This window comes from Triticum urartu, chromosome 5 (assembly GCF_003073215.2).
Source record: "Triticum urartu cultivar G1812 chromosome 5, Tu2.1, whole genome shotgun sequence".
Taxonomy (NCBI): Eukaryota; Viridiplantae; Streptophyta; class Magnoliopsida; order Poales; family Poaceae; genus Triticum; species Triticum urartu.
In genome coordinates, this window is record NC_053026.1 from 360,921,985 (window position 1) to 360,993,491 (window position 71,507).

The window sequence follows — 71,507 nt, forward strand, 5'->3', positions numbered from 1 at the left end:
ACCGAAAATAAGCACACAACATAGTAAACAACCAACACACGAACATGGTATGATATGTGGGATGCGGTATGTGATGCATATGCATGATTTGGAAAGGAATGATTGAACCTGGCCTTAACTTGGAAATCCAAGAGTGCCACTGGAAAGGTGAGATGATTTCAATTAAAATCGATATAAAGATCACCGGAATCGGATGCACGGTTTGGAAATGGCAAACAAAACAAATATGGCACCGGTCTGCGATAATCAGCAAGTAGCCATCTAAATGCAACAAGTTAAATATGCTGCAGCACTCAAACATGACAACAAAATACATGGCAGGGATCCACTCATGATGCTTGACAAAAGATGAACACTGAGCTACGACTAATTCATCCATTAACAGGTTCAAATAAGCATGGCAAAAGAGCAAATGATAACAGGTTTCAGACTTAGTGAAATTAACACAAGTCTGGAATTTATCATCAGGAAGCACACTTTAGAGCATGAAAACTACATGCTACAGGAACTTAACATGGCAAAGCAAGGCATGTCATGAAGATACTCAAAGCACTTGACAAAAGTCCCTTAGTGACCTTGAGACAAAAGGGATCATAGAATACAATTGCAAGCATGTGAACATGGCAAAAACATAAACAGATTCCAGACTTAGTGAAAACTGGAGCATGCAAATCAGTTAACGAGTAGGCATTTTTACGAGCTCGATGCACTCACTACAGAGCATGGCATGACAAACTAAGCATACACCCATCAAGAATACATGGCATAGAAGCTAGACATGGCATGCACGGATCAACAGCAACATCCTCGGCAAAATCGCTAATCATGTCAGCAATCTGCCAGGATTCACTTTATAGCAAAAGTAGAGCTCGATTGACTCAAGCTAGGGTGCTACAAAAATGCAAACAAAGACATAGATGGATAGAGCATCACAATATTAACAAAACATCCTTACTGATCATCCTCAAAAGAGGCACGGATCACTAGGAAACAACATGAACATATGGCATAACGACAAAATCAGGACAAGGACTCAGTGAAATTCTAAGTCCCTGAAAACAGCATTACCGATTACGCTACTTTGCAAGCTTGTGCTAGTCACCACAAATATCACAAAAATACATGGCATACACCCCTGTAAATATGGCATGGCATTCTACAAAACACATGTAGAGCTCACGATCATAGCATGCACACATTAAACATGGCAAAAATGACAAAATGCCATTTGCTGAAACAGATCTGACAAACTCCTCACATAGCCCTCTTCCAACAATATTTCGGGCATCAAGATGAGCTCCAATGAAAATGATGCAATGAGATGAAATGATGTACTCGTTGAGACGAACATTTTGATATGCTACACGCACAAATCGGAGCTACGGATGCAGAGTTACGGCATGTCAAAAATCGCATAAAAATTAGGGTTAGGGAGGCAAAAGTCAACCGTGCTCTAGATCCAGATCGAGATCTCGCCGGGCACTATAGAAGCGCGCACTCCGAGGCTCGCCGGAGTTCATGGCGACGGCGGCCGGACTTCGTGGTGGCTGGAGGGACTCGCCGGGGAAGGAGAGGCCGGCCGGGGCGTGGTCGAGGAGGAGGAGGCTGGCCGGACGGAGGACGGCGGCGTGCTCCTCCACGGCGGCGACGGCGCGAAGAACCGGTGACCGAGGCGGCGGGGCAGGGCGCCGGTGGAGAGCGGGGTGGCGGCGCCAGCGCGAGGTGGCGGCGGCACGCGGTGGTCGGCGATCGAGCAGGCGGCAGCGGCGAGGCGGCGCCCGCGGCAGGTGCGGCCAAGCGCCTGCGGACGGCGGCGACGACGACCGGGCCCGCGCGGGCCGGATCTGGGCCACGCGGCGGGGGAGGAGAGAGAGGGCGCGGCGTGGGCTGATGTGGCGCGCTCCGGTTGGCTGGGAGCGGTCGCCGGGATGACGTGGCAACACCGGTTTGGCTGGAGTGATGTGGCCGGCGGCGGTGGACGCGTCCGGCGCGGACGGACATGTCCGGCGGCGCGGAGGGAGTTGGATCTAGGGTTTATACTGCGCGAAATTTCGGGGGAGGCCACATATTTATAGGTAGAGGGAGCTAGGAGAGTCCAAATGAGGTGCGGTTTTCGGCCACGCGATCGTGATCGAACGACCGAGATGATGGAGGAGGTCTAGGTGGGTTTTGGGCCAAATTGGAAGGGTGTTGGGCTGCAACACGCACGAGGCATTTTCGGTCCCTTGGTTAACCGTTGGAGTATCAAACGAAGTCCAAATGGCACGAAACTTGACAAGCGGTCTACCGGTGGTAAACCAAGGCCGCATGACAAGTCTCGGTCCAATCCGAAAACGTTTAACACCCACACACGAAAAGAGGTAGAAAGGGACACCGGGTGACATAGGAGCGCCGGATTGCAAAACGGACAACGGGGAAAATGCTCGGATGCATGAGATGAACATGTATGCAAATGAAATGCACATGATGACATGATATGCAAAGCATGAAATGCAAGCAATGACAAGGCAACAACAGCGAATAACTGAAGAACACCTGGCACATCGGTCTCGGGGTGTTACATCACCGCCATAGCGAAACATCGCCAATTTAGGGTATGTTTCGACCCCCTTGTGCATCCAAAATCCGATTCCAAGCACAAGGATTGCCACAATATCTTCCTGTAAAAGGGGAGCCTTTGAAAGCCTCCGTGCGACTGGGGCCAAGATACACTGCTAGGGTGCATGGGTCCTCTAGCTCCACTCTTTTATGTGTCTTCATGATCCGGGAAGATATTCACGCTTGTTTTTTCTTCATGTTTGTTTAGGTTCAAGTAATTTCCTTCATTCACAAATATTATACATGCAATTCTGCCTTTTCTGACAATTTGATAGTAGATTAATCCAAATAAATGTAAGATTTTGCATAATTTAATAATTTAACAATAAGATAATAACACATAAACATCGAAGAGTCAGTTGAAATACACCCTCCTTGGATAAAAAAACAAGGACAACTGCCACAAATGCGAAGAAAAAGGATGAAGGCCTCAACAACGCATGACCAACCGTTCAAAAAACCAAGGGTGATTAAAGGAGTCAAAATAAATCTTGCCCAAGTTGCAACAGAAATGCGGGCATAGAGAAGGGAAAACTAAGTGTAGCTTAGATGGTTAGGTTTCTTATGGTGAAATTATTTTACGCGGGTTCAAATTCTAAACTTGACGCCGGTGAGCATATTTTTCTGTATTTATTGTAGATTTTTTGACGATGTTTGTTTAGTGAAAGAAAATGTTTTCGTCAATACAAGACGTCCATGATGGCTTCGTCAATCTTAAAATGTTGTGTCAACTTAGTACTACCTCCGTCCTGATTTATTGGTCTTCTTTGTAATCTGTGCCAAATTTTGACCAAAGATTTAATAAACAAAATGTTAATGCAATGATATAATTTTTGGTGACATGTATAAACATTTTATTAGTTATATTTATGGTCAAAATTTGACACAGAATACAATGGGAACCAATAAATCAGAACGGAGGTAATATATCGAAAGTGGTCGTATGGGTAGGGTGTATGTGTGTTTATAGGGGCAAGTACATTTGTATAACATACTCCCTCCGATTCTAAATATAGGTCTTTGTAGAGATTTACTATGAATTATATATGAAGCAAAATAAATGAATCTTTATTTAAAATGCATCTATATACATTCGTATATGGTTTATAGGAGAATCTCTACAAAGACTTATATTCAGCAACGGAGGGAGTATATGTGATTGTAGCGTGTTCCAAAGATCGAGTATTCGCGTCACGTGGGAATGACCCGTTTTTTTTAGGTTCACGTGCTAATGATCTGCAAAGGCACGCTTTCACCCACGCTACTCGCAAGGCGCGACCGCAAAACCTTCCGTGCAAAAAAGTTGATAATATTCGTTGCCGTCACCCGCTCCTTGTACCCTGGCGAACAAACTGAAACCCATTTCGTTCAACATTGTACTGCTGCCAAGTTTCTGACCGTGCAACGTGCATGCATGGTTCATGTTTCATATTTTTTCGACCTGTAATTCTCGATTAATTCAGTCACACCCACCTACTTAACATTCATTTCCAGCCATTGACAGCTGGCCGCAGCCGACATGCACACCCACCCAAGGGCTTTGTTTCAAAACATACATAATCCGAGGACTTCTTCCAACGAAAAAGAAAGGCAGAGGCGACGGTGACGCGACACCTCGAGGCCAACGGCTACCTTTCCAGCGCAGCTTCGGCGTGATGGGAGCGGTAACATCTGAGCCGAGGTGAGGTGTCCACGGCCCGGCCCCAGAAAATAATAACGCGAGAAGCCAAGCGCGCGACCGAAAATACCACTCGCCCCTTCGCCACCGGACGCGGTCGGAGATGGCGGCGACGACAGCGCAGCCGCCCTCGCCGCTTCCGCCGGCCGGCGAGGTGATCGAGGTGGAGAACTCGGAGCCGGGCTCGCCGGACGCCGGCAGCCGGAGCAGCGGCAGCGGCCGGAGCTCGTCGGAGTACTCCGGGTGGGTCTACCACCTCGGCGTCAACTCCATCGGCCACGAGTACTGCCACCTCCGCTTCCTCGTCATCCGCGGCAAGTGCGTCGCCATGTACAAGCGCGACCCGCACGACAACCCGGGACTCGTGAGCTCCCCTCGCCCCCTCTCTCCGCGCTCTGCTCTCGCCGCTAGATTTTGGTTCTGATGCGCCTGATGGTCCCTTTGATTCTGGGGGATTTCGGGTTATGGCTCGTCAGAGTTGTGGATGAAGCCGGGACCGCTCAGTTACGTCTTGCTTTACTGCTTGTTTGTTAGGTCTGTCTAGTCACAGTTGTGGGGGTTTTTAGATGAACTGCTGAATTGTGCGAATTATACTCTGTCCTTGCAATTCCTGACTTGATTTTGGCATGAGGTAGAGGTAGAGTTTTTTTTTCCTTTTTCTTTTTTGCGAAATAGGTAGAGGTAGAGGTAGAACTTTGCACGGGCGAGAATTGAAACGTCCATGGGAGTTGAGAAAGCCTATTTTGTTACGAGGGAATGTGGTGTCCATGCATTTGGACGTGTCGTATCTACTGAGAAATGCTTAAATGTGCATTTGGAGGTTAATCTGGTTTGTAAATTCTACACAGTTGTGGTTCAGTTGCTGCTATGCTAATATATGATGCACGTGCGCTTATTTTTCCGCTGAAGATTTTACCACCAAACTTGTCAGAAGTGGGGGAATTCGGAAGAAAATGCTGAGTTGTGTGTGCGTTTTAAATGTGTACCCTCAGGGGATTTTGACATCAATACCTTGGTCAGTGTGTCCTGCATGTGTCTTATCAGCTACAGAATACCGCATTCTCATGTAGGAGTTGTTCCGAGATGTTATAAAAAGGGCAGCCCAGTGCATGTAGCTCTCGCTTGCGCAGGGTCCGGGGACAGGTCCGACCACTTTGGGTCTATTGTACGCAGCCTTTCCCTGCATTTCTGCAAGAGGATGTTTCCAGGACTCGAACCCGTGACCTCATGTTCACAAGGCAACAGCTTTACCGAGATGCATACATGCCGGGAAAATTCTCCTGCGTTGCTCGCTGTTGGGCAGGACAAGTTCCCGCACACCGTCTTGAAATTTCACCTGCCCAGCTCTCACAAACCAGGCCGGTCTTACCCATGGACCCACCTAACAACATGCTTGCCTTGACTTGATGGTCAACACAACATGCGGGAGTGGGTCTGCGGCCCACCTAGGCCACGTCCCACCAAGGGTGTGCGCCTTGATTCCCGCGAACTACTACCACATATGGGTGGACTTATGTTTGGACACTGCCACAATGGTTCTTCATTTGCAGAATTTTATCTCTCAAGTTTTTCTTGGGCATTCTTGTGGAGGATTACTTTACTCATAAACATCTGCTTGTAGGAACCTATCCGAAAGGGTTTTGTCAGTCACACTCTTGTGGTGGAGGAGGTTGGTCGCAAAAAGGTCAACCACGGGGTAATGCCGTAATGGTCTAATTTTGTATTGGTGCTTCAGTTGACAATGAAGTGAATGAACAGACATATATTCTTATTAAAGAAATATCTGATATATATATATATATATATATATATATGTTTTGAAAACCTAGGATGTTTATGTCTTGAGGTTGTACAGTAGATTGGATCAAACGAAGAAAGGAGAGGTATTCATCTTATTACACTCTTGTGTGTTTGCATACAGTTCTCCTGGCAATGAAAGATCTATTGTTACTGTCTTTTACTAGATTGCGTGTGCAACTCCTGGTGAAGCTCAGAAATGGACTGAAGCATTTGAGCAGGCTAAACAACAGGTATTAAGCAAGTACTGTCAAATACTACTTGCTTTTATCCAGATAGAGTAGTTCTGGTGTTTATTGAAGCAATACACCAATTCCCTTGTTCAACTGGACCAAGTTTTACCCTAACAAGCTAAAATAATACTTCTGTTTAAGGCACTTCTGCTGAAGTAAATATACCGATATAATTCATTTTCCTTATTTCCCACTTGCGTTATTAGTATTAAAATTGTGATAACTCACCGGATAATATTCTTGCTCTTTCTCTATGATATGAACTGCCATAATATTGCAAGAGAAATGTAGGTTTCTGATGAATACACAGAAGAATTTAGCATGTAATCAGGTGATTAATACTGTTGTGATCTGATTAACTTAAATTTGCAATGCAAGAGACTTGTTACGGGCCACATAAGTGTGCTACATATAAAGGACGTGACTACACAGTGTGCCCACCTAATCTCTTTGTACCGCGCTCGGTACAGTGTGCCCACCTAATCTCTTTGTACCGCTGCGAACAGAGTTCAGCATGTCTCTTTACCTTATTACCAGTTTTTTTTCTTCAAAAAAGCAACTACGCCAGGTTAGTTGACGCAACTGCCAGATCTTTTGGTACAGTTACCGGGTTTTACGAAAAGCAATTACCAAGTTCTCAAACCTGGGGACTGTACCGAAAGATCTGGCAAATACAAAAGCAGTTTTACAAAATCTGGTTGGTATAAGCCCACGAATCATCACAACCACATGTGCGTTCTGCGAGAAAATGTAAATATGACACTTGAATAGTTTGTGCTCAAAATATAACTTGCTAGCTAGAAACCTGATTGCTGGTGTGAGAGAAGGAGGACCGGAGGAATGAGTCGAGAATTCTTGATTTTTTTTTGTATGGGGAAATTCTGGAATGTTGAAGTGCTAGCAATTGGCAAATACTCCCTCTGTTCCGAAATACATTGCGTATTAATTTAGTCTAAGTCGAACTTTGTGAAGTTTGACAATGTTTATAGATAAGTTATCAGCATTTACAGTACCGAAGCAATATCATTGGGTCTATCATGGCATATATGCTCATATAGTTGGTGTTGATATTTCTTTAATATAAACTTGGTCAGACTTTACAAAGTTTGGCTACAGATAAAAATAATATGAATGTGTTTTGGAAAGGAGTAACATAAGAAGTGCATTTAATACTATTACAATTAGTGCTCACACTTGTTCCTTGGTGTTAGTAGTGTCATTGTTGCTTTACGAGCCCATAACATAATTTAATGTATAAAATTGTTTGTTTGGATCATTGAATTGCTCATGTATATACAGGAGTTTCTTTTTGTGAATGTATATACAGGAGTTATTCTTTGTATAGTTAGAAGTTGTGCCTCCATTTGTTATGTAATGGATAATCAATCCCTGCTGCATTTGATTTGTTCTTGTTACTTTCACTTGAACAGTCTTTTTATTTATATTTCATAACAGGCTGAGTATGACCTGACAAGAGGGGCCAACTGGAACAGATTGCAGAGTGAAAACGAGTATGGAAGTTTTTCAATGAGGATGATAATCAGTTCTTTATTTTCCACTTTTGAAGTTAAACTGCTTTTCTTGAGTCAAAGCATGACATATAACTGTTTACACTTGGAGGTTTAATCTCGATGGGCATCGACCTCGGGTAAGAAGAGGCTTGGGGAAACTTGTACGCATTGGCAAAGGTAACGTGATAAAGCTACAATATCAGTTTTTTCTTGACGGAGAACAGTAGCATTCTACTGCATGTATTTTTTGTACAACTGACAGAGAGAAAGCAAAAAAAAGGTGTCTAAATGAAGCTACCTATCCAAGATTAGAAGTTAGTGTAGGCTTTTCTGTAAGCCCTAATAATATCAACTTGTATGATGATTAGAAGGGTACGCGCACCTTTTTCGTGGTGTTCTTTTTCCCAGGGTTGTGGGCTAAAGGTTAGCTATTTCTTTTGAGCGTCTTTTTTCGCAACAGTGCCTGTTTTTAGGTTGCCGTTCTGGTGTTTGCCAGCGTAGATGGGTCTTTTTTTTTGCATTGGCTCATTAGCGATTTGCAGCCGAACGCAGCGAGGTAGCTCCAACGGAGCGAACCAAGCAAGCAGCAAGGGAATTTACTAGAAAGCAAACCAAATTAGCAACCTCTGTCATGGCAGGAAGTCTAAGCAGTATGGAGGATAACTAGATGGAGGAGTTTTACTGTACCTGTAGATGCCCTTGCCAGTGTGGAATATGGATTGGAAATGCAAGTTTCTCGCTGTACAAATGTGCACTTAGTTGGGAGCCAATTCCTTAGCTGAGTAAACTATAAGAATGGCCAATTCCTTAGCTTAGTTGGGAAATGCGTACTCAAGTCCAATTTCATTCTGCTAAATTTGTAAACTGCTATTATCTTCGGATTTATCCACCAATATGATTTTATTGAGAACAAAATTTGCTGGCTATCTTCTAGATGATTTGATTCATTTTGAGTGTCGTGCTATTTGCCAGTGTGGAATATGGATTGGAAATGCAAGTTTCTCGCTGTACAAATGTGCACTTAGTTGGGAGCCAATTCCTTAGCTGAGTAAACTATAAGAATGGCCAGTTCCTTAGCTTAGTTGGGAAATGCGTACTCAAGTCCAATTCCATTCTGGTAAATTTGTAAACTGCTATTATCTTCGGATTTATCCACCAATATGATTTTATTGAGAACAAAATTTGCTGGCTATCTTCTAGATGATTTGATTCATTTTGAATGTCGTGCTATTTTACATTGAAACACACGTTTATGTTTTATACTCTGCAAAAGTGAGCTTATTCCTATTCGGTTATTTATGGACTAAAAGATCTACATATCGAGTAAATGTCACCAATCATATACTAATAATACAATGAATTTCAGAAACCCCCATGTACTGTGACATTAGTAATAGAGACTCGCATGTTATGTACTCCCTCCGTCCCACAATATAAGAACATTTTTCAAGTTAACATAGCTTGAAAAACGTTCTTATATTATGGGACAGAGGGAGTACTTGTGACCTGCTAACACCCTACCACCCCCGCTAAAAAAAACGTACCACACATTTTACAGCCATACTTGTGAACACTTGCAGGGTTAAAGGGACTGCAATGTCATCAAATCACAAGTACCTGTGGTTATTGAACAAAATACATTACCAACTAATGCCACAGCACATGGGCTTTTCTCCAGTTTACTCTAATACAGTCATAGCCTTAGACACGAAGGGAATCACTTTGCCATCTCTTGGATCATCTTAATCACCTGAACCCTCAGGGAGCTTTCTCGATCTTCCAGCAGCAGCTTCCATTTCTGCAAGTACTTTGACAATTGGTACAACATCAGTGATTGCCTTGAGAAGTTTCCCCTCAATAGCCAATGATTCTGACCCCCCCCCCCCCCCCCCCCCCCCCCCCCCCCCCCCCCCCAACGATAAGTTGCACCTCCTAACCAAAGACCTCTAATAAAATCCTCCAAAGAGACTGGATAACTTCTGGATGTGAAAATTTCCTCCAGACAATTTGAGCTGCCATTGTATCTTAGTGCACATGATACCATGTTGAATGTCTTGCTCTATAATTTGTTTGTGGATTATCCTAATACTGAGTTAATGCAATTGCAAAGTATTATTATTTTTGAACTACATTATATTACCATAAATGTTGCATTATACTAGAAGTTAAGTAAAACGTGGCTGATTTCTTGCTTATCAACAATTCTTTTATTATGTCTTCCGTTACAGGACCAGAAATGCTCCTTCGGCAGTCCTCCGATCTTCAAAGCCATGAAAGGGTTAACACAAACTTTGGAGGTGATACTGGAGATGCACTTGAAGCACATGAATGGAGATTTGTTCGAACATTAAATGGTACTCCCTTCGTTCACAAATATAAGATGTTTTGGATATTTCAATATGGACTACATATGGACTGAAATGAGTGAACAGACACACTAAAACTCTAAAACTTGTCTATATACATCCAACAACAACAACAACAACAACAAAGCCTTTAGTCCCAAACAAGTTGGGGTAGGTTAGAGGTGAAACCCATAAGATCTCGCGACCAACTCATGGCTCTGGCACATGGATAGCAAGCTTCCACGCACCCCTGTCCATAGCTAGTTCTTTGGTGATACTCCAATCCTTCAGGTCTCTCTTAACGGACTCCTCCCATGTCAAATTCGGTCTACCCCGACCTCTCTTGACATTCTCCGCACGCTTTAGCTGTCCGCTATGCACTGGAGCTTCTGGAGGCCTGTGCTGAATATGCCCAAACCATCTCAGACGATGTTGGACAAGCTTCTCTTCAATTGGTGCTACCCCAACTCTATCTCGTATATCATCATTCTGGACTTGATCCTTCCTCGTGTGGCCACACATCCATCTCAACATACGCATCTCCACCACACCTAACTGTTGTACATGTCGCCTTTTAGTCGGCCAACACTCAACGCCATACAACATCGTGGGTCGAACCGCCGTCCTGTAGAACTTGCCTTTTAGCTTTTGTGGCACTCTCTTGTCACAGAGAATGCCAGAAGCTTGGCGCCACTTCATCCATCCGGCTTTCATTCGATGGTTCACATCTTCATCAATACCCCCATCCTCCTGCAGCATTGACCCCAAATATCGAAAGGTGTCCTTCTGAGGCACCACCTGCCCATCAAGGCTAACCTCCTCCTCACACCTAGTAGTACTGAAACCGCACATCATGTACTCGGTTTTAGTTCTACTAAGCCTAAAACCCTTTTGATTCCAAGGTTTGTCTCCATAACTCTTAACTTCCTATTTACCCCCGTCCGACTATCGTCAACTAACACCACATCATCCACAACACCATGGGATATCTCCTTGTATATCCGATTCAGAAAAAAGTTAGAACATCTTATATTTGTGAACGGAGGGAGTATATCCTTATGCTACACCGATTGGCACCCTAAAAAGCAATATGGTGCATCTGCCTGTATTCACTTGTTGGTTTCCTCTCTAAAGTTATGCTTTCAGATGGTTACTCAAGTATATCTACATACATGAAGTCACACATATCATCTTTTGTAACTCTGTGCTTCACTAGACATGCAATGAGTTAGCATTTTTTGTAAGACACTGTTTTATCTTAATTCATCTTCTAATCTTCTGTAAGATGCTGTCAACAGTTTTGTGCTACAAGAGGAACCATGCACAATAAATTGGATTTGAGTCATATAGAGTTTATACAAAGTCGAGAATCCTGATCATACATGTGTGTATTTAACCGCCAGTTAATTGCTATATACCTCTGGTACATCAATTTAACCGCCAGTTAATCTTATTAGTTATCCCCACAAAAGCAAAATCTGATTAGTTTGTCCGACAGTTTGGAGCTATTGGCTATTTATAGCTTAATAAGGTACTGTGCATGTTTGCAGTTACATATTTCTGGTCTTCTGTTCCAATGAATATAGTGATATGGCCAACTAAAAAAAAAGACTAGTTATATGGTCCTGCTACTGTGCCTCTTTTGATTACTCCAGCTTGTCGGACTACAAAATCTTACATTGATCTGGAAGGATCTAACTTGATACTAGCAGTTCTGCAGTTTGCTATTCTGATACGGGAGTTATATGATTTATAATTGAGTCTGTTGTTGTAACCTGTGTTTAACTGTTTCTTATCAGCATACATAGTTGCATCACAGAAAACAATAGTTGATAACTCATCCCCTACATATCAGCATTCCCTGAGTGCACTACTTTTGTGCCCCTGTACCACAGGAACTCACCCCCTTCATTTATTTTATAGTACTGAAAATTACAATCGGTCTTTGTTGTAGATTCTCACCAGATTACAGATTTGAAGTCTTGAACTCTTAGACTCACTAACCGTCACTGTCAAACACTACACATCAACATGGGGTTGATATCACATGCCCATCTTGTTACATACTGCAATACCCGTGCTGAGACCTCTTCGATACTTCACTGAAGCTTGCGTCAGTTGCCACGACTTTGTCACCCACCACCATTGTTGTACTCACCACTAGGGCCATCATGTCTACCATGATCACCTTGACCACCTCTAACATGGCCTCTACCGAGATCAAGTACTCATCTGCCGACATGCCCTTATCCTTGGTCTCCATCATCTCTACCCAAAACAGCAACCTTTTGCAGCTTTTCTTCTCTGTCTGCTTAATGTAGCAACTAGCAGAACAGCAGCAGCACAACGCCACTTCTTTCCTCCTTTTCTTTCCTCCTAGTGATGCCAGCTGATTTGTGATTCCTCCTTCTAGTTATCTCTTCTAGCAGCCGCACAAATCAGACGACCTGAACATCTTCCTCATCTTCTTTCACGCAGCAGCCCAACAACAGCACACAAAGTGCAAGCGCATCACTAACAGAGGCCCATTGCTTGTGACCTACAAGCACGGTGATACAGCTACTCTGTTGCAGCCTGCATATGCACACTCAAGACCACTGCTGGTTGCAGCTAGGGTGGGAAAGACAGGTCGTGATTTCCTGCAAATGTCTGGTGGTGTGAATGAACAGAGGGTGATAACGGAGGCAGTGATGAGGGGTGTGATTTAAGTTATCAAGTGGTAGCATGTAGAAATTAGTGGAATTATTGTGGGTCCCCTAGAAACTACACTCCCTCCGTTAGTAGTGCTAACTGCTATGAATTATGGTCAGGCTGTAGCACTTGATCATTTTCTAATACTAACTGTATTGAGTTGCATGCCCGGTCGATTCAGTCAATAATCTAAGATGATCAAGAAAGGTACTTCAACACTCTTTAACAATATCCCTAGATGCAGATGAAGAAACATGAATTTTTTTCTCATTCTGTTGAGTCATCTCTAGATATCAGAAATCGGATTTATCTCTATTTTTGTTATCATCATGCAGGAATTAGAATTTTTGAAGATATTGCAAACTCAAAGGTGAAGTTCTTTTGCTTTACAAGGTTAAATGTATAAGATATTGCTGTAGCTTATTGGTAAGATGGTTGTGATAAGCTGATGCTCAATGAACTCTCGACTGCTTTGTCATGATCCATTACCTTAATGGTTGTTGAGCTATCAATCTTTCACAAGCAACATGTAATTCAGTACCGAGCGATTAGCAATAAGCAAGCTGCATAACAGATTATAAGTCGCTGATATATGTCCAAATGAGTCAATGTTTAGTCAGACAACCCTATTCCATGACCATATTGCTAGCTAATACTTGTCTAGACTAGTTTCTTTACAGCTTTTGCCAATTCAAATATTTGACAGAAATCTGAAGTACAAAATTAGAACCACATAGCTATGTGCTTTAGTGAGTGAAATGCTTAAAGTGTTGGATTAATTGCTTCAGAGCATCCGCTTCCATCCCTAGCAACCAGCAATTTCTTTCTGAATGCTTGCTGTGGTTTAGGGCCTGTTTTCTCTGAAGCCATTGGTATCCCAATTCATCTATCACATTTAGCTTGTGTTTGGTTTATTGCCAAACTTTTGGCAAGATAACGTTCCTATTTGTATCTTAGTTTCACTTTCTTGCTGAAAATTGGTCAAATCACGATGTTGATTTCTTAAGTCAGTTTTTAATGTTAACCCTTGGAGCAAAGTGTTCAATTTTAGGCATGAAATGAGCATGCATCTCACTTTTCTGAAGCTGTTATCCACCCTTCTATTGCCCTCGTTTTTGAAAGAAATAGGCTCTACCTTTAAAAACTTTTGCTAATTACTGCTTCTTGCAGGGTGGAAAGGGGATACTTCTCAAGTCTATTGGCGTGGTTGGTGCAAATCCCGACACAGTGTTCGAAATGGTTCTCAGTCGGGATAAGCATAAGCGACACGAGTAAGCTAGCAGTTGATTTGGTCTTTACAGTAAATATATTAGATGTTTTCTCTTTGTGGGTGAAACAAATGCATGTTATCTCTGAATACATTGCCAGCTAGCTCTAATAAGATTCTCCCATGCAGGTGGGATATGTTGATTTCTGATTTGGAGTTGGTAGAAACAATTGATGGGTACTGTGATGTGGTTTACGGGACCTATGAGCCAAAATATTTAAACTGGTACTTTCCTCTCATTACAGTTTGGGTTATTCCCTCTATATGATTGTGATGCAATTTTAACAACAATGGCCTGATTATTAAAGAAATACTTTTTGCTGTATTGTTTTTAGTACAAAAGGCAAATAATTGTAGAAGATCTCAAATGATTTTTGAAGCACGATTAGTAGCCATTTTTGGAGATCTTGAGCTTAGTAAATCATGCTTGTTTTAGTTTAGGATACCACTTCTGCTTTAAGTGTGGTGATGTTAGGTTTATTAAGAGTTACTGTTGTCCCCTGGTCAGCAGTTTGTGAAAAATACTACTTCTACTAAGTATGAGGACTGTTCTCAGGTGGAAATCAAAGAAGGACTTTGTCTTTTCCAGACAATGGTTTCGTGGACAAGATGGGGCATATAGTAAGTAACATGATCTTTTACATTTTCAAAGTTAACTTAGTTATGTTACCTTTCTTTGTCCCTCTATGCAGACATTTTGCAAAGTCCTGCTAGTCACAAGCAAAAACCTCCAAGACATGGATATGAGCGTACACATATCAACCGTAAGATTGACCTTTCTTGATTAGTTTTCTTGCAGTTGTAGACCATGAGTCACTGAGTTCGTTTTATCTGTACCATAACTTTTGGCATGTTCAACCTATGTTCAGAGAGTATGATCACTTCATTTCAAGTTGTGTACTAAAAATAAATTTGCATATTGGCCCTTTTGGTATATGTACATTATAAGTTTATAACTAGAAGTAAAACTAATTGATATTTCAACACTAACCCTAAATGGGTTGCATAGTTACTTTTACTATAGATTATATATCTTCTTGAAGGATCATTAATAATTCCCTGCGGTAAAAGTAAACTTGCTAGATCCTAACCTGAAATGGCTCACATGGTGGGGAAATTCGACCTGTGATGAGTCACGATTGCCTTGCGTTGCACCCATGTCTTGTCACCGTAACGTGTGCACATCACACCCGCTGATGGCTGGACCGTGGTCGTCTGCCTCGGGCCTGTGTCACCATAGTGCATGCCGTTAGATGAATGGACCTTGTATTGCTATTGGGCCAAAGGGGCCAGAATATACAGAACTACAATAGTACATCTGCAAATATGATCCTATAGAAATCTGCTAGCTGAAGCTCGGGAAGGCACAAACTTTGTTGAGCTTAATTATACATGTTTGAAGAGAAAATGGCTGTGTTGAGGTCGAGTTTGTGCTTAGTAAAAAATATTCTAGCTGAACCTCAGGAAGGCACGAACTTGTGATCCACAATCTGGTCTTGCACCTCGATCTCATGTAAGCATCATCCATATCAATATGTTTGGTGAGCTCATGCTTTACAGGACCTCCAACAATGCTGATCGCATGGGTGCTGTCTGATGAGAGAGGAGTGGGTGCAGTAGTAGAAACACCAAAATCATCAAGAAACCACCTCAACCAAGTGATGTAAATTTTGTCCTATGTAAGAAGTAAAGAAGAACATAAGAAAATGTATATCGACTGTAATTTTGTTTTACGCGATGTAAAACTACAAATGTAAAAAAACACGTCATAAAATATACATATAAATGTAATTTTTGTTGTTTTATGACTCATATCTTGCTTTTCGTATGCCGATTTTTACGTAGCGGACTAATGTAAACGTAACTATTTGTACACCAAACGTAAGTTCTGAATGTAAGGACGTAGGAAACCCGTGGGTGCAAAATAACTTATGCAACCCCTGGGTGATGAATAGCATTTCTCTATAACACAGCTAGCTATTTATTTGGTATTGTAGGCGTAGATGTTTTTGTCAATAAAGTTAGTCAAAATTTACAATGCTTGACTTCTTTAAAAATCTATATGAACTATATTTTGTTACGGAGGGAGTATTGCTATTGGGCCAAAGGGCCCGAATACACAAGTAAATATGCAAATATAACCGTCTAGAGACGAGAAACCAACAGCTAGCTATTACACCTGACAATTTAACCATATACAAAGGAGAAACAACACAGCTAGCTATTACACTTGACACATGTATGGCGATCGTCAGCGGCAAGGCCATAGTTGCCTGTATCAGAGCCAAGAGGTCTCCAGTTCAAGACCCGGCCAATGTGCTATCCACAAAAGTTGTTTCCAACTTCATTGATAACACGTTTGAGGCCTGGTGGAGCCTACACGTGAGAGGGGGTATTGAAGTATATGTGGATAGCCCAGCCTTCTCCATTAGTTGGACTTTTGGTTCTACTAGTTGGTGCATGGAACTTAATAGCATGAAGGTCAAGATGAAATAAATTGCACCTGCTATAATCAACATGGGTGGAAAGTGCCTTTACCCTAGCTGTTCATAAATGGCTTCAACCACCATTCTCGTAGTTGCAATACTGAAATTTGTCCAATGTCTTCTTTTTTTTACATTTTGTTGGAATTTATTAAGTGCCTTAACCTTCTCCTTCCAGCCACAACATGGGAAATAAAGAGGTTAAACACATCAGAATCTACTCCGAAGTGCATTGTTACTCGCATGGTGGAGATCTCCCCATGTTTCTGGGACAGATGGAGGAGAAGGACCTCCTCAAATTTTGAGAGAAGTATCCCTTTTGCTCTGCTCAGCCAAGTAGCAGGTTGACCATTCTTTCTTTTATTGCAAAAAATATTATCTCAACAAATTGGATAATGCAATGACGATGTTGTTTGCATATATGATTGAACAGGTCTAAGAGAATACTTTGCAGCAAATCCAGCCATCACACCTGATTTGCCTTCAACAGTAGTGAAGTCAAAAGTATCTGAATCCTTGATCATCCAGAGTGAACTTGAATATTCAGAACCTAATGATGAGTTCTATGATGCACTTGTTAGAGGAGAATCCTTTGAAGGTGATAGTGATGATGATGATGATGATGATGATGTTACAACCCCGAAGGTAATATTTATGGTTTTAAACCATAATTATGTAATCCAAACGGTCATATTGTTGTGTTCAGTTATAAATGGAGATCCAATTTTCTTTGCAAATTTCTATGCAGGCTGGAAAGGTGAAGTTGAAGAACGTATCATGGGCCATTGCAGGTTTAGCTATGAAGCGAACTAAAGGTCATAATGATAAAACACTTGAGATATTTCTACCTTTTCAGCACCACTGAGTCTTGTAGTGATGCACACCAATATATATGCATGTGTGCACATAGACAAACACCAGTCTGTATACATTTGTGCCATAGAGATATGTATATATACGCCCGCCAAAAAAGATTTGTATATACACATAGGCAAGTCCGCAAGTGTCAATTAAACAGATATTAAATAGTGTGTTGGGGAAGCACAAAAGCATGGCGTTTTCATAGAGCACATTTGGGGCAATATGTTCAGATAGTTTAAGGAACATTTTTTTGGCAGGGGAGATAGTTTAAGGAACATACTTGGCTATATTTGCGAAATATGGTGCTTATTAATATTTTTTGAAACAACACCCAGAAATTGACAAGGAAACTATGTATCAAATGAAACCATACCATGTATTTCTGATGCATGCTATATTACTCTAGGTTCACGGTTGTGTGTAGGGCACCATATTGTAGGGCACTGCTACGGTGCCTGACAGGCTGCCACAGTAATGTACTCCCTCCGTTCCACACGTATTTGGTAACACGCTAAAAACTCGAGTCACATCTCTCTTTGTATGGCAGTAAGCACATGCAAACATTGGAAGTAACCTGACCTATTTTGTTGACATGGTAACAGCTAGTGAACTGTAACCACTGCCTAACACTACGCTCTTAAAGTTAATCACCCACCTTTGTACTCATTCGGTACATTTCGATTTCCATGTTTCTGTACTCCCTTCGTTCACTTTTGTAAGACGTTTAAGACAGCTGAAATTGAACTGTTTTGGGTACTGCCTTAAATGTCTAAAACGTCTTACAAAAGTGAACGGAGGGAGTAGTACATTTCGTTTTTCCATGTTTCTGTACTGATACCTGTCCGTACAAACACTCATAGTCAGTACTAGCATCCTTTCAAAATGTAAATCTAATATCTTCACTTCATAATTTATTTCAACTTGTTGATTGATGTAAGGAGGCATCCAAATTGTAGTAGCACACATTTACTCCTTCAGCTCTTCAAGTGCTATACTGCAAGTTGCAAATTTCACTCATTTTGCATATGATTAGATATATGGACTAAACTAAAGAAAGATTGAAGTCACCAATTGATATGTCTTAATTCATCCAAACTGATGGTCTGCGTGTGGCATGTTGTTTGATTTATGATCCGGGCATCCTGTTGCTGCATTCTTACCTTTTGCCTGCATGGGATGATGCATCCAAATATGCACTCTGTCGTTGGAGATTGTCTTTCTCTTGCTTCAAGGGCAAAGGGAACAATAGTTGGTGCATACGTAGATGCCACTCAATTTGATTTGTCTCCTCTGCAGGGTAATAAATACGAGGGTGATAAGAATCACTATAGTTGTACATATATGTCTGTCATTCCCAAAAAGAGGGTCAAAATGGGTCAAATCTATACTTGTCCATAGATTTCTTGTAATAATTCTGATTTCGTAGAAGAATTGATAGTTTCTACCTCTACCCTATCAATTATTATTTCAACGATCAACTTTCCCCATGATGATTTCTATACTAATATCACATGATATCAGCCAATTTCATTTTATTAACTAGCTGAGAAAGAATTTGCAAATTAATAAAACCTAGTGGACGAATTTTCCATCTCCAGGGGAAAAGGACATCATCTCCTACTAGAATCCAGAGTTCTGGATTGGTGTATCATTGTTTTGCTGTTCTTCTCAAATTTGTTTTTTACTTCTTATTCAACTCCAAGTTGAAATTCTTGTTCATTTTTTTCCCTACAGCTTCTCTTGAGAGGAGCGAATTGGTTACAAATTCTATTCCCATAGCTATTGACTCGAGCCATTTCCATGGCACCGTTCGACAAGCGAAAAGTGAAGATGACCCAAATTCTTGGAGTTCACCTGGTGGAGAGAAGTTTATGATAAGAGGGAAGACTTACTTGACAGATTACGCCAAGGTCAGAGTATTACAAGTTATTCTACTAATTAATCAAGAGAATTATTAAAACTATCTTATTTACTTCTCCACTAGTCAATGACAAGAATGAGCCGTTATATGGTTTCTACCGTTTCAAAGATCTCAGGATAAGGTTGCTATGGTTAACAAATGTGGCTGCCTGAATGCTATTGTTATGAAGGACCTATAAGTTTATGCAGCTGTCACTAGTTAACTTCCTGTCGAACTGGTTAGATATATATTCACCCAGCATTTGGGTATACCACTTAACAGGTAGACCTTTGTTTTATTAATGCTATTATATGTTGAGGTTGCTGCACCTGCATGCGGCTAGTGCTTCCACATCTCCAATCTAGTTTCTGTACATCTGATATAGTGAGGAGGTATGCTTTGTGTTAAAACACCTATCCCGGCAAGGTCATTTGAGAAAATGGCCCCAATCGGCTAGAGATCTTGCAATTAATGCAGAGTTCATTTTGGGGCCAGAATTACTTCTGACACTGTTTTTGTTTCTCCTTGTTTGGCCTGTCTCTTGATGTTAACTTGATTTAAACAGATTGCTGGAGGTGATCCTCTTCTAAAGCTTATTGCAGTTGATTGGTTCAAGGTTAACGAGCGCTTTGACTCGGTTGCCTTGCACCCAAAAAGCCTTGTTCAGGTAAAATTGTTGAATGAGCATTAATCCCACTTGCAAACCAACACCACTTTTAGTACAGAGAACTTCGTACAAACAGCTTTCTAGCATACATTATAGTGGGAGCTTCCTTGTTGCATTAATGCAGACTCAAGAGGAAGTTGTTTGTAGTGCCTTACTCTGACATGACACAACATACCTATTAATGTATGCTTAATTTTTTTCCGATATTTAAATTACAGTCTGAAGCTGCAAAGAAGATTCCCTTCATACTGGTTGTAAATTTACAGGTAAGTACTGTTGTCAATTTTTATTCGTTGTCTTAAATGGTGGCTGCCTAGGTGCTATGCGCCACCCTGCCGCTGGCCTAGCACCCTTTTAAGAATCTGTTTTCTATTTTAGGTAGTTTGAAGGGTAGAATATTTTTTGTATTTTAGGTAGCTTGAAGGGAAATTGTACAGTATTATAGCCAATAGTTTGAGAACTAAACAAATATGTGGATTCTTTGATGCAACTTTAGATTTTATTGTAAAAGTTCACACGTGATCTTACTGCAATCTGTAACCAGTTATGGTCAGCTAAAGAATTTTTTCTGGAGCATACATACAGATACAGATATAACCAAGTTAAAGTTATATCCATCAATTTAGGAACCTCCGCCTGTGTACAACATTCGCTGTACATGCTGAAACTATATCAGTTACTGCGTAGTAACCGGGAAAGCGGGTCTGTGTCGTGTCCCACCTGGGTTCGATCTACCCCAATAAGTTATCAAACACTACTGGCAAAGGGCTGTTACATTTATCTAGCTGTTGTATGAACCAAATACTTTACATTTTTCAAATGACTAATGTGCAAACAGACCAGTGTGCACACCCTCAATCATCATAAATCCTGCCTCCTACCGATCAATGTTGCGGATGACAAAACCTCCAACTTAGCAGGTCTTTTTGTTTGCAAAACTACCACAGCCTCCCTTTGGTCTGTTAAAACCCAAGACCAGTGATTTCGTACCTCTCGTTGATCTCATTGAACTCCAGGTAACCACCTGCTCATATTTTTCTTGTTGGGTGGTCGGATCACCGTCACTAAAGCTGCCATGAGCACTCTTCCCATCTTCGCAGTCACAAGCTCCCAGAGGGTGTCGAATGTTAATACTCATATATATTAGCCGTGTAATATCCCCATTATATGAGGAGTTTTCTGCATACTATACCGCACATACACGTTTATATAAATATCAGAGCCCTAGGATTTTTTTTCCTCCCCCACATGCGCAACCTGTGCTCTGTACAGATCATATTTCGGTCTTGCATTCCTCGTACCCCGTAAACTTCAACATATCGTAACCCCCCCTGGCCACTCCTGAATGATAGCCTGAACACCAGAGATATGCTCCTGAGATGCCAATTCAGTCTTCCTAGTGGCACTAATTGTCCTCTCTGCAGCATGGATACTCTGGCAACTCGCAATCACCTCTTCTGGCTCTGTTGCTTCAGTGCTTCCTGCTGGAATATCCTTGGAATTAACTTCGATCCCCATCTGTTGTCTATGGAAGAGGTGATATCTAAGGTGAAGCTTAAAGTTAACAAGCCTTTCTCCTTTGAGGTCATGAAGATTGTTGATGGGATTGCTCCTAGCAGGGCTTCATGGCTGTTTAGTTTTAGAAGGGACCTCTTCTTTCTTTAAGAATGAAGGAAGATTTAGCTTCTTCTCTTAGATCTTGGCTTGATCTTCTTGTTTCCCTCCCTCTCTCTTAGTGTGGTTTTCTCTAATATTCCCCTTGTATAGCCCTCCCCTGTCGCCCCCCTCTTCTGTACATTCTTCTTGTATATGGTTAAATAGATTTACAGTTGGGGCCTCCCTGTTCAAAAGGGTAAAATGCTGAAGAAGCACACAATTTCTCTCATTCAATATCTAAATCGTCTCATATATGTTGTCATCTTTGTTGTATGGATGACATCCTGCACAAGTGATTAACTCCATTTGAATAAACATGTAGGTTCCAGCAAAACCAAACTATAACTTGGTTATGTACTACGCAGCAGAGAAGCCAGTGAACAAAGATTCTCTCTTGGGTAGATTCATTGATGGAACTGATGCATTTCGAGATGCCAGATTTAAGCTTATACCAAGTATTGTTGAGGTATACACTTTAGTGTTGTATCTTATCACCTTGCATGTTACTATTTTTCTTGACTAATTGCATATCACTATTTTTGCATGTCACTGTCTTCTCACCTTGCATGTATTTTTCTTGAGTAATCGCATGTGTTTGCACGTGAACTCACGTACAAAATGATCTCAGGGTTATTGGATGGTAAAGCGTGCAGTTGGGACGAGAGCTTGCCTCCTGGGGAAAGCAGTGACATGCAATTATCTTCGGCAGGATAACTTTCTCGAGGTACTTGAGTACTGCAAAACTTTGCGTTTGTTGAACACCCTCGGTATATGTATCTCTACCGTGCACCCCAATAAGCCCGATGGTAAAGATCAAATTCGAAGCCAACTTACAAAAGAATGCACGTATATTCCCCACCAAAAAAATGCACATATATAACAAATTTAGATGAAACAATGGTATTGATTTTTCTGTCGCATATCTGTTTTTTGCCTACTTTCCAGGGTTATACTTTTGCTATGTTGAATCTGAACAAATCTTGGTATAAATGAAATAACTTTGCAGATAGATGTTGACATTGGTTCCTCTTCTGTTGCACGGAGCATTATTGGCCTAGTCCTGGGATATGTGACAAGCATCGTCGTGGATCTTGCTATTCTAGTTGAGGTATGATCATACAAATCAGACTTTGAAACGCCTTTTTTTTGCATTTTTGTTTTCCGCAATTTGCTCACATAGTTGATGGTAGATTCCAGCAAATGAATAATCCACAAATATCTATGGCACTTCGAGCTATCTTATTTATTTAGCACTTCAATGTACCAACAGAATCCAAAACGGTGCAAGCTTGGGAGTTTTTTTTTTAGAAACACATTACAAACGAAGACGCTCACATACACGCACGTACACTCACCCCTATGAGCACCTCCGAGAGACTGAGCCGGCAAATCTTGAGATTGACGAAGTCGCCGTAGGCACCTCGTAGTCGATGGGAACGCTCGTCTCCCACTAAACGCACATCACCGGAATGCCTGAAATAAATTCAGAAAATGCGAGGACCCATGCCAAGTCTAGTACTTGAACCTGGGTGAGCTGGTTCCACTTCCACCACAAGGAACCTAACCTGGATGAGATATTTTATCTTTCTCATTTTCACATTTGGTATTCTGTTCATCTCAGTGATAATTTGGCAACAGAAGTCATTGCTTTTCAAACATTGTTTTTTGCAAAACTGGGCAAACGCTCTTCGCAACCTGTGCAAAACTGATGAACACCTAACCTTGAAGCCAGCTGGTTTTGCAAGACGGCTTGACAGCTTTTACGCAACTCTTCGACTCTTTCTATCAAACCCATCGTTAGTGGTTACTTAATCCTGCAGAAACTGCAATTCAGAATGTTTGTAAGACTATTCTCCATTTTGATCTGGTCCCCTGCTGGTTTATGTCATGCTTGTCTTCGATCCTATCCTTTTGGGGGACAAAGGAAGTGGCCTAGACTTCACTCTGTGCATCAACAAGGCGAGCCATGCTAATATGTTTGTGTTTGCAGGCAAAGGAAGAGAAAGAGCTGCCTGAGTACATTCTTGGCACTGTTCGTCTAAACCGTGTAAATCCTGAGGGTGCTGTAGCAATCTAAGTTAATTCCATCTCCTCGCCCCTTCTATGGCACGGTAGATCTGCGCAATTTTCTACCATAATCTTCAGTTCTGGGAGGTGCACATTTGTAAGAAGGAAAACATGGTCACTATGTAATGATCCCAGGTCGAGAGTTGTGTCACATCACATGTACAGAGTACATACTTGGTGCCTATAGTATACATGAAAGAATACTAGAAATACTATATTGGCATGGAAGATGAATCTACTGCCTAATGACGCATATGACGCGAGCAAATAGACACGGGAAAAGGTCGGTTATAGAGAAAGAGATCCAGGATACTTTTCTTTTTTCGGGGTTACTTTTCTTTAATATTGGAAATAAATAAATTATCCATGGTATTTGGAATACAAAAGTTCGTAGAACTGCGACATTTACTTGATTCAAACATCTTGAAGCATTTACAACTATAGTTTCTCTAGTCATGATATCTCTACGGAACTCCAAAGAAAACTTTGCATCCAAAGAGGGCTAAAAAAAATTAAGGAACTTACAGCAAGTGGTAGAGGCTCCTACTGTTTTATACTAAACTAAAAACAATCTCTATACAAAGCAATTAACCCTCTCCCAATTCCTCATGCAACCTTGGGCTTGTGCAGAGAATTAGGAGCATCCTCATAGGCAGTGAGTTGATCATAGAGCTCAGCAAAGCGCTCAACATAATCCTCCACAGAACTGGTTGGAGCAATCCCGCTATAATCCTCCCCAGGACTGGTTGAAGCGATTCGAAACAATTTTCTGTGAAGAGTTTGATACGGCCATTCAGTCCAACTGAAATTGGGCATTCGTCTTTGCACTGATTCAAGCCACCTAGCAGCAGCACCTTCAAATTGAGCCGTGGCCATGAAAATCCACCTATGCATAGGACTACCCCAGAGACGGAACTGATCTTCGCATCAATTCTGCCACAACATTGAATTGGTGTCGTCAAATTTTGGAAGCTCCATTGGTAGAGAAAACAGGGAATGTTTAGTAGCATCCACAACATGGAAATCTTGAAGGGGGGGGGGGGGGGGGGGGGGGGGGGGGGGGGGGATTTTCTCAGAGAAGAATTAGATTCACACACACCTCTGACTGGGGGAGGAACATAACATTATGGGCCTTCCCCCGGTGTTCATTGTCAAAGCCAAGGGCGTCGGTGACGGCACGACCATGACCAGCATTGCACGATGATGAACTCCCGCCCCCTTGAGGCCTGGATCCACGGTCTCTTGCTTGTATAGGCTCACCTTGATTTGCTCGAGATCGGGCGCAAGCTCTTCACGGATCCCATACACCCGCACCGACATGAGGCCATCAAGCATGCCGTTATTCGCCTCCAGAAGTTTGCTCATGGAATGGAGAAGCGATTTGCCTGCTCCTTGAGTTTCTCGTCCATGTCGCTGACGATCTTGTAGCGGAGGAGCTCGTAGACAACGCGGCTCTCAGGGCTGAGTTCCTCCATGACTGAATAAAGTGCGTGTGGCTGTGAAGCAGGATCTCCAGGACGAAGGCTCTAAATACCAATTGTGAGCTACTCACTAGATTCAACTCACAAGGACTAGGAATTTCATGGAAGCTTGATCTAGAATTCGAGTTTAGCTAGAAGTTCCACCTAACCACACTCACTTCTATCCATTACAACGAACAAGCCACGGTCACAGTCGTCCAAATCCTAGCTAAAGAAGAAAGACAATGGCTATAAGTAGAGTACAACGATCAACGGGCAGTTTGGGATTGCAAGCCATTGGGGAAGCTTCTTGGCCTTGTCGACTAGGTCCTTGGAACTTGGAACTGGAGCTGTAGCGGCTACGCTGTTGTCAACAACGCTACATTAGGTATCATAGCTTGTTCTTCTCCTTCAATGTTACCGTCCAAATAGGTTTTGGTATAGTAGACACTCGAGTCGTCGTGTCAAGGCCCAATAGGACCAGCACACCGGAACAACAAACGTCGTTGATGAAGAGAAGTGTCGATTAGAAGGATTCAACATGGAGACACACAAACATAGATGAACGAAGACCGGATCCAACTTCAGGAAGCCGCCGCCGTCTCATCTTCCTAAACAGGATATAAACAGTAAACAAACTCAAAAAAACACCTAAAAATAAAGCAAGAGCCCTCCCACCAGCAAGTGTCGGGATCCACCACATCTCCATTGCCCTGAGGCCACAGAAGATAAGTCAGAGCAGCGACGACACCGGTAGGAGGCGGGAAAACCCTATATGAGTAGCTTGTGTGGGAGAGGGGCTGAAAACGTGATGTTCCCTCCCCGACATTTCCTTTATGCCGAATATAGCAATGCTATGTCGACAGACACCGGTAATTGAAAAGAAAAAGGAAAGCATAATGGCGGTAGCGAGAGCGGAGAGCAGAGACCGGTCCCTGTTATTTTCGCGAATCGGTTCGTGTTAATTCCAGATGCCATAGGAATAGGATGCATGGACAGCAGCATCCCTCCCAGACGAGGCAGCCGCCGCAGTGCGCCACTGTGCGTGCCGACCTGGTAGGGCACGTGTCCACCGTCGGTCCACATTCATGTACGCCTGAGCTGAGCCCCCAGCTTCAAATCATCATTCAGATAATACACATACGGCGGCCCCACATACGGCTACCATAGAATAAACCAGGCCTATAAATTCGAACCGGCCGGGCGGACATGGTAGTAACGACGAACCAGCAAGACAGCTAGATCACGAGAAAGAAACCTGTAGCGCCGAGCTAGGCGAAGGTCGGTCGAGAGAGATGCAGGGCGGGGTGAGCGCGGCGGGCGCGGCCAAGGAGGCGGGGGCGAACCTGGGCGCGTCGGCGTGGGCGGGCAAGGAGAAGGGCATGGCCGTGGTGCAGGAGACGGTGGAGAAGGCCAAGGCGCACGACGACCCGGCGGCGCAGGCGGAGGCGGAGGCCAGGAAGGAGGAGCGGCTCCTCGAGGTGGAGGCCGCCAAGCAGGACGCCTACCGCCGCAACGCCGCCGTCGCCAAGGACGGCCGCGCCGCCGCCGTCGTCAAGGATGAGAAGGAGGCGGCCGCCGACGACTCGGAGGAGGCCGTCCCCGCCTGACGACTCTTTCGGAAAACCTTCTTCTCCAGTACTTTCATTTGTTCGATGTATTGTATTGTTTGGAGTGCTGCGTGCATTTGGAATTATTCTTGTGGGAAGAGCTGTTATTATTGGAGATGATGAGATGGGATTGCTTTTTAACGTGCAATGCGATATGATCCTTTGGTCGATTCGATTCCGGTGGGCATGTACTAGCAACTCGCTTACTCCTTCACCTGAGCTGCCTACTTCTACTTTGTAGAGTAGTCCTTGAGCTATTTTCTCCAAAATCTAAGATACTAAGGAGAATAAATCGGTAGCGTTCCCAAATTGATTCGTTATAATTGGGTACAGGCCGTTTTAATGTACATATGCCACGATGGTCCAACGATCTGATCGGCATGCAATGCAACCGGTCCCATTGGGTCCAGGAACTCGTGGCAGTGGCAGTGGACACATCACAGCTGTCGCTCTAAAAAAACCTCACGAGCCAGCGACTGCAAGTCGGCGGCTGAAGCATATTCCCGGTCCATTCTGCTAAAATACATAAATGACAAAAAATTATTATTCCCTAAAGAAACGAACTCCTGACAGAATTTCTTCTATCTTTACTAGGTTATAAAGAATATCAAACAGTAGAACTTTTTCTTACAGGCCAGAAGGAACCTCACATATTTTATTTTTTACTTTTCACATATTTCATGAGCATTTGTACTACAGACTGTATTCAGATCGACAGCTAAATTGGTTTGGTCCGCACACTCGCTCCTCAGACAGACTTCTTGTTTGCTTCACATTTTCATCCAAATAACTACTTTCTCCGTTCACAAATATAAGATGTTCTAAAAAAAATTGTGAATCAGATTTATATATACATGTTTTAACGGATTTGTTCACTTATCAGTCCATACATAGTCCATATTGAAATATCAAAAACATCTTATATTTGTGAACATAGGGAGTAGATATATCAATTAAAAGAGATTGTCATCCGGAAAAAAAAGTTGCTTCAACGTAGCACAACCATGCTAGCGGTCAACTCAACCCATTACCAGGCTATGATCGTTCCAATATATCCTAGTGTATACTCTCACATAACCATTGTAGATAATGACATGAATAAAACATGATTCCAGAGTAATGAGGAGGTTAGCGACGTTTCGAAAACAAGAGGTCAAAATGTCCAAGTCTAATCAATCACCATTGCACTATCACTTGTGCAATAACAAGAAGCACAATAGCTCCGCAGAGCAGCAGCTTTACAACACGTTAAGCAGTCCTACCCCAAAAGAAAAAGAAGAGAACAAAAACTGATCGTCTCTCAAAACCAGATGGTTTCAACCTATGGCTAAGTTTTAAATAAACATTAGCAATAAGATTTTACAACAGGACGGGCTTCTAATCGAATTTGTGTATACATGTTCCGGCGATCCATTTATGTGGCAGCGCCTCCGACCATGTGGTCGCCATCAACACCCATGGCATCCGCATAGTTTGCTTGATGCGGGTGCCCACCATATGGCCCCATCCTTCGGCCACGGTTCCGCTCATCTGTTCCCATGAAAACATGACAGGGCATTGCAATTACTACACAGCTACAAGGCATGTTCAACTCATAAAAAATCATGTTTGCGGTGTAGAACGCTGCAATCTTGTAACCGCTAGGCATAAAGGATAGACAGATAGGCTAGCCTCATATCTCCCAAGTAAGAGAGGAACACTATCTACAATTTGGCACATTCTATAAACTGTCCACTGCATTACAAGGATCCTACCTCTCTAAAGTGGAAACTGAGTATAATTATAGTGGATAGTGAATACACTGCAAAATGGTATACAGCCATGACATCTCAAACTGCTCCCCTGATCAGGGTAGTCATCCTAAATTGGAAATTGTCTGGGTGGTTTTCTGCAACATCAGAAAGATCCTCCCATTTTGTCAACAAGCAATGATTTAGTATTTACCACTTTCGCCATCAGATGCCTCAGCAAGCCTTGCTATCGCATCAATCAACGACTGTTCTTGCTCCTGCAAGCATTGCTGGTTAGTCAAAACCAAAGGCCTCCTGATCGAATGGATATCAGTATATATTCCAGCATACCTTCAGCGCTTTCTTTGCCTTGTCTACCTCCAAAGGATCAGGATGACTAACACTGAAGACCCTCTCCACCTATGGGAGATGCATAAGGTTAGTACATCTTCATCATCAGAGAGGCTAGCAAACTTTCTTCAAACTAACCTCTTTTATCAGGCTTTCAGTGTGAAGTATATCAATGTCATCAGAACTTCTCTTCCCAACGCCATTTTGCGAACGTGGAAAGTCTTTCTTCGACACATTCTTTTGGAATCCTCTCCCCCTACCTGTACCTGGTGTGGGCATAACACGGCTAGTTGACTTCTTACCCCCGCTACCTGGAGCACCACGACCTCCTTGATATAATCCTGGGTCCTCGCCTTGCCAGATTATGTCTTCTGGTTTTATCTGTAGTCAGGGCCCAAGGAATTGTCAGCAAAGTCCATCAAACAGAAAAGTTCAGAGGACAGTAGTCATCAAGCGGTTTGGTGCACACACATTGGGACATGTGCACGATACAATAATAACGGGCAAATGCTACCAGAGGACATTAACCAAACGGATGGCATTTGTTTCACATTCGAATCTAACCATCTTTATATCTGTACCATATGATCTTCATGACTGAATCAAGGTACCAGGTTATGTTCTCTAGAAATTTGACGCGGTTCTCAAGGATAAGTGTTGATATCACAAACTGTTATCAAAATGTTCGCCCGACATTTGGCAAGAAAATGGAGTGAAACACTGACTGGAATGTACTCCTGGTCAGGACACTAGTGGCAATGGGAAAACCGATATCAAATGACCATAATTCTGTAAAATAAAGTTGTCCCTCTTTGCTACACGGTAGGGTCAATAGTCCAGTTACTTATCCCAACAGATCAGTTGCATTACCTTAGTTCACTAATACAGGCCCATTTGACACAAGCATGATGTGTAGGTCTGCATCACATGGCCAAGTTGGCGATTTAAAAAAAAAGGCAGCCCGGTGCATGTAGCTCCCGCTTGCGCAGGGTCCAGGGAAGGGCCCGGCCACTTTGGGTCTATTAAGTTGGCGATGTAACAACAGCTAAAATTGTCTTAGTTCACATCAAGAGTCAAAAGATCATGATGTTCCCTCCCATGTTCCCCGGTAATTTTGTTTTCGGAGCTAACCCTGCCTAACCACGCAATCTTATTCCTCATCATGCTTGTACCTTAACTACTTTTTTGTAAGTCCAATATCAAAGAAAGGAAAACACCAAGCATGAAAATGTGAATAATTATCAGAATGTCCACATAAAAAAGATCGTGTACCTCTTTAAAATCAACCCACTCCCAGGTCTCATTAGCTGTATTTATGTCATAAACTAGCGCATAAACGTCCTGCAATGGAATCCCTCAGAAAATCTGGGGCTTGGATTAACAAAACTATAATCCTAATGAGCTAAAAGCACACCTTTTCCGCATTGTAATCAGTTATAGTGGCTTCATAGAAATTATTATCTTCAGGCCACCGAGACATGACTTTACGGCCAATTAAAGGATTAAGATGATGCTGTCCTTGAGAAGGTTCAGGAGCAGCAGGGCGACCAGGAAAGTTTCTGTTCATATGTGGTCCCCTTCCGCTGGGACCTGCTGAAGGTGGCATAGATTTGACTGCAGAGCCCCCTGGTATCTTCTGGCCCTTGGAAGCACATGAAATTCCATCAAAGAAGAGAAAAAAATTGCTTCATAACAGAACAAGCCATCAGATATGTGCTTACTGGTTTTGTCTTTTTGCCTTTAGTGCCTGGCAGAAATCCCTTTTTAGCTGCTGAAGATGAAGGTTGTGTTGGTGTAGCCATCTGCTGTGGATGCATAACAGGAGGAGACGGTACAGGTAGGGGAGGAACGGATTGAGATGTCTTTTGCCTTTTACGGCCAGAGGTGGTAGGGCTAGGCGCCGGGTCATGATGTATAGGCTGAGGATTATTGGGTAAGCTTGCCTGAAGGCCTCCTGTTGATCTCCATTCCCTTAATTTGAATCAAGGCAGAAATTTAGAGTGCTGGGAACAGAAAACATATCAACATTGCAGTGAATAGCACAAATATTTATCTATATTCGACCTTATGCTGCGGATAATATCATCACCATTGACCCTGTTTAGCACCTCCCTGTGTTCTTTGTCGGATACCCTTAGCTCCTTCCTAAGTTCGGTAATCAGACCCTCCTTCTCCTAAAAAAGGCAAAGTTGATCTAAGGTCAGCTTTGAGAAATAACATATAAATTTTCAGCACAAACACCTGAATTAACAGGGACAGGTCTAGCAGTACCAACCCATGTGAGGGCATCAGACTGAGCTTTAAAAGCACGCAGAACTGCACAATACGCTTCTTGCTCAAGCTGTTGAATTTGTGTTTCCATATCGGTCTGGGCTCTAGGGTACGAGCTGGCAGGAGCAATGGCCCTTCCATTACCACTGACAGGAACAATAGCTCTGCCATTACCACTGGCACGCCCGCTGCCTCGTATACTCCTATTATTCGGATTATTCGGATATGGTGGTGGAAGGTCATCATCAGTTCCTGTAACCCACACAAAAGTTTAGGAACCAGCACTTAGTGCAAGTTGTAGAGCTGTTCATATACAAGCTTCGCAACAGGGAAAAAATCACAATTGCTGACATAGTAGCAGAGAGTATTTCACATTGTTCTTATGAATATGACAAATAAAAATGGCCTGTAATGTTCAAATAAATAACATAAATAGAATTGATAAGCATGCTGTTCACTAAGTCCAATGAACCTTGGTGATGTGCCACAAAGGAGTTATATAGATGAATGATGGTTGCATTTCTTTACATTCATGATTTATTTGATAACATGTTCCTTGAATAATATCAATAATGTTGCTGGTTATTGTAAGCTGATCCCTAGTTGATAAACATGCAAGGAGAGGTATATGTGGACTAGGTATTGGGTGACGACCATGATTCACAGGTTATAGATATGGAGATATTAAACCAGTAATCCAGACACATGTTAAAGAACATACGGTTGGATTAAACCACCATGACACATCAATATAACATTGTCTTATTCATGTCATCGGTTGGTCTAATATACAATGTGCATCCTATAACCTAGACTTGAGATTGTCGCAGACTCAAGCAGTGGAATCTAGAATGGCTTACTTAGGGGTTACCAAACACTATTCCATAACTGTGCAATCTCGAAGTGACTTCTGGTTACTCGATAAGCATGTTCTAGGCCAGTCAACCAAGATGGAATCTGCGTCTCTGTACAACAAGAAGGACATCTCTGTGCCCTCGAGTTACCAGATCCGGTTAAAGAGTTGCTCTGTACGGGGATTCTGAGACACGTGATTGAGGAAAAAGTGGCCAAGCTATCCAAACAAGGATGGCACATATTCGTCTTGGATTCGACAAATATCGCAAGGGGAAATGCATATAACTGCACTCTGTGAGTGTTCACCAGATATGATCTTTATGTATACTTGGAAGTTGGCACGTCCTACTAGGGGCCACTACCAACTATTGGTCGAACAGGAGCTCTCCGGCCATGTCCAAAATACATGAACCTAAAAAATGTTGCACACTTGGCAAGAGCATGATCGAACGAAGATGCAAATTATATACAGGGGTCTTCTCCATGTGCTATTTCGCCCATACTTACAAGGATTTCGTGGAATTTCAATAAAACTGAGGGAAATTTTGGCATTCAAATCACCCGAGCCATCCATCCACCGGGCATGGAGTATATATAGATCAAACAAGGCAGCGTGCAGGAGAAAGAGGGGCCCCCACATGCACAGGGGTTTCACATGGGCAGGCCGACTAGGGGTCTTCTCGGTGTGCTGTTTTGCCCATATTTCTGAGGATGTCGTGGTATTTCAAGAAAACTGAAAGAATTTTCAGCATTCACCCGAGCCATCCATCCACCCTCGCATTGAAAGCCATTGCCAAGCGACACATGGTGTTATTACCCCCAAGTGTGGATACCTTGGAGGGGTTGCTGGCTTGCTATTGCGATGCTAGGGCAATCCTCTATTTCCTAGATGAACCACTAGGAGGTAGTACGACTGCGGCCACGGTGACATGCTATATTGACACTGCTGATATCACTATGTGCTTCTTGTGTAATCCTGTGATCTATAACTTGGGAGTGGTTCCGTATAACTTTTCTGAAATTATGGTAAAGCACACTACTATAAGCTATGGAATGTGCTTCAAGGAGAGATATGTGTCTCTTGTGTGTTCCTTGTACTTCATTTTGTTCGTCATAATCTCTATGAACTATTACTGTAGTTGTGGTGCAAAGCGTAACTGGTTGTGTCTCGATGTCTAGGGCTCCCAATCAGGGCCTAAACACATTCGAACTACAGGGAACGGTCGTAAATGGTACAAAGTTCACGCCCATATATACCCACAACGACTTGAGCCAGAGTCGCCATAAAACCCTGCCCGCGTGCAAAGCTCCAAAATTTCTCCACGCAAGCCCCAAGGTAACCCTAATGCTAGCCTGCCATCACGCAATCTCAGACCTAGCTCGAACCCCCGAACCCGCAAGAATTTGCACCCATAAACCTACCAGGCACCCAAAAACGCGACCTTTGGCTACCCCCACAGACAAAAACCCCTATCCCTCCCCGAGCAATCCACGTCCAGTGGGAAGCAGCTCAAGCAAGCAAGAACCCTAGAATTCGAAACCCTAGCTAGCACGGGGAAGCGGAGCCGAGCAGCCCCGCCCAAGCCCCAACTCACCGCTGCTGTCCGAGGGCCCGTAGTTCATGGCTCGGCGCGCCGCCGCGCGACCACCCCGGGGGAGACGCGCGCGAGCTCCGGGCGATTTTTGTCAGGACCTGCAACCACGCGAGGAAAGGGAGTCAGCCCTCGCCACTGCGACGCCGAACGCGGGGCCTCCGGGCGGCGAGCGGCCCAGGCGGCCGCGGATCCGAGGGCGGCTCACCTCCGGCGCGCGTGGAGGCGGCGGAATCCGGCGAGATTTGGGGGGGAGGCGAGGTGGTGGTCCGACCGAGTGGGGAAGAGGAGGTAGTACTGCCAAGTATGGGGATTCTTTCTCGCCGAGAGAAAAAAAAAACAGGGGGTCGAAGAGAGAGAGGAAAATAAACGAGGGGGGGGGAACGAGAAATTGGCGGACGTGTCGCGGATCTTGTACGCGTGGATAATCAACGGCTTACGGGAGTCGTCGCTCACTCACTCGTCTCCCTCGGGACAGCGGCAACTTCCGGTCCGATCACAATACTCCCTCCGTCTATTTATACAAGGTATCTTTCCCTCGAAAAAGAAAATACAAAGAGACTATCCCATCCTTTATAAAAAAATAAAGTCAGCTAATAAATAACTTGATTATTTGTGTGAAAAATCTTTTGTGTTCCGAATTACTCCCTCCAGTCCAAATTAATTGTCGCTCGTTTAGTACAACTTTATACAAAATAAGCGACAATTTAATGCCTAATATGGATCGGAAGGGGTAGCTAAACATGTTGTACTCTCTCCGATCCATATTAATTGTCGTTCATTTAATTTTTTTTTTCTGTGGCTAGATGCAATGTTTACATTAGTATAAGTATCCTTGCATGAGGCAAAAATTTCTCAATTCTTCTTCAGCTTTGTATAGATGTAACTTTCCTTTTGAATACTGGTCTTGTATATAGAAATGAAAAGAGTATATCAATCTGGAGATAGAGGATTGCAAGAACATGACTAATAGTTTAGTTGTTGATGACCAATAAGTATAGGGCATTATGACAATCTTTGAGGGTAGAATTTCATTCAAATTTATTGACTCAACACAAGATGAGTAAAAGAATATTTATAAATCTTATCAGTTGAGTTGTCAATTCAACCACACAGCTTGAAAGTTATTTCTCTACAGCAAAGTGTTTAGTAGCAGAGTAGTATGATAATTTGATAGTAGCGGTAACAGTAGCAATAGCAGTTTTGTAATAATTATAACAGTAGCAGCAACAATACTAACTTAACAAAGACAATACGAGCAAAGTATAGGCATTGGATCAATTGATATTTGTATGGTGATATTCATCATATAACAGTCACAACCTAGAGCGACAAACAATAGCTCATATTCATCAATTCAATGTAGGGATGTATTCCATATATAGTCATATGTGCTTATAATAAGAACGTGTATAACATCTTTTGTCCTATCCTCCCGTGGCAGTGGAGTCCATAAGGAAATTTAATTGTAATTAAGGCCGATAAATCGCGTGTGGACATGTAGCCACGCGAGGTCCATATCAACACCACTCGTTCCTATGTGATTCGTGCAACATAAATACAGCGAGCGCGTATAACGTTTTACAACGACCGTAGACAAGCTCGTATAGTTCGGGTATTACCTCTATCCCGTCCAGCATATGGCCCGCAAGGCAGGCTCACGCATTGAAGCTAGACCTGTGCACCCACCCAACGGCTGGCTGCTGTTGGGTTTCGTAGTAATTTCAAAAAAATTCCTATGCACACGCAAGATCATGGTGATGCATAGCAACAAGAGGGGGAGAGTGTGACCTACGTACCCTTGTAGATCGACAACGGAAGCGTTAACTTGGTTGATGTAGTCGTACGTCTCCACGGCCCGGCCGATCAAGCACCGAAACTACGGCACCTCCGAGTTCTAGCACACGTTCAGCTCGATGACGATCCCCGGACCCCGATCCAGCAAAGTGTCGGGGAAGAGTTCCGTCAGCACGACGGCGTGGTGACGATCTTGATGTTCTACCGTCGCAGGGCTTCGCGTAAGCACCGCTACAATATTATCGAGGACTATGGTGGAAGGGGGCACCGCACACAGCTAAGAATATGATCACGTGGATCAACTTGTGTCTAGGGGTGCCCCTTGCCTCCGTATATAAAGGCTCAAAGGGGGGGGCCGGCCGGCCAAGAGGAGGCGCGCCAGGAGGAGTCCTACTCCCTTCGGGAGTAGGACTCCCCCCTTTCCTAGTTGGAATAGGATTCGCGGACGGGGGAAAAGAGGAGCGAGAGGAGGAAGGGGGGCCGGCCCCCTCTCCTTGTCCTATTCGGACCAAGGGGGGGAGGGGCGCGCGGCCCATCTATGGCCACCTCTCCTCTCTTCCACTAAGGCCCATATACCTCCCGGGGGGTTCCGGTAACCTCCCGGTACTCCGGTAAAATCCCGATTTCACCCGGAACACTTCCGATATCCAAACATAGGCTTCCAATATATCAATATTTATGTCTCGACCATTTCGAGACTCCTCGTCATGTCCGTGATCACATCCGGAACTCCGAACAAACTTCGGTACATCAAAATGTATAAACTCATAATATAACTGTCATCGTAACCTTAAGCGTGCGGACCCTACGGGTTCGAGAACAATGTAGACATGACCGAGACACGTCTCCGGTCAATAACCAATAGCGGAACCTGGATGCTCATATTGGCTCCTACATATTCTACGAAGATCTTTTATCGGTCACACCGCATAACAACATACGTTGTTCCCTTTGTCACCGGTATGTTACTTGCCCGAGATTCGATCGTCGGTATCCCATACCTAGTTCAATATCGTTACCGGCAAGTCTCTTTACTCGTTCCGTAATACATCATCCCGCAACTAACTCACTAGTTGCAATGCTTGCAAGGCTTCAGTGATGTGCATTACCGAGAGGGCCCAGAGATACCTCTCCGACAATCGGAGTGACAAATCCTAATCTCGAAATACGCCAACCCAACATGTACCTTTGGAGACACCTGTAGAGCACCTTTATAATCACCCAGTTATGTTGTGACGTTTGGTATCACACAAAGTGTTCCTCCGGCAAACGGGAGTTGCATAATCTCATAGTCATAGGAACATGTATAAGTCATGAAGAAAGCAATAGCAACATACTAAACGATCGGGTGCTAAGCTAATGGAATGGGTCATGTCAATCAGATCATTCAACTAATGATGTGATCCCGTTAATCAAATGACAACTCTTTGTCCATGGTTAGGAAACATAACCATCTTTGATTAACGAGCTAGTCAAGTAGAGGCATACTAGTGACACTCTGTTTGTCTATGTATTCACACATGTATTATGTTTCCGGTTAGTACAATTCTAGCATGAATAATAAACTTTTATCATGATATAAGGAAATAAATAATAACTTTATTATTGCCTCTAGGGCATATTTTCTTCAGTCTCCCACTTGCACTAGAGTCAATAATCTAGATTATACTGTAATGATTCTAACACCCATGGAGCCTTGGTGCTGATCATGTTTTGCTCGTGGAAGAGGCTTAGTCAACGGGTCTACTACATTCAGATCCGTATGTATCTTGGAAATCTCTATGTCTCCCACCTGGACTAGATCCCGGATGGAATTGAAGCGTATTTGGATGTGCTTGGTTCTTTTGTGAAATCTGGATTCCTTCGCCAAGGCAATTGCACCAGTATTGTCACAAAAGATTTTCATTGGACCCGATGCACTAGGTATGACACCTAGATCGGATATGAACTCCTTCATCCAGACTCCTTCGTTTGCTGCTTCCGAAGTAGCTATGTACTCCGCTTCACATGTAGATCCCGCCACGACGCTTTATTTAGAACTGCAGCAACTGACAGCTCCACCGTTTAATGTAAACACGTATCCGGTTTGCGATTTAGAATCGTCCGGATCAGTGTCAAAGCTTGCATCAACGTAACCGTTTACGATGAGCTCTTTGTCACCTCCATATACGAAAAACATATCCTTAGTCCTTTTAAGGTACTTCAGGATGTTCTTGACCGCTGTCCAGTGATCCACTCCTGGATTACTTTGGTACCTCCCTGCTAGACTTATAGCAAGGCACACATCAGGTCTGGTACACAACATTGCATACATGATAGAGCCTATGGCTGAAGCATAGGGAACATCTTTCATTTTCTCTCTATCTTCTGCAGTGGTCGGGCATTGAGTCTGACTCAACTTCACACCTTGTAACACAGGCAAGAACCCTTTCTTTGCTTGATCCATTTTGAACTTCTTCAAAACTTTGTCAAGGTATGTGCTTTGTGAAAGTCCAATTAAGCGTCTTGATCTATCTCTATAGATCTTAATGCCTAATATGTAAGCAGCTTCACCGAGGTCTTTCATTAAAAAACTCTTTTTCAAGTATCCCTTTATGCTATCCAGAAATTCTATATCATTTCTAATCAGTAATATGTCATCCACATATAATATCAGAAATGCTACAGAGCTCCCACTCAATTTCTTGTAAATACAGGCTTCTCCGAAAGTCTGTATAAAACCAAATGCTTTGATCACACTATCAAGGCGTTTATTCCAACTCCGAGAGGCTTGCACCAGTCCATAAATGGATCGCTGGAGCTTGCACACTTTGTTAGCTCCCTTTGGATCGACAAAACCTTCTGGTTGCATCATATACAACTCTTCTTCCAGAAATCCATTCAGGAATGCAGTTTTGACATCCATCTGCCAAATTTCATAATCATAAAATGCGGCAATTGCTAACATGATTCGGACAGACTTAAGCATCGCTACGGGTGAGAAGGTCTCATCATAGTCAATCCCTTGAACTTGCCGAAACCCTTTTGCGACAAGTCAAGCTTTGTAGACAGTAATATTACCGTCGGCGTCAGTCTTCTTCTTGAAGATCCATTTATTCTCAATTGCTTGCCGATCATTGGGCAAGTCAACCAAAGTCCACACTTTGTTCTCATACATGGATCCCATCTCAGATTTCATGGCTTCAAGCCATTTTGCGGAATCTAGGCTCACCATCGCTTCTTCATAGTTCGTAGGTTCATCATGATCTAGCAGCATGACTTCCAGAACAGGATTACCGTACCACTCTGGCGCGGATCTCACTCTGGTTGATCTACGAGGTTCAGTAGTATCTTGTCCTGAAGTTTCATGATCATTATCATTAGCTTCCTCACTAATTGGTGTAGGTGTCACAGAAACAGTTTTCTGTGATGCACTACTTTCCAATAAGGGAGCAGGTACAGTTACCTCGTCAAGTTCTACTTTCCTCCCACTCGCTTCTTTCGAGAGAAACTCCTTCTCTAGAAAGTTTCTGAACTTAGCAACAAAAGTCTTGCCTTCGGATCTGTGATAGAAGGTGTATCCAATAGTCTCCTTTGGATATCCTATGAAGACACATTTCTCCGATTTGGGTTCGAGCTTATCAGGTTGAAGCTTTTTCACATAAGCATTGCAGCCCCAAACTTTCATAAACGACAACTTTGGTTTCTTGCCAAACCATAGTTCATAAGGCGTCGTCTCAATGGATTTTGATGGTGCCCTATTTAATGTGAATGCGGCCGTCTCCAAAGCATAACCCCAAAACGATAGCGGTAAATCAGTAAGAGACATCATAGATCGCACCATATCTAGTAAAGTATGATTACGACGTTCGGACACACCATTACGCTGTGGTGTTCCGGGTGGCGTGAGTTGCGAAACTATTCTGCATTGTTTCAAATGTACACCAAACTCGTAACTCAAATATTCTCCTCCACGATCAGATCGTAGAAACTTTATTTTCTTGTTACGATGATTTTCAACTTCACTCTGAAATTCTTTGAACTTTTCAAACGTTTCAGACTTATGTTTCATTAAGTAGATATACCCATATCTGCTTAAGTCATCTGTGAAGGTGAGAAAATAACGATATCCGCCACGAGCCTCAATATTCATCGGACCATATACATCTGTATGTATGATTTCCAACAAATCTGTTGCTCTCTCCATAGTACCGGAGAATGGCGTTTTAGTCATCTTGCCCATGAGGCACGGTTCGCAAGTACCAAGTGATTCATAATCAAGTGGTTCCAAAAGTCCATCAGTATGGAGTTTCTTCATGCGCTTTACACCGATATGACCTAAACGGCAGTGCCACAAATAAGTTGCACTATCATTATCAATTCTGCATCTTTTGGCTTCAACATTATGAATATGTGTGTTACTACTATAGAGATTCAATAAGAATAGACCACTCTTCAAGGGTGCATGACCATAAAAGATATCACTCATATAAATAGAACAACCATTATTCTCTGATTTAAATGAATAACCGTCTCGCATCAAACAAGATCCAGATATAATGTTCATGCTTAACGCTGGCACCAAATAACAATTATTTAGGTCTAATATTAATCCCGAAGGTAGATGTAGAGGTAGCGTGCCGACCGCGATCACATCGACTTTGGAACCGTTTCCCACACGCATCGTCACCTCGTCCTTAGCCAATCTTCGCTTAATCCGTAGTCCCTGTTTCGAGTTGCAAATATTAGCAACAGAACCAGTATCAAATACCCAGGTGCTACTGCGAGCATTAGTAAGGTACACATCAATAACATGTATATCACATATACCTTTGTTCACCTTGCCATCCTTCTTATCCGCCAAATACTTGGGGCAGTTCCGCTTCCAGTGACCAGTCTGCTTGCAGTAGAAGCACTCAGTTTCAGGCTTAGGTCCAGACTTGGGTTTCTTCTCTTGAGCAGCAACTTGCTTGCTGTTCTTCTTGAAGTTCCCCTTCTTTTTCCCTTTGCCCTTTTTCTTGAAACTAGTGGTCTTGTTGACCATCAATACTTGATGCTCCTTCTTGATTTCTACCTCCGCAACTTTCAGCATTGTGAAGAGCTCGGGAATAGTCTTATTCATCCCTTGCATATTATAGTTCATCACGAAGCTCTTGTAGCTTGGTGGAAGTGATTGGAGAATTTTGTCAATGACGCTATCATCCGGAAGATTAACTCCAAGTTGAATCAAGTGATTACAATACCCAGACATCTTGAGTATATGCTCACTAACAGAACTGTTCTCCTCCATCTTGCAGCTATAGAACTTATTGGAGACTTCATATCTCTCAATCCGGGCATTTGCTTGAAATATTAACTTCAACTCCTGGAACATCTCATATGCCCCATGACGTTCAAAACATCGTTGAAGTCCCGGTTCTAAGCCGTAAAGCATGGCACATTGAACTATCGAGTAGTCATCAGCTTTACTCTGCCAGACGTTCATAACATCTGGTGTTGCTCCAGCAGCAGGCCTGGCACCCAGCGGTGCTTCCAGGACGTAATTCTTCTGTGCAGCAATGAGGATAATCCTCAAGTTACGGACCCAGTCCGTGTAATTGCTACCATCATCTTTCAACTTTGCTTTCTCAAGGAACGCATTAAAATTCAACAGAACAACAGCACGGGCCATCTATCTACAATCAAACATACATAAGCAAGATACTATCAGGTACTAAGTTCATGATAAATTTAGGTTCAATTAATCATATTACTTAAAGAACTCCCACTTAGATAGACATCCCTCTAATCCTCTAAGTGATTACGTGATCCAAGTCAACTAAACCATGTCCAATCATCACGTGAGATGGAGTAGTTTCGTTGGTGAACATCACTATGTTGATCATATCTACTATATGATTCACGCTCGACCTTTCGGTCTCCGTGTTCCGAGGCCATATCTGTATATGCTTGGCTCGTCAAGTATAACCTAAGTATTCCGCGTGTGCAACTGTTTTGCACCCGTTGTATTTGAACGTAGAGCCTATCACACCCGATCATCACGTGGTGTCTCAGCACGAAGAACTTTCGCAACGGTGCATACTCAGGGAGAACACTTCTTGATAATTAGTGAGAGATCATCTTATAATGCTACCGTCAATCAAAGCAAGATAAGATGCATAAAAGATAAACATCACATGCAATCAATATAAGTGATATGATATGGCCATCATCATCTTGTGCTTGTGATCTCCATCCTCGAAGCACCGTCATGATCACCATCGTCACCGGCGCGACACCTTGATCTCCATCGTAGCATCATTGCCGTCTCGCCAATCTCATGCTTCCACGACTATCGCTACCGCTTAGTGATAAAGTAAAGCATTACAGCGCGATTGCATTGCATACAATAAAGCGACAACCATATGGCTCCTGCCAGTTGCCGATAACTCGGTTACAAAACATGATCATCTCATACAATAAAATTTAGCATCATGTCTTGACCATATCACATCACAACATGCCCTGCAAAAAAAAGTTAGACGTCTTCTACTTTGTTGTTGCAAGTTTTACGTGGCTGCTACGGGCTTAAGCAAGAACCAATCTTACCTACGCATCAAAACCACAACGATAGTTTGTCAAGTTGGTGCTGTTTTAACCTTCGCAAGGACCGGGCGTAGCCACACTCGGTTCAACTAAAGTTGGAGAAACTGTCACCCGCTAGCCACCTTTGTGCAAAGCACGTCGGGAGAACCGGTCTCGCGTAAGCGTACGCGTAATGTCGGTCCGGGCTGCTTCGTCCAACAATACCGCCGAACCAAAGTATGACATGCTGGTAAGCAGTATGACTTATATCACCCACAACTCACTTGTGTTCTACTCGTGCATATAACATCAACACATAAAACCTAGGCTCGGATGCCACTGTTGGGTTTCGTAGTAATTTCAAAAAAATTCCTATGCACACGCAAGATCATGGTGATGCATAGCAACGAGAGGGGGAGAGTGTGATCTACGTACCCTTGTAGATCGACAACGGAAGCGTTAACTTGGTTGATGTAGTCGTACGTCTCCACGGTCTGACCGATCAAGCACCGAAACTACGGCACCTCTGAGTTCTAGCACACGTTCAGCTCGATGACGATCCCCGGACTCTGATCCAGCAAAGTGTCGGGGAAGAGTTCCGTCAGCACGACGGCGTGGTGACGATCTTGATGTTCTACCGTCGCAGGGCTTCGCCTAAGCACCACTACAATATTATCGAGGACTATGGTGGAAGGGGGCACCGCACACAGCTAAGAATATGATCACGTGGATCAACTTGTGTCTAGGGGTGCCCCTTGCCTCCGTATATAAAGGCTCAAAGGGGGGGCTGGCTGGCCAAGAGGAGGCGCGCCAGGAGGAGTCCTACTCCGGGAGTAGGACTCCTCCCTTTCCTAGTTGGAATAGGATTCGCGGACGGGGGAAAAGAGGAGAGAGAGGAGGAAGGGGGGCCGGCCCCCTCTCCTTGTCCTATTCAGACCAAGGGGGGGAGGGGCGCGCGGCCCATCTATGGCCACCTCTCCTCTCTTCCACTAAGGCCCACTAAGGCCCATATACCTCCCGGGGGGTTCCGGTAACCTCCCGGTACTCCGGTAAAATCCCGATTTCACCCGGAACACTTCCGATATCCAAACATAGGCTTCCAATATATCAATCTTTATGTCTCGACCATTTTGAGACTCCTCGTCGTGTCCGTGATCACATCCGGGACTCCGAACAAACTTCGGTACATCAAAATGTATAAACTCATAATATAACTGTCATCGTAACCTTAAGCGTGCGGACCCTACGGGTTCGAGAACAATGTAGACATGACCGAGACACGTCTCCGGTCAATAACCAATAGCGGAACCTGGATGCTCATATTGGCTCCTACATATTCTACGAAGATCTTTTATCGGTCAGACCGCATAACAACATACGTTGTTCCCTTTGTCACCGGTATGTTACTTGCCCGAGATTCGATCGTCGGTATCCCATACTTAGTTCAATCTCGTTACCGACAAGTCTCTTTACTCGTTCCGTAATACATCATCCCGCAACTAACTCATTAGTTGCAATGCTTGCAAGGCTTCAGTGATGTGCATTACCGAGAGGGCCCAGAGATACCTCTCCGACAATCGGAGTGACAAATCCTAATCTCGAAATACGCCAACCCAACATGTACCTTTGGAGACACCTGTAGAGCACCTTTATAATCACCCAGTTATGTTGTGACGTTTGGTAGCACACAAAGTGTTCCTCCGGCAAACGGGAGTTGCATAATCTCATAGTCATAGGAACATGTATAAGTCATGAAGAAAGCAATAGCAACATACTAAACGATCGGGTGCTAAGCTAATGGAATGGGTCATGTCAATCAGATCATTCAACTAATGATGTGATCCCGTTAATCAAATGACAACTCTTTGTCCATGGTTAGGAAACATAACCATCTTTGATTAACGAGCTAGTCAAGTAGAGGCATACTAGTGACACTCTGTTTGTCTATGTATTCACACATGTATTATGTTTCCGGTTAGTACAATTCTAGCATGAATAATAAACTTTTATCATGATATAAGGAAATAAATAATAACTTTATTATTGCCTCTAGGGCATATTTCCTTCAGCTGCACCACGCGGAAAGGAGACGCGGGTTAATTAAGCATCAGCGGTCAACCCCAACGGCTAGCTGGACCCTTTGTCTTCTTAAACGTCCGGCGATATTGTTTCTACTGCCCATTCTTCTTCTGCATTTCTGAAAGCCTCGCCGGAGCTCACAAGCATATGTTCATACATGTCTCAGCGTAGCTCCACACCACACCGCCAACCAGTTGCCCCCGCTCCCTCTCATACGCTGCCCCGAACGCAACGCAAGCTACATAATCTGGCATGTCTCAGGAAAGGAAGAAAACCCAGGGAGTCATTTCTACAAGTGTGAACTCCATGGAGTAAGTTTCTCAACACCCTTTCCATCTGTCTTCTTCATTCTGGGCTAATTTCTTCGTTTACGTCAGAGCATGAAGGATGCAATTTCTGGAAGTGGGAGAACAAGTACATAAGTACTTCAGTTCGGGGCCATCTGATTTCGCATGCATCGGTCCATCGCCACGTCCCGCTTCTCGAACAAAATCAAACATTGGTGAAGAACATTTTCATCCTAGGCCTTGTGAACCTGCTGGCCATGGCCATCATCTTCATGCAGAAACTCTGAAGCTTAGGGCCTCTGCGAAGGGAGTGCAGCAGATTTCATACGTATTTCTTTTACTTTTGCATGTTTTGCATGCATGTATCTGTTAGTACGTGTTGCTTTTTCATGTGGGCAGACAGTTGGCTTATCAATAATACATCTCCAACGGTTGTGTGAATGTAGCCCCATCATGGCAAGTCGTATTTGAGCTATACGTTATTAACTGAACCGTGACCACGAGACACACTGCAAAACAAATGCAAATACACACTGACGTCATTAATGCTCTGCGTTACGTGTGCACCACAATCACCAGTGGACAAGAGTTTAATGAGACCCAGTCCCCCCCTGCGCGCATTAATTCGACGCTGCTATCCTCCAGTCTGATCATGACACCCACCGTGAATTAATTTGCCATCAACACATCGGGTCTTCAAGAGCACGAGGCACCCTTTCAGCACTGGTTGTTCTCTCATCTGGCATTAGTGTTCTCCATCAAGCAACGGAAAGATCATGGGCTCCAACTACATGTGCAAAAACAAATGACACGGCCAGAAAAACTTACCTCCTGGCCCATCAACCTTATCGTCAAGGGCTATGTATCCGTTCTCTATCCTCATATTGTTTTTTCTCTTCTGAATCCACAAGATCTGTCCCTTGCATAATATCAACTGAATCTAACAAATCTGTAAATCCGTCTCTCGCGGCGTGCCGAGCCTCACAGAAGGGCTTCCAAAAACCAACGAATCAGGGTAACAAGGCAAATCCCATGTTCCACTAAATTTCGTCATGGTGCTGGGTCGAGGAAGATAGAAAGATGATTACAGGTAGGCTTGTAAGCAGAGAAAAGAACCAATGGCGGTGAGGACAAAGTCTGGAATGGCTAACCTATTGAACTCCGCTTCTGCAGAAGCCATCTCGTCTTCTTCCTTTGCTTCTTCCCAGGGCGCGGTGTGGAGAAGATCTATAGTGTGCGCAACCAGCAAGCACGACTGCTTAATGATGGCTGCCCTACGTCCACAGCAGTTATGCCATCACCCGAACTATGACACCGGGCGCTACCAGCCAGACATGTATACATACGAGTATTAATGCCGTCTGGTCCATTGGTTGGGGGTATAGCACACTGTATTTGGGAGGGCCAGTAATTTAGATGCCAGGTATTGCAAATGAGCTTATATAAAGTAACAATCCTGATGCGCGTGTGGACGAACGGGATTTCGGCAGCGCGTGGCTGCATGTCCCAAAAATCTGCATTGCAATTAAGGCCTCCTTTTATAGAGAACCAGATTAAGACATTAACACATGGTGAATACATGAACTACTCAAATTATAGTCATCCCCAATTATTGTCACCTTGGGGCCTACGGTTCAGAACAATAACTAGTGCATATAGCTAGCAGTAGAATCCAGAACTCAAATATATTGATGAAAACATAGTGGGTTCAGATCTGAAATCATGACACTCAGGCCCTAGTGACAAGCATTAAGCATAGCACACTCATAGGAATATCAATCTCATAACATAGTGGATACTAGGGATCAAGTCCTAACAAATTGACTCGATTGCATGACAAATCTTGTTCATCTTCATCACCATCCAACAAGCATACGAAGGAATCATTCAGTCTCAATGGTGAGAATCATGAAATTGTTGATGAAGAAGGGTTGATCATGACGACGACGAATCATGGCAACATTATGACCCAAAGAATTTGTTTACATTCTAATCATAAATCTTTGAAACACATTAAAAGTCAAGCAAAACTAAACCGTAGACATGCTAAATGGGTTCAATTCATTGAGACTTTTCCTTATATCATTAAACACAAGAAGGGTAAATAAAATGTTATTGTTGATGCTTTGTCTTGTCGTTATACCATGCTTCCACAACTTGACTTTAAAATATTTGGTTTGGAGACAACCAAAGATGAATATGTGCATGATGCTGAATTTAAAGATGTGATGTAAAATTGTAAAGGAGGGAGAACATGGGACAAGTTCGTCATTAATGATGGATTTGTGTTCTGTGTTAACAGCTATGAATTCCAGCTAGCTCTGTTCATCTTTTGTTGTTGTAGGAGGCGCATGGAGGGGGATTAATGTGACATTTTGGCATGAAGAAGATGGAGGAAATACTTGCTGCACATTTATTTTGACCAAAGATGAGACGAGATGTTGAGTGTTTTGTTGCTCGCTGCACTACATGTCAAAACGCTAAGTCACGACTCAATCCTCATGGTTCATATATGCCTTTGCATGTACCTAGTGAGGGAGTCCTGGATTATGGGGTCTTCGGACAGCCGGACTATATCCTTTGGCCGGACTGTTGGACTATGAAGATACAAGATTGAAGACTTCGTCCCGTGTCCGGATGGGACTTTCCTTGCCGTGAAAGGCAAGCTTGGCAATACGGATATGTAGATCTCCTCCCTTGTAACCGACTCTGTGTAACCCTAGCCTCCTCCGGTGTCTATATAAACCGGAGGGTTTAGTCCATAGAACAACATACAATCATACCATAGGCTAGCTTATAGGGTTTAGCCGCTACGATCTCGTGGTAGATCAACTCTTGTAATACTCATATCATCAAGAACAATCAAGCAGGGCGTAGGGTATTACCTCCATCAAGAGGGCCCGAACCTGGGTAAACATCGTGTCCCCTGCCTCCTGTTACCATCCGCCTTAGACGCACAGTTCGGGACCCCCTACCCGAGATCCATCGGTTTTGACACCGACATTGGTGCTTTCATTGAGAGTTCCACTGTGTCGTCACCGTAAGGCTTGATGGCTGTTTCGATCATCGGTAGCGATGCAATCCAGGGTGAGGTTTTCCTCCCCGGACAGATCTTTGTATTCGGCGGCTTCACACTGTGGGCCAATTCGCTTGGCCATCTGAAGCAAATCGAGAGCTACGCCCCTGGCCATCAGGTCAGATTCGGAAATTTGAACTACACTGCCGACATCCGCGGAGACTTGATCTTCGACGGATTCGAGCCCGTGTCAGGTGCGCCACACAGTCACGACAAGCATGACGTAACTCTGTCGTCAGACAGTATTCGGGAGATCGCATCTGCAACTACTCCGCCCGTCAATCCGGAGCAAATCGCGCCATACGAGAGCGGAGGGATAGACCCCGCCATGGAGGCCGCACTCTCAGTGGCGATAGAGTCGGATACTGACTTTCACCCCTTACGAGAGCCGTGTCGCCGAACCACTGGATTCGTCTCCGGCCATGGACTCCGAGCCGCCTGCATCCGCGCCCATCGAATCCGACTGGGCGCCGATCATGGAGTTCACCTCCGCGGATATCTTTCAGCACTCACCTTTCGGCAATGTGCTAAATTCATTAAGGTCTCTCTCCTTGTCAGGAGAACCTTGGCCGAACTATGTCCGCTAGAATGGGATGCGGACGACGAAGAAATCCGCTGCCCACCCACCACCCACTTAGTAGCCACTGTCGACGATTTAACCGACATGCTCGACTTCGACTCCGAAGACATCGACGGTATGGACGACGATGCAGGAGACGAATAGGAACCACCGCCCACAAGGCGCTGGACCGCCACCTCAGCATATGATATATACATGGTGGACACCCCCAAAGAAGGCAATGGCGACGAGACAGCGGAGGATGACCCCTCCAAGAAGCAACCCAAGTGCCGACGTCAACGACGCCGCTCTAAGTCCCGCCACAACAAAAGTAGTGATACCGGCACAGGAGATAATAACACTCCAGATAGTGTCGAAGACAACCACAATCCCCTCCAGTACGATGTAGAGCGGGAGGATGAACAAGCTAGACCTCCAGAGCAGGCGGCAGATGGAGAACCGGAGGAGGACAATTACATGCCTCTCTCCGAAGACGAGGTGAGCCTCGGCGACGAAGAATTTATCGTGCCTGAGGATCCCGTCGAGCAGGAGCGCTTCAAGCGCCGGCTTATGGCCACTGCAAATAGCCTGAAGAAAAAGTAACAACAGCTTCAAGCTGATCAAGATCTGCTAGCAGACAGATGGACCAAAGTCCTTGCGGCCGAGGAATACGAACTCGAGCACCCCTCCAAGAATTACCCAAAGCGCAGGTTGCTACCCCACTTCAAGGAGGAACCATTGAAACCTACATCACCAGTGTACGATGCGGCTGACCGGCCACCTCGTGGACAAGCCAGAGAGGCATTTCGGCCTGAAGTTCAGCCTGCACCCCGTCGCCACTCAAACAAAAATACCAAGGCCCGGGGCAACACACGGGACCTGCGAGACGTATTGGAAAACAAGGCAAAACATGCAAGATTGATCTACGGATCAAGGGGGCACGCACCAATACGCGACGATGATCGTCACGCCGGACACACTAAAAGCAAATCCGGCCGAGCCGGACACGGCAGACAAGACTCGTATGAAACCACGTCGCGATATAGCCCGACACAGAGGCGCGACACACCCCTTATGCTTCACTGATGAAGTAATGGATCACGAATTCCCAGAAGGGTTTAAACCCGTAAACATCGAATCATACGATGGTACTACAGACCCCGTGGTATGGATAGAAGACTTCTTCCTCCACATTCATATGTCCCGCGGGGATGACCTACATGCCATCAAGTATATCCTGCTCAAACTCAAAGGGCCGGCTCGGCATTGGCTCAATAGCTTGCCGGCCAACTCCATAGGAAGTTGGGAGAACCTGGCAGAGGCATTCCTGGATAATTTCCAGGGCACTTACGTGCGATCGCCGGACGCTGACGACTTAAGTCATATAACTCAGCAGTCAGGGGAACCAGCCAGGAAATTCTGGACCCGGTTCCTAACCAAGAAGAAGCAAATTGTCGATTGTCCGGATGCAGAGGCCTTAGCGGCATTTAAGCATAATATCCGTGACGAATGGCTCGCCCGGCACCTCGGCCAAGAGAAGCCAAAATCTATGACAGCCCTCACGACACTTATGACCCGCTTTTGTGCGGGTGAAGATAGCTGGTTGGCTTGTAGTATCAATACAACAAGCAAACTTGGCATATCACAAGCCAGGGATAGCAACGGCAAACCACGACGCAACAAACACAAGCGCCGCAAATATGGTGAAAACACCAAAAATACGGCAGTTAATACCGGGTTCAGGGGCTCAAAGTCCGGTCAGCGGAAAGGGCCGCCCAAAAATACAAATCCGAGTCCATCCAGTCTGGACCGCATACTCGCTTGCCAATGCCAAATTCATGGCATCCCAGAAACGCCAGCCACCCATACCAACAGAGAATGCTGGGTCTTCAAACAAGCCGGCAAGGTAGGCGCCAAAAACAAAGAGGGGTCTCAAAGCGACGATGGCGACGAAGATCCCAGATCGCCAAACACAGGAGGGCAAAAGAAATTTTCCCCCATATTCAATCGGTGAATGTGGTAAATACCACCCAAATTGCCCACTTGGACAAGAGATGCACCATTAGGGATGGCGGCTCAACAGAACTCGCCGTCCCACAATATAAGCTAGGCCGGTCACCTTCAACCGCACGGATCGTCCGGTTAGCACCAACCGGGGCAATCCAGCCGCACTAATCCTCGACCCAATAGTAGACGGGTTCCACCTCACTCGAGTCCTTATGGACGGAGGTAGCAGTTTAAATCTGCTTTACCAGGACACAGTCCCACTAAAGCCACTTTTAGAGGCATCATACCAGGTATGGAGGCTCGTTGTACAGGCTCCATTGCCCTCGAGGTAATCTTCGGATCACCAGAAAATTACCGTATCGAAGAGTTAATCTTCGAAATCGCCCCTTTCCGCAGTGACTATCAAGCACTGCTCGGGCGAACCGCGTTCGCTCGATTCAACGTGGTGCCACATTATGCCTACCGTAAGCTCAAAATGCCCAGTCCACGCGGCGTCATCACGGTTCATGGCAAGGCCGAACCTTCCTTTGGCACCAACAAATACATCACTGCCTCAGCAGTAGGAACAACGAGCAGCACCTTGCAGCCGAACCTCGAGTTGACGCCCAGGCTCCCGGACACCGTTAAGGGGCTCCGAACTACTTCACGGAAGGATACCCCGGCTCGTCCAGAGCTCAACTAAACACTCCGGCGAAGGCCATGACAGGCCGAACTCAGCGGTTCAACCGCCCTCCAGCACGCAAACATTTCTCATATTTCCTTTGCAGGTTCACCTTTGCACCAACTGGGACAGACTCCACAGAGGCAGCTCGAACGCGTCAGGGGATCCTTAGACATTCCCTGCAGCGAACGTCCGGCTACAATACGGATCCGCACTCAACCTCTTCCCCCAGGTCATAGCAGGTTCTGCTATCACAACTCCTTTTTTTATCACATTACTTGTACCCATACGCATAGACGTATTATTCAAATACAACATGTGGATTTATATGACGTTTATCTGCTGATTATTTCTTATCGAAATCATTTCGTCAAATGGCATCCGTACACAGCGACATGCCTTAAATATGCCAAGGGCTTCGTTTTCCCCGTAACACGGCAATAAAAGTCCGAACACCTTCATGGAAGTTTGGCACCCCGAACTTATAGCATTATATGCATCAGCTCCGAATCATGTCTTGGGTCAATAGTTGGGTTTGCCTGGCTCCCATGTTTGGTACCTTACATTCCGCTATATTAGCTAAGGTAGCACTGGGAGAACTACTGCGATTGTGTCCCGGTTCTTCCGGATGAGCACCTCAGTAGAGAAAGCCGAAAACTAACTGTCATGATACGGCGAGAGCTGGTCAGCTGTTCGAGCAGTCACAAAATCTTTAAGGATTTCTCCCGCATAATGCCATAACCAATGCAGCGTGCGATGGATCGGCTTTTTCTCCGATCAGGCACTTATGGAGCCCCTAGTACGGTCTTCCGAACACAAGGGGCTGCGCTGACCATACTAAAGCTCCTATGGCTAAGTGAGGGTGATAAAGCCCTATAGTCCGATTGCTTGGTTCATTGTGCTGAGCACCTCCCTCGGAGGACCCAAAACCAGGATAAAGAGTGCTCAGGTTTATCCTGAACACCCCCGTACTTCTTACGTGGGGGCAGAAGTCGACGACTGGCCAACTCTCAGCCTTAACATACAAACGGCCGCACAGGAGGGTAAACTTTTTATAACATGCGACATATAAACGACATTGTTCAAACATTACAAAGGACAACATGATCGGCATTCATGGAAATATGATGTCCTTGGTACATAGCTCCGCTGCAAGGTAGGATCCTTTCAGGACACTCTTATAATACAATTCGGGCTTGCGGTGCTCCTTCCCCTCTGGCGGTCCCTCGGTCACTAGCTTTTCGGCATCCATCTTCCCCCAGTGCACCTTTGCGAGGGCGAAGGCCATTCACGCTCCTTCTATACAGACCGACCGCTTGATGACGTCAAGTCGAGGGCAAGCGCTTATAAGCCGCCTCACGAGCCCGAAGTAGCTGCTTGGAATCGGCTCGGTAGGCCATAGACGGATAACCATATCTTTCATGGCTAGTTCCGCCGCCTTATGCAGTTCGATCAGCTGTTTCAGTTGATCAGCAAAAGGCACCGGATAATTCGGTGCCAAATACTGCGACCAAAAGAGCTTATCAGCGGTGTTCCTTCCTTCGGCTCGGTAGAATTGCGCGGCATCTGATATACTGTGAGGTAGCTCGGCAATACACCTGAGAAGTCCGGATTCACAATCAGAAACATAGTTTTCCCTTCAAATACTTGCTTTACATGGGAAAAGCCTTACCCGCCGCGATCTTCCTCGCCTCTTGGATCCCTGATAACCCACAAGTATAGGGGATCGCAACAGCTTTCGAGGGTAGAGTATTCAACCCAAATTTATTGATTCGACACAAGGGGAGCCAAAGAATATTCTCAAGTATTAGCAGCTGAGTTGTCAATTCAACCACACCTGGAAACTTAGTATCTGCAGCAGAGTGTTTAGTAGCAAAGTAATATGATAGTGATGGTAACGGTAACAAAAGAGTAATGAAAGCAAAGTAATGTTTTTGGTATTTTGTAATGATTGTAACAATAGCAACGGGAAAGTAAATAAGCGTAAACCAGTATATGGAAAGCTCGTAGGCATTGGATCAATGATGGATAATTATGCCGGATGCGGTTCATCATGTAACAGTCATAACATAGGGTGACACAGAACTAGCTCCAATTCGTCAATGTAATGTAGGCATGTATTCCGAATATAGTCTCAGGATTATGTTTATTAAAGAACAATTGATATTTAAGCTCTCCTGCCCTATTCTTAACAATAAAATCATGTGCCACCATACTTTTATAATCTAAATAAACACGAGGCAGCACTTTTTCTTCCTTCTCAGCATGCCTAATAGGAATGTTAAAATGTGCAGCTAGGCGTGTAGCATAGATGCCTCCAAAGATGGGACCCTTAGTACGGTTCATACTTAACCGTCTAGCAATAATGCTGCCCATACTAAAAGTGTTATCATTGTATAAACCTTGGAGCAAAATAATAATATCAGGGATACTAAGGTTTCCATAGTTTCCGTGACCAATTAAGCAACGACTAGCAAATAATGCAAAGTAACGTAAGACAGGAAAATGTATGATAGTGATTCGTGCATCGGAAACCTTCCTAGTTTCCCCTACAGTGATAGTATTAATAAATCCCTCCACATCATCATGATGTGGTTCTTCTGTCTTTCCCCCAAAAGGGACTAAACAAATCCGACAAAAATCATAAAGTGACATCTTCTTATGCTCATCATATAAATGAAACTCCACCGTAGGTGGTGAGTTCCTAGAATGAAAATGAAAGTTTTGCACAAAGGTATTTGTGAGTAAGAGATACTGATCGCATTGGTCGTGGAGGAAAGCGGTGAGGCCTGCATTATGAGCCAACTCATGAAAATCTTCATAAATCCCGGCTACTCTAAGAAATCCTCGGAAGGCCATTCACACGCCCGAACCTCCGCGGTGCGCGACAAATTATACTTAGGTTCCGGTGCCTTTTCCTTTGAGCTTTGGCTCGATGAGCCCCTCAATAATCTCCTCATCATTTTCTGAAAAATTCTGAAATTTTTTAGTAACTTCAAAATAAAAGTAAACCAAACTCAATAATATTGATAACAACTACTCCTACAAGTGCCTAGAGCCTATATCATGCATCAAAACTACTTTCGACCATATAAATTTGACATGCAAGCTCAACAATAGGGTCACCTAAGCAGCAAAAATTTGCAATGAATAAAGCAGTAGAACAAAAACTAATTGGACCAATGGAGGAGTCACATACCCATGAACAATCTCCCCAAGCAGTTTTGTGAGAGGTGCTTTGAGCAAGGAGATCGAAAATGGCAGAAAACGAGCTTGGACTCGGGTTTGAGTTGGTTTTTCATGTTTGGGGGAGGAAGATGAAGTGTGTGGCTGAAAGAATAAGTGGAGGAGGGCCACCGTGGGCCCACGAGGTAGGGGGGCGCGCCCTAGGGGGGGAGGGTGCGCCCTCCACCCTCGTGGCAAGGTGGTTGGTGATACGTCTCCGTCGTATCTATAATTTTTGATTGTTCCATGCCAATATTATTCGACTTTCATATACTTTTTGGCAACTTTTTATACTATTTTTGGGACTAACATATTGATCCAGTGCCCAGTGCCAGTTCCTGTCTGTTGCATGTTTTTGGTTTCATAGAATATCCATATCAAATGGAGTCCAAACGGGATAAAAACGGACGGAGCTTATTTTTGGAAAATATGGAAAATTTGGAAGGAAAATCAACGCGAACCAGTGCCCGAGGTGGTCACGAGGTAGGGGGCGCGCCCCTACCCTCGTGAGCCCATCGTAAGGCAGTTGACGCTCTTCTTTTGCCGCAAGAAAGCTAATATTCAGAGAAAAAAAATCACGGCGAAGGTTTCAGGCCAATCGGAGTTACGGATCTCCATATATATACGAAACGGTGAAACAGAGCCAGAACAGAACGCAGAAACAGAGAGAAACAGAGAGATAGATCCAATCTCGGAGGGGCTCTCGCCCCTCCCACGCCATGGAGGCCAAGGACCAGAGTGGAAACCCTTCTCCCATCTAGGGAGAAGGTCAAGGAAGAAGAAGAAGGAGGGGGGCTCTCTCCCCCTCGCTTCCGGTGGCGCCGGAGTGCCACCGGGGGCCATCATCATCACCACCATCTTCACCAACAACTTCACCGCCATCATCACCAACTCTTCCCCCCTCTATGCATCGGTGTAACCTCTCTCTTACCCGCTGTAATCTCTACTTAAACATGGTGCTCAACGCTATATATTATTTCCCAATGATGTATGGCTATCCTATGATGTTTGAGTAGATCTGTTTGTCCTAATGGCTATTTGATGATCATGATTGGTTTGAGTTGTATGTTTTATTATTGGTGCTATCCTATGATGCTCTCCGTGTCGCGCAAGCGTGAGGGATTCCCGCTGTAGGGTTTGCAATATGCTCATGATTTGCTTATGGTGGGTGGCGTGAGTGACAGAAGCACAGACCCGAGTAAGTAGGTTGTTTGCGTATGGGATAAAGGGGACTTGATACTTTAATGCTATGGTTGGGTTTTACCTTAATGAATCTTTAGTAGTTGTGGATGCTTGCTAGAGTTCCAATCATAAGTGCATATGATCCAAGTAGAGAAAGTATGTTAGATTATGCCTCTCCCTCAAATAAAATTGCAATAATGATTACCGGTCTAGTTATCGATTGCCTAGGGACAAATAACTTTCTTGTTGACAAAAGCTCTATACTAAAACTAATTTAGTTGTGTCTTTATCTAAACAGCCCCTAGCTTTTATTTACGTGCTCTTAATTTCTTGCAAGCTTACCCAAAAACACCTACAACGTACTTCTAGTTTCATACTTGTTCTAGGTAAAGCGAACGTCAAGCGTGCATAGAGTTGTATCGGTGGTCGATAGAACTTGAGGGAATATTTGTTCTACCTTTAGCTCCTCGTTGGGTTCGACACTCTTACTTATCGAAAGAGGCTACAATTGATCCCCTATACTTGTGGGTTATCAAGATCTTTTTCTGGCGCCGTTGCCGGGGAGCAGTTGGCCCCCCTGGTGTGTTCTTTGTTCCATAAATCCTCAAATATTCTATAAAAAATCATATTTAATTTTCAGGGCATTTGAAGAACTTTTATTTTTGAGGTATTTTTATATTGCATGGATAATCAGATAACAGACAGAAAATTATTTATTTTTACTTCATTTTAACTAAATAACAGAAAGTATGGAGAGGGTACAGAAGGTTGTGCTTCTAGTTTCATCCATCTCATGCTCATCAAAAGGAATCCACTAACAAGGTTGATCAAGTCTTGTTAACAAACTCATTTCGATTAACATGAAACTGGAGAAATTTCGAATAACAGTAGGCTACCTCAGCGGGGATATGCACATCCCCAATAATAAGTATATCATATTTCTTCTTGATAGTAGGAAGAGGAAATTCAAAACCTCCAAATATAATCGATGGAATTTTTCCGATAGAATTGATACTATGAACTTGAGGTTGTTTCCTCGGAAAGTGTACCGTATGCTCATTACCATTAACATGAAAAGTGACATTGCCTTTGTTGCAATCAATAACAGCCCCTGCAGTATTAAGAAAAGGTCTTCCAAGAATAATAGACATACTATCGTCCTCGGGAATATCAAGAATAACAAAGTCCGTTAAAATGGTAACGTTTGCAACCACAACAGGAACATCCTCACAAATACCGACAGGTATAGCAGTTGATTTATCAGCCATTTGCAAAGATATTTCAGTAGGTGTCAACTTATTCAAATCAAGTCTACGATATAAAGAGAGAGGCATAACACTAACACCGGCTCCAAGATCACATAAAGCAGTTTTAACATAGTTTCTTTTAATGGAGCATGGTATAGTAGGTACTCCTGGATCTCCAAGTTTCTTTGGTATTCCACCCTTAAAAGTATAATTAGCAAGCATGGTGGAATTTCAGCTTCCGGTATCTTTCTCTTATTTGTAATAATATCTTTCATGTACTTAGCACATTGTTTTAAGTATATCAGTCAATCGCATACGCAAAAATATAGGTCTAATTATTTCAGCAAAGCGCTCAAAATCCTCATCATCCTTTTTCTTGGATGGTTTGGGAGGAAAAGGCATGGGTTTCTAAACCCAAGGCTCTCTTTCTTTACCATGCTTCCTAGCAACAAAGTCTTTCTTATCATAACGTTGATTCTTTGATTGTGGGTTATCAAGATCAACAGCAGGTTCTATTTCTACATCATTATCATTACTAGGTTGAACATCATTATGAACATCATCATTAACATTTTCATTAGGTTCATGTTCATTGCCAGATTGAGTTTCAGCATCAGAAATAGAAATATCATTTGGATTATCAGGTGGTTCAGCAATAGGTTCACTAGAAGTTTGCATAGTTCTATCATTTTTCTTTTTCTTCTTTTTAGAAGAACTATGTGCATCTATATTATTTCTCTGAGAATCTTGCTCAATTCTCTTAGGGTGGCCTTCAGGATACAAAGGTTTCCGAGTCATTCTACCAGTTCTAGTAGCCACTTTAACAACATAATTATTTTTCTTACTATTCATCTCATTGAGCAATTCCTTTTGAGCTTTAAGTACTTGTTCTACTTGAGTGGTAACCATAGAAGCATGTTTGCTAACAATTTTAAGTTCACCTTTAATATTAGCCATATAATCACCCAAGTATTTAATCATATCAGCATCTTGTTTTAATTGTCTACCAAAATAAGCATTGAAGTCTTCTTGTTTAAACATAAAATTATCAAACTCATCCAAGCATTGGCTAGCAATTTTAGTAGGAGGGATTTCAACTTTATCATATCTATAGAGAGAATTTACCTTTACTACCTATGTCGGGTTATCGAGGTCTGGAGGTTCTTCAATAAATAAAGGATTGAGATCATATGTTTCTTCAATAGGTGGTAAATTAAGACCATGTATTTCTTCAATAGGAGGTAAATTCTTAACATCTTCAGCTTTAATACCTTTTTCTTTCATAGATTTCTTTGCCTCTTGCATATCTTCAGGACTGAGAAATAGAACACCTCTCTTCTTCGGAGTTGGTTTAGGAATAGGATCATTAATTGGAGCAGGAGCTGGCTCAGGAGGTGCCCAATTATTTTCATTTGTCAACATATTATTCAATAAGATTTCAGCTTCATCCGGTGTTCTTTCCCTGAAAATAGAACCAGCACAACTATCCAGGTAATCTCTTGAAGCATCGATTAGTCCATTATAAAAGATATCAAGTATTTCATTTTTCTTAAGAGGATGATCAGGCAAAGCATTAAGTAACTTGAGAAGCCTCCCCCAAGCTTGTGGGAGACTCTCTTCTTTAATTTGCACAAAGTTGTATATTTCCTTTAAAGCAGCTTGTTTCTTATGAGCAGGGAAATATTTAGCAGAGAAGTAGTAAATCATATCCTGGGGACTACGCACACAACTAGGATCAAGAGAATTAAACCATATCTTAGCATCACCCTTTAATGAGAACGGAAATATTTTGAGGATATAAAAGTAGCGAGATCTCTCATCATTAGTGAACATGGTGGCTATATCATTTAATTTAGTAAGATGTGCTACAATAGTTTCAGATTCAAAGCCATGAAAAGGATCAGATTCAACCAAAGTAATTATATCAGGATCAACAGAGAATTCATAATCCTTATCAGCAACAAATATAGGTGAAGTAGCAAAAGCAGGGTCAGGTCTCATCCTAGCATTTAGAGATTGCTTATTCCATTTAGCTAATAACCTTTTGAGTTCATATCTATCTTTGCAGGCTAAAATAGCTAAAGAAGCATCTTGATCAAATAAATAACCCTCAGGAATAACAAGTGATTCTTCATCATCACTTTCATCTTCATAATCAGATTCAATATTTTCAATCTCTCTAGCCCTAGCAAGTTGTTCCTCAAGAAAATCACTAAGTGGCATAGTAGTATCAGGCATAGAGGTAATTTCATCATAAGTATCATGCATAGCAGAAGTAGCATCATCAATAACATGCGACATATCAGAACGAATAGTAGAAGCAGGTGTAGGTGTCGCAAGCTTACTCATAACAGAAGGTGAATCAAGTGCAGAGCTAGATGGCAGTTCCTTACCTCCCATCATAGTTGAGGGATAGATCTTGGTTTTTGGTTCTCTCAAGTTCTTCATAGTGATAAGCAGATATAAATCCCAAGTGACTCAAAGAATAGAGCTATGCTCCCCGGCAACGGCGCCAGAAATTAGTCTTGATAACCCACAAGTATAGGGGATCGCAACAGCTTTCGAGGGTAGAGTATTCAACCCAAATTTATTGATTCGACACAAGGGGAGCCAAAGAATATTCTCAAGTATTAGCAGCTGAGTTGTCAATTCAACCACACCTGGAAACTTAGTATCTGCAGGAGAGTGTTTAGTAGCAAAGTAATATGATAGTGATGGTAACGGTAACAAAAGAGTAATGAAAGCAAAGTAATGTTTTTGGTATTTTGTAGTGATTGTAACAATAGCAACGGGAAAGTAAATAAGCATAAACCAGTATATGGAAAGCTCGTAGGCATTGGATCAATGATGGATAATTATGCTGGATGCGGTTCATCATGTAACAGTCATAACATAGGGTGACACAGAACTAGCTCCAATTCGTCAATGTAATGTAGGCATGTATTCCGAATATAGTCATATGTGCTTATGGAAAAGAACTTGCATGACATCTTTTGTCCTACCCTCCCGTGGCAGTGGGGTCCTAATGGAAACTAAGGGATATTAATGCCTCCTTTTAATAGAGAACCGGAACAAAGCATTAGCACATAGTGAATACATGAACTCCTCAAACTACGGTCATCACCGGTAAGTATCCCGATTATTGTCACTTCGGGGTTAACGGATCATAACACATAATAGGTGACTATAGACTTGCAAGATAGGATCAAGAACTCTCATATATTGATGAAAACATAGTAGGTTCAGATCTGAAATCATGGCACTCGGGCCCTAGTGACAAGCATTAAGCATAGCAAAGTCATAGCAACATCAATCTCAGAACATAGTGGATACTGGGGATCAAACCCTAACAAAACTAACTTGATTACATGGTGAATCTCATCCAACCCATCACCGTCCAGCAAGCCTACGATGGAATTACTCACGCACGGTGGTGAGCATCATGAAATTGGTGATGGAGGATGGTTGATGATGACGACGGCGACAAATCCCCCTCTCCGGAGCCCCGAACGGACTCCAGATCAGCCCTCCCGAGAGGTTTTAGGGCTTGGCGGCGGCTCCGTATCGTAAAACACGATGATTTCTTCTCTCCTATTTTTTTCTCCCCGAAAGCAGTTATATAGAGTTGGAGTTGGAGTCGGGGGGTCTCCAGGGGGCCCACGAGGTAGGGGGCGCGCCCTAGGGGGGGCGCCCCCACCCTCGTGAGAAGGGTGTGGCCCCCCTGGTCTTCATCTTTGGCGAGGATTTTTTATTATTTATTGTAAGGTATTCCGTGGAGTTTCAGGTCATTCCGAGAACTTTTGTTTTCTGCACATAAAACAACATCATGGCAATTCTGCTGAAAACAGCGTCAGTCCGGTTAGTTCCATTCAAATCATACAAGTTAGAGTCCAAAACAAGGGCAAAAGTGTTTGGAAAAGTAGATACGACAGAGACGTTTCAATCCCCTGCAGGGCGCTTTGGGTTTCCCCCCGGGCGTCGCTCGTGGCTTGACGCGCCTTGGTGAGTTTGGACTCCTTCTCCGTTAAACTCTGCTCCAAGGCCTCGCATTTACTTACGGCCTCTTGCAGCTCCTGCTCAGCTTTAATAACTCTGGCTTCGTGTTTCTCACGAAGAGTCCGCTCCATGGCCGCCTTTTCCTCGGCCTCGGCAACGACCTTTTTGAGGGCCTCGACTTCGGTCATAACCCCTAGCACAAATTATGCGGCTTATTTCATACTGAACATCTATTTCACAATAAATGCGCGCAACGCTTGTGCATACCTTGTTTATCCCTCAACCGCATTTTTAATTGGCCAATTTCTTTTATGGCCCGCTCTAGACTTTGATTCAGTCCGGAGATCTCCGCAGTACGAGAGGCAGCAGCCGATACAGGTATCTGCTTGGAACAGAAGAGAAATCAATATCATTCAATGAGTCTTCCTGTGATCATCAATGCGATCCCCTGTCCGGTTCCTTCTTTCACCGAGCAGGGTATCAGGGGCTACTATATATACTATGACACTCTTCGGCAACTTATAAAACATACCTCAAAGCCTCTTATAAGACTGATACAGGCTTCGTTCAGTCCACTCCCGGTTGACTGAATCTTCTCAATCACCACACCCATAAGGGCACGGTGTTCGTCAACAATGGAGGCGTCTCGTAACGCCACCAATAAAGCATCCGACACCTCTGGATGGACAGAGGTCGCCGGCGGAACAGGCACATTCCCTCCAGCTGAAGGAGGCTGCCTTCTTAATTCTGGAGCCGTATAAACCTCTGGAATCACATCCGGTGAGGAGCCGAACTCAAGGCCGCCCCCGCCGTCAGACCCTATGGGAATCTTTTCCCCCACGTGTCTGGCCCCTGTGGTTTGACCTCCAGGTGCCGCCTTCACGGTTTCTTCCTTTCCTCCTTGGCCAGGGCCCTCCTGGGACGAAGCCTCGGTGTTATGCACCTGTTTGGAGGAAGGGCCTTTTGGGGCGTCCCACTCTCCATAGCATTCGAGCTCAGCAGGTCCTCTGATGAGGATTGCTGGGTACGGGACCTCACCGGACTACCAAAAATATGGCTTAAGGTTAAAATACTAAGCCATGATGAGTCCGGACGCTTAAAACGTACTCGGATTTTATATACTTACGAGTTGACCAGGGGCTAGGCCCTGGGATCCCATGCCAGGTCGCTGTCGGCGGCGGTAGTGGATTCCTCCAGAAGAGAAGCCCTTCCCCTTTTGGGCAGTTCGGTCTCCAAGGGTGCGGAGGCCGTCCTCTTCCTGCTTCCCCCCACAGGGGATTCATCTTCCTCCTCCTTTTTATCCTCTTCGGAGGCGGAACGGGCATCAGAGCCTTCGGGTATTATGTCTTAAGTGCCGTGACAACGAAGGCCGCCCCGGGTCTTTTTGGCCTCCTCGTCGGCCATCTTCTTCGGCACCTTGTAGGGCGCTGGGACCAGCATCTTCGTTAGAAGTGGGATGGCCGGGTCTTCGGGAAGCGGGGCCGGACAATGTGTCCGCTCCGCCTTCTTCATCCAGCTCTGGGGGAATTGAATAAACATGTGTTAAGCGCTTCCTACGGGTCATGTGGATATAAAAGTTTGATAAATTCACCGAACTTGAAGGGCGGGACAGTTGGTACCCATGGTCTTCGGCGGAGTCCGGCCATGATTTGCTGGACTTGAAAAGCACCTTCCAAATGTCCTCGTGCGAGGATCCGAAGAACCTTCGCAAAGTTTGGTGCCTGGCCGGATCGAAATCCCATAGATTGCAGGTCTGCTGTTGACAAGGCAGCATCCGGCGGACTAACATCACCTGGACTACGTTGACAAGTTCAATGCTCTTATCTCCCATATCTTTAACACACGTCTGAAGCACCGACAGTTCGTCAGACGAGGACCAATCCAGGCCTTTCTTGACCCAGGATGTAAGCCGTAGAGGGGCGCCGGATCGAAACTCGGGAGAGGCGGCCCATTCCTTGCCGCACGGCTCAGTGATGTAGAACCACTGCTGTTGCCACTCCTTGACAGAATCATTAAAGGTTCCCGTTGGCCATATGACATTGGGCATCTTGCTCACCATAGCGCCCCCGCACTCGGAGTGCTCGCCGCCCACCACCTTGGGCTTCACATTAAAAACCTTCAGCCATAAACTAAAGTGCGGCGAAATGCGGAGGAAAGCCTCGCACACGACAATAAATGTCGATATATTGAGGAAGGAATTAGGGGACAGATCATGAAGATTGATCCCATAATAGTACATGATGCCGCGAACGAACGGGTGGAGGGGAAACCCTAGCCCACGGACAAAATGAGGGAGGAATACAACCCTCTCATGGGGGTCCGGTGTAGGGACGATCTGTCCCGCCGTCGGGAGACGGTGGCTGATTTTCTTGGCCAGATACCCGGCCTCCCGAAGCTTTTTGATATCCTTCTCTCGGACGGTAGAGGCCATCCATTTGCCTCCTGCTCCGGATCCGGACATCTTTGTAAGGCCTTTTGTGGGCAGAGAAGTTGAACGCTTGGGCGATGTAGCCTGAGCAGAAGGGAATGAATCGGGAAGAAGGCGTGGGTGAAAAGAGTGAATCCTTGTCCCTTTATAAGGGCAGAAGAGGCGGTGTGCCTCCCCACTCACCTGGTAAAACCTCTTATTTCCCAAGCGCCATAATTGATGGCGCGGTTGGGTTACCCACATCCGTATTGATGAGAATCCCGTGATAGGGGGACACAATCTCTTCTTTGACAAGACGTGTCAAGAAAATCACCTCACGATATGTGCAGTGCTGGTTGAGAAAAAGGTTCGAATAATGACCAGGCCATGACATGATGTCATGTTGCTAAACTTGTCAGCGGGTTAAATTTGTGGAAATATTATTCTCTCTACGGTGGTATGTGGAACTTGTTTTGCAGAGCCGGACACTATCCTTGTGTTCAAAATCTTCCATGGAGTATTCGGAGGAGGAACCCGCCTTGCAATGCCGAAGACAAAACTGCACGCCGGACTCATCATCATTGAAGCCTGGTTCAGGGGCTACTGAGGGAGTCCTGGATTAGGGGGTCTCCGGACAGCCGGACTATATCCTTTGGCTGGACTGTTGGACTATGAAGATATAAGATTGAAGACTTCGTCCCGTGTCCGGATGGGACTTTCGTTGGCGTGAAAGGCAAGCTTGGCAATACGGATATGTAGATCTCCTCCCTTGTAACCGACTCTGTGTAACCCTAGCCCCCTCCGGTGTCTATATAAACCAGAGGGTTTAGTCCGTAGGACAACATACAATCATATGATAGGCTAGCTTCTAGGGTTTAGCCTCTACGATCTCGTGGTAGATCAACTCTTGTAATACTCATATCATCAAGAACAATCAAGCAGGACGTAGGGTATTACCTCCATCAAGAGGGCCCGAACCTGGGTAAACATCGTGTCCCCTGCCTCCTGTTACCATCCGCCTTAGATGCACAGTTCGGGACCCCCTACCCGAGATCCGCCGGTTTTGACACCGACACCTAGTGTTCCATGGGAGGATATATCAATGGACTTTATTTTAGGTTTACCTCGAACAAAGAAGGGGAAGGATAGCATATTTGTTGTCATGGATAGATTCTCGAAAATGGCACACTTTATACCATGTCATAAAAGTGATGTTGCTAATGTTGCTAAATTGTTCTTTCATGAAATTATTCGCCTGCATGGTGTGCCAAATACAATTGTTTCAGATCATGATACTAAATTTCTCAGACACTTTTGGAGATGTTTATGGGCTAAGTTGGGGATTAAACTGATCTTTAGTACTACATGTCACCCCCAAACTGATGGACAAACTAAAGTAGTCAATAGAACATTGTCTACTATGCTTAGGTTGTTTGAAGAATAACCTTAAAATGTGGGAAGAATGCTTGCCTCATATTGAATTTGCTATAATCGTTTGCTGCATTCTACTACTAAGACGTGCCCTTTTGAGATTGTGTATGGTTTCCTACCTCGTGCACCCATTGATTTTTTGCCTCTTCCATCTTCGGAGAAGGTTAATTATGATGCTAAACAACATGCTGAATTGATCTAAAAAATGCATGAGTTAGTATAGAGCGCACGAATGCCAAATATAAACTTGTTGGAGATAAGGCTAGAAAACATGTTGTCTTTGCACCTGGGGATCTTGTTTGGTTACATTTGCGTAAGGATAGGTTTCCTGATTTGCGCAAGTCAAAGCTAATGCCACGTGTTGATGGTCCTTTCAAGGTGTTAGAGAAGATAAATGATAATGAATATAAACTTGAGCTACCTGCAGATTTTGGGGTTAGTCCCACTTTTAACATTGCCGATTTGAAGTCTTATTTGGGTGAGGAAGATGAGCTTCCGTCGAGGACGACTTCAATTCAAGAAAGGGAGGATGATGAGGACATCACTACCACATTTACACCCACAATCCCTACTGCTACATATAATGGACCAATTACTAGAGCTCGCGCACGCCAATTAAATTACCAGGTACTTTCGTTTCTTGGTAATGATTCTAATATTCATGAGAATATGATGCTGCATAAATTGGATACATTTGTTTTGCTTACAAATGAAGGACCTAGCATGAACAAGAACATTGTACATTGGAGCATGATCAAGCATGGAGAGGATGGCGCGCGCAAGGAGAACAAGAACGGAGTTTCTGGTGGAGTTTTCAACACTTTGGATCCACCATGATGACATAGAAGGACATGAAAGAAATATTCAAGATGGCCTTTCATAAATTTTATCCATAGTTTAATACAGGTGCCGCGCCACCTTATTTTTGGGTCCGGCCCATGTAATTTCAAAATAATACTCATAGACTGGTTTTAGAGTCCGTATTGTAGGGGAGACGACTCAGGAGATGTTTTAGTCCCACCTTGCCAAGAGTGGGCAAAATCCCCCACTACTGGAATGAGAGAATTTGCCATCAGCCAGTTCTTTGCCGTGTGCTAGCTGACGGTAAAGAAGGCCTTTGTTGTTTGCTTACAAAAAATAGACGACAAAGAACTGGTTGATGACAAAGATATTATTTGCCATCAGCATGTTCTTTGCTGTCAGCTAGCGGACGACAAAGAGGTGGGGTGGGGTCCAGTGGAGGCCGGCGCGTGGGGCCTGGCCCATCCCCCCTCTGTGCCGTCTGCTAGCTGACGGCAAAGTTTCTTTGTTGTTCGCTAGCTAACGGAAAATTAGCCACTACCTAACGGGCTGTTACCCACTCGGGCCCCTCTCTCTTCTCTCTCTCCATCTCCTTGACCGCACCCCGCTGCTGCCCCCGACCGTCGCCCCCGACCGCACCCCGCCTCGCCCGACCGCTGATCCGACCCCACGCCACCCCCGCCCCGACTACACCCCGCCACCACCCCCGACCCCGACCGCACGCCACCGCCGTCGCCCCGACCCCACGCCGCCCCTGACCGCACATCGCCGCCGCCCCCCACCCCACCATCCCGTCACCGCACCACCCCACCACCCTGTCGCCGTACCACCCCACTATCGCCGCCTCACCACCCGCCCCTGCGCGGCCCGTCGCCCCGCCGCTCCGACGACGAGGCGCCCCGCCGCCCTCACCGCCCCGATGACCCGGCGCCCCACAGCCCCCGATGACCCGGCGCCCCACAGCCCCCGCTGCCCCGCTGCCCCACCGCCCCACTCCGGTGAGCCTCTCCCTCCTATTTTTTTTCTTTTTTCTACTGTCAGTTAGGTTAGTTACTAGTGTTAGTTAGGTTAGTTCTAGGTTATAGTTAGGTTAGTTCTAGGTTAGTTAGGTTAAGAAGAATAAGAAGAGGAGGAGGAGGAGGAGAAGAAGAAAAGGGGGAGGAGAAGAAAATAAGAAGAAGAAGAAGAAGAAGAAGAGGAGGAGGAGGAGGAGGAGAAGAAGAAGAAGAAGAAGAAGAAGAAGAAGAAGAAGAAGAAGAAAAGGGGGAGGAGAAGAAAATAATAATAAGAAGAATAGGAGGAGGAGGAGGAGAAAATGGGAAAGAGAAGAAGAAGAAGAAGGCGAAGAACAAGAGGAGGAGGAGGAGGAGGAGAAGAAGAAGAAGAAGAAGAAGAAGAAGAGGAGGAGGAGGAGGAGGAGGAGGAGGAGGAGGAGAAGAAGAATAAGAAGAAGGAGAAGAAGAAGATGATGATGAAAAAGAAGGAAGAAGAAGGTGATGAAAAAATAAGAAGAAGTAGAAGAAGATGATGAAAAAGAAGGAAGAAGAAGATGAAAAAAAGATGTAGAAAAAGTAGAAAAAGAAAGAAAAGAAGGTCGAGGGTCGAGGGTCGGGAAGGAGGGTCGAGGATCGTCGAGGGGTCAAAGTTTTTTTCATAGTCTGAAGTGTCGATGATTTATTTATGTGATGTGATGTCCTAAATTTTCTTGACTCGATCGGTAAAATTTGCAGGATTTGTGCTATTTCATCTCCTTGGAATCATCATTGGTAGAACTTTTTGGTCCGTGATCCCGCTGTTGTTTGACTACTTCCTCTACAGCCGAGGGTGAGCTACGAATCCACCTTCACCTCCTACGCTCTTTTGATCATGTAAGTGCATTTCATTTTCATGCTAAGTCGCGTAACCTAGGCGTCTCCCGCCCGAAAGGGTTGCATCGATAAATATGCATTCGGTTGCATATTTATCACCGTAACTCATTCGGATTGTCCAGCGACTTCTGTCAGCGTTCTAGGAACCAGGGTACCCAGACTTGCTTGCCTGTGGCCGACGGCGTGGCTGCACCGACGGCTTGGTACGACCCATCTTCAGCTTCGGCAAGACAAGACCCTCACAAGGGGCCAAGCCTCGCGAGGCGGATGACACCAAGACCTCCGGAGGGAGCGGCCTCCCTAGGCTGGCTCCTGAGGAGTGGAGATTCCTATGCAAGCATTCACCTCATGAGGTCGAGGTGACACAAGCCATGACGACCAAGGCCAGGCGGGCGCCAGCGGGCATAGAGCAGCAGGTTTCCTATTTGGTGCTAAGGAGGCCAGCGCGGGCGTGGGGTCTCGAGGAATCACCAAATGGTTTCCATTCCTGTGTAACAAGACCGAGACTGCCAGGACGCCAGGACGAATGTCATCACCGAGCCCACCACGGCGTCACGACCAGAAGCTTTGCAGGCAAAGACCACCTTTCGTCAGGATAGGATGTACTTCTTGTCCCCCTTCCAAATTGGCCATTGTGGGATCCCTTCCCGCCTTTGTTTGGAGGAAGAGGACCAAGGCCACTATAAATATAGCTTAGCCACCACCGTAGAAGGGAGGGAGACTTCTCTTGCTCACACCTACACAAGAACAGACCTCCTGAGGTTGTTCTTCCTCTGTACTAGTTCATCCTCAGCCCCTCACGAGACTAATCCACCCCAAAGTAGGAGTAGGGTCTTACACCGCAAGGTATAGCCCGAACCTGGGTAAACTGTCGTGTCTCTTTCCTTCCCCGTTCATCGAGCTAGGTCGTGAGAGCGACGATTGGTTGGCTTGAGAGGTTGAGTTCTTCGCACACGCCCCAGAGCTCGAACCTTTTCTTGGGTCTGTGGAGCCCTGAATCCGACATTTGGCGTGCCAGGTAGGGGCGTGTAGAAGCCTCTCTCCTGTTGGTCGTTCCTCTGCCATTCCACAATTCTCATGGCCGACGCTCGTCGAGTTCGTGCTGAGCGCCGAGCATCCCTCGCCGCCCCGCGTTGCTCAGATAGAGCTTGCGGGCGATGATGCCCCTCGCTGCTCCCCATCACCTGCGGCTAACGCCGCCAGCGGCCCCGTGGTCCATGAGCAGTAGGACTCATCGATGCCGCCTTCCGTGCGGCGCGATGGTCGCACCGCCACTCCGTCGCTGACTCCAGCCGCTGCTTCGTCCTCCCATGCTCGTCGCGGGCCGGCAAACATGCAGGCTGTGGCACCCCGGCTCAGAGAGACCGGAATGCCCCATATTCCAGCCCAGAGATCGAGTTAAGTCTCTGGAATACGACACTGCTTGGCATAGAACAAATTAGCTCTTTATTACAATCGATATGGACACAAGGGGATTACATCGGCACGCTGACACTACGCCTGCTAAGGTTGCTCTATGCAAGCAACAGAACAACACATAGCGGCAGAATATATTCTAGCAGCGGAACAACGGCCACGACGATGGACTCCACTCCGCAGGGACGCTGGCTGGAATGTTTATCCTAGCTCGCAAACTCAAGATCCTCGGCAAACAAGCAATCCGACAAGGCATGACCTGCAAACTGGCATGACACGCCAGGTCAGTACATTGAATATACTTGCAAGCTCACAGCAACGAAAGCAATCAAGACAAACAACAACATGGCAATCACAGGTTACTTAGCAATGATGAACATGATACTAGCAGAATAACATGGCATGGACATGATACAGCTAGAAGAATACCAGATGAGCACGACATGAACATATGATGATACTAGCATGCATCATGTTAACAATATCATGCACCGACTTACTCTGTTCAGGGTTACTTGTAACCACCGCATGGATCACTTACCATCATGGTCATCACACGATCACCTCAGGATCAAATCAAGCTTGGTATTAACAATACCGTAGTAATCATTACATGACCACAAGGAGCTTGATCTTTACCCTTGATTCTCGCATAACACCATAAACCTCAACCATCTTAGGTATCCTCGATACCACTGTGATCCTCTCACGATCACATGAAGATCAACCAACTTCTTTCATCATCGAACCGGGGTTATTATTAAACATGTTATTATTACTGTTGACCTATAGTGTGACCTACTACGAACTGGGCCCTTATCCGCGGGCATGGCTATCAATAGATTAAACACTCTGCAAAGGTTAGCACACTGTACCCACACCACGGAACCCATGGCCTCGTGTTCCCATTTGGGTGGACCAACGGCGTTCCGACAAAACTGATCTATTGCCATGACACTCTCCCAACCACTCTGACAAACTCCCCTTTGGGCTAAGTCATGGGTGGCCCCAATGCCACTCTGGACATCCAACGACCACCGTCGTGGCAAGACAAAACCGGTCCCAAACGGGGACATGTGCACATAGCCAAACTCGGGCTCACAAGGCTTATGTCCGCCTACCTGGCCAAGGTAGCGCGCGCCCATAACCTTCCCTAGATGGAGGCACCGATGAGAGGCATGACAATAGACCTAGTTAGGAGCCCCCATAAAGCAAGTGTGCTTGCACTGGTCAGCTCGATTTCGATGGCACTATGACTCAGCCAACAGTTGTTCAAGTTCATTTAAGTCCGGTTAAACTTGAATGTAATAAGCTGAGCCATATTAAAATAACATGATTCAACTACAATGCAGGATCATGATATCATCATAAGCATGGAGGTGCAACATAATCATCATGCATAACAATAATGGATCATTTATGAAACCGAGCATGGCATACTGGCGAGCATGAGCATAACACTACATATGAGCATAGCATGACCACTAGCATCAGAAATAAATACCATGCAAGAACACAACAAGAATACTACCAAGTAAGCATGTAACCAACTAGATGCAACGGTACTGGATAACAAACGGTAAGCATGCATTAGAATGAACAACACTACCACTAGCATGTGCTACTACTACCAAGCATGACAGGAGAAAATAATACTAGCAAGTAGTACAAGATAACAAGATGCATCAGAACATAGCATGAAGGTGGACATGAATCCACGAGCATAATCGAAACAACGACAGTAGCAGCAAATAAGCAGGCAGTAAATGGTCAAACATTTATTAAATATTCAAGTAGAAACCATGGCTACTACATGCTTATCATGCAAGTGGCTGTTGTGGCTTGCCTGGGGGTGACGGAGACTCCGGGAAGAAGTGCGGTGAAGCCACAAAACGAAATGCCGGACATACTTCTCTCTTGAAGGGGATGGTTAGAAGCAAGGTACAAAGGTCATTTTCACAGTGAGACCACCTAGTGAAAATGGCACCAACAGAAAGATCTCGATGAGACGAAGAAGCGGGCGTTGGTTTCACCTCGATCGGAGTTACAATCGCGGAGATACGGAAGGAAGAAGTTCAGGGACCAATCTGTAAAATAATATTCACAAACAGGCCCTTGGAGGTTAAAACAGAAAGCACACTAAGTAAAGTTACGTTTTCAGAACTGAGAAAGCGCACTTACAGCCGAAGAGCTCCAGAATATGCTTTGCTTCGGGGAAAACGTAACTAACACATACGTTTTCACTTAAATGCGCGTGGGCCCGGGGCTGGTCAACGCCCAGTGGCTGACGAGTGGGGTCCGCGAGGAGGAGGGGGCCTGCCTGGCCCCTGTCTTCTTCCTCCTCGCCCTGCCCCTGATCGAAATAGAGGAGGCGAGGCAGGGGAGGGCGCCGGCGATATGGCCGGCTCCGGCCACCTCCGGCCAAGAGGAGGCCACCGGCGGGCTCGGGAGACGGCGCCGCGTCCACCTGACGCAGCAGCAGCACCAGGAAGGGCCGGCGCGACGGAGCTCTTGCGGCGACAAAGAAGCGGGGAGGCGGTGGTCGGACTAGGGGACAGCGGCCACAGGGGCTCCGGCGGCGGGGAGAGTGGAGGGAGAGGTGCGCCGGGGTCGGGGTGGTCTCCTGGTGTGACCTAGAGGAGTGGAGGGGGACTAGGGCGGTCGGAATCGATAGGAGGCCGGCGATGGCCGCGGCGGTTGGGGCACTGGCAGCGAGCTCCGGTGAGCTAGAAGAGAGGGGGAGGGGTGCACGAGCTGCGGAGGAGGTCGGGCACTCCTTAAATAGCCGAGGGGAGGGAACTAGAGCATCATGGGCGAGCTCCAACGTGGCTCTAATGGAGGACAGGGGCTGGACGCGGCACGGGCATGGCGTTTGCGGCCGAACGACGACGAGATAAGGCGGTCCTGGGCACCAGAGGATGCAAATGAGCACGGGGGTGCTCCTGGACAAGGAGAGGCGTCGAGACGCGGAGGGAAGAGGCCGGAACAAGGACGAGAATGTGCCAGAGCACGAGATTTGGCTGGCATGACCCGTGGTCACCGCGTGAACTAGCGCACGCGGCACGTTTTGGCCCGACCGACCATGTCCAGTAGATAGTCCTTAGTGCCTTTAGTTGCAATGAAGAAAGAAAAGATCCCAGGGGCAAAGAAGAGATTAGCACCAAGCTCCAAAACGTTTTAGCGGCAACCTGTTTGATGCGAATTGTGAGATCTAGAGCAGTGCAAAGACTCTGGGCTTTGGCCTAGCTTGATAACAAGCTAAGGTAATTGTGGTGACCAAATATCAGACGAAATGGAGCTCT

General features: G+C 44.7%; 5 protein-coding genes across 9 annotated transcripts in view; 2 read left to right on the plus strand and 3 right to left on the minus strand.

The window, feature by feature from the left end:
* The first annotated feature begins 4,282 nt into the window (after window positions 1-4,282).
* On the plus strand, window positions 4,283-23,988 carry LOC125509020 (protein ENHANCED DISEASE RESISTANCE 2-like). Of its 3 annotated transcripts, XM_048673860.1 has the most exons (22): window positions 4,283-4,640; window positions 5,898-5,972; window positions 6,106-6,159; window positions 6,241-6,306; window positions 7,762-7,817; window positions 7,927-7,994; window positions 10,046-10,171; window positions 13,189-13,223; window positions 14,024-14,124; window positions 14,250-14,345; window positions 14,677-14,741; window positions 14,813-14,884; window positions 16,782-16,946; window positions 17,037-17,248; window positions 17,352-17,418; window positions 19,199-19,374; window positions 19,930-20,031; window positions 20,250-20,297; window positions 22,010-22,153; window positions 22,316-22,411; window positions 22,694-22,795; window positions 23,678-23,988. In XM_048673860.1, the coding sequence occupies exons 1-22, from the start codon at window positions 4,380-4,382 to the stop codon at window positions 23,762-23,764; spliced, it is 2,274 nt and encodes a 757-aa protein (XP_048529817.1). In that variant the 5' UTR covers window positions 4,283-4,379; the 3' UTR covers window positions 23,765-23,988. The 3 variants fall into 3 exon arrangements, with proteins under 3 accessions (XP_048529817.1, XP_048529818.1, XP_048529819.1); XM_048673861.1 differs by lacking the exon at window positions 6,106-6,159; XM_048673862.1 differs by lacking the exons at window positions 5,898-5,972; window positions 6,106-6,159.
* Window positions 23,989-24,003: 15 nt separating this feature from the next.
* On the minus strand, window positions 24,004-26,269 carry LOC125509023. The gene is made up of 2 exons (XM_048673867.1): window positions 24,854-26,269; window positions 24,004-24,687 (listed from the first exon to the last, which is right to left on the minus strand). Exons 1-2 carry the CDS (start codon window positions 25,117-25,119, stop codon window positions 24,342-24,344), a joined length of 612 nt encoding a protein of 203 aa, XP_048529824.1. The 5' UTR covers window positions 25,120-26,269; the 3' UTR covers window positions 24,004-24,341.
* Window positions 26,270-26,402: 133 nt separating this feature from the next.
* Window positions 26,403-26,965, plus strand: LOC125509024. The gene has a single exon (XM_048673868.1). The coding sequence runs from the start codon at window positions 26,510-26,512 to the stop codon at window positions 26,822-26,824; it is 315 nt and encodes a 104-aa protein (XP_048529825.1). The 5' UTR covers window positions 26,403-26,509; the 3' UTR covers window positions 26,825-26,965.
* A 1,018-nt stretch (window positions 26,966-27,983) lies between these two features.
* Window positions 27,984-33,992, minus strand: LOC125509022 (protein EMSY-LIKE 3-like). Of its 3 annotated transcripts, none has more exons than XM_048673864.1 (11): window positions 33,832-33,992; window positions 33,627-33,724; window positions 31,181-31,428; window positions 30,970-31,079; window positions 30,627-30,876; window positions 30,320-30,541; window positions 30,178-30,246; window positions 29,044-29,286; window positions 28,906-28,974; window positions 28,769-28,832; window positions 27,984-28,354 (listed from the first exon to the last, which is right to left on the minus strand). In XM_048673864.1, exons 2-11 carry the CDS (start codon window positions 33,652-33,654, stop codon window positions 28,239-28,241), a joined length of 1,419 nt encoding a protein of 472 aa, XP_048529821.1. In that variant the 5' UTR covers window positions 33,655-33,724; window positions 33,832-33,992; the 3' UTR covers window positions 27,984-28,238. The 3 variants fall into 3 exon arrangements, with proteins under 3 accessions (XP_048529821.1, XP_048529820.1, XP_048529822.1); XM_048673863.1 differs by having other exon boundaries at window positions 30,320-30,547; XM_048673865.1 differs by lacking the exon at window positions 30,178-30,246 and having other exon boundaries at window positions 30,320-30,547.
* A 36,061-nt stretch (window positions 33,993-70,053) lies between these two features.
* The window catches only part of LOC125507032, a 131,584-nt gene continuing 130,130 nt past the window's right edge, over window positions 70,054-71,507 (minus strand). The window contains exons 2-3 of the mRNA XM_048671730.1: window positions 70,387-71,304; window positions 70,054-70,292 (exon numbers count right to left, since the gene is read on the minus strand). Coding sequence (XP_048527687.1) covers window positions 70,177-70,292; window positions 70,387-71,304 — 1,034 coding nt within the window. The 3' untranslated portion in view covers window positions 70,054-70,176. The remainder of the gene's footprint in view (window positions 70,293-70,386; window positions 71,305-71,507) is intronic.

Bases quoted from the DNA above. Each gene is read 5' to 3' on its own strand.
- LOC125509024 (XM_048673868.1), top strand. From the start codon at position 26,510: ATGCAGGGCGGGGTGAGCGCGGCGGGCGCGGCCAAGGAGGCGGGGGCG.
- LOC125509022 (XM_048673863.1), bottom strand. From the start codon at position 33,654: ATGAACTACGGGCCCTCGGACAGCAGCG. The intron at 31,429-33,626 runs GTGAGTTGGGGC...TGTGGGTTACAG, and splicing joins CGGGCCCTCGGACAGCAGCG to GAACTGATGATGACCTTCCA. The intron at 30,877-30,969 runs GTCGAATATAGA...ATTCAAATTAAG, and splicing joins GATATTATCCGCAGCATAAG to GGAATGGAGATCAACAGGAG.
- LOC125509020 (XM_048673860.1), top strand. From the start codon at position 4,380: ATGGCGGCGACGACAGCGCAGCCGCCCTCGCCGCTTCCGCCGGCCGGC. The intron at 10,172-13,188 runs GTACTCCCTTCG...ATCATCATGCAG, and splicing joins ATTTGTTCGAACATTAAATG to GAATTAGAATTTTTGAAGAT. The intron at 14,346-14,676 runs GTACTTTCCTCT...GACTGTTCTCAG, and splicing joins GAGCCAAAATATTTAAACTG to GTGGAAATCAAAGAAGGACT.
- LOC125509023 (XM_048673867.1), bottom strand. From the start codon at position 25,119: ATGAGCAAACTTCTGGAGGCGAATAACGGCATGCTTGATGGCCTCATG. The intron at 24,688-24,853 runs GTGTGTGTGAAT...ATGTTGTGGCAG, and splicing joins TGTTCCTCCCCCAGTCAGAG to AATTGATGCGAAGATCAGTT.